Below are 72,089 nucleotides of genomic sequence, written 5' to 3'. Positions count from 1 at the left end.
ATTCTACATCTCTATCCTACATTGGTTTCTTTTTTTTATTCATATGTGCATACAATGTTTGGGTCATTTCTACCCCCTTCCCTCAACAACTTCCTTACCCCCCCAACCCCTCCTTCTCCCTCCCACCCTTGATACAGAGCAGAAACTATTTTGCCCTTATCTCTAATTTTGTTGAAGAAAGAGTGTAAGCAATAATAGGAAGGACCAAGTGTTTTTACTTGTTGAGATAAGGATAGCTATACAGGGAGTTGACTCCCATTGATTTTCTGTGCGTATATGTTACCTTCTAGGTTAATTCTTCTTGATCTAACCTTTTCTCTAATTCCTGGTCTCCTTCTCCTATTGGCTTCAGTTGCTTTAAGTATCTGCTTTAGTTTCTCTGCATTAGGGCAACAAATGCTATCTAGCTGTTTAAGTGTCTTACATAGCCACATATCTCCCTTGTGGAAAGGCACAATTTGTTTCGAATTGGCCCGTCCAGATGAGTTGATGAAATATATGTATCTCTCGACAGAAAACCATCTGTGTTCAAAGCAGAAGCACCTAGCACATTGTTTCCCTGTGAGAATTGAGTTCATTTTTGATAGGACTACTTCTTGAAAATCAGTTTCCAAGGTGGAGGTAGGCTATGTGAGCTCCAAATAGGCGTATTAGCTGAGTTGAAGAACCTCATGTATCTCTCCAAAGAAAACCAGCAATGTGAAAAGCTGCAGCATCTATCACATTGTTTGGCTGTGAGAATTGAGTTAGTTTTTGAAAGAAATACTTCCTGCAAATCATTTTCGTGGTGGACAAAGGCTCATTTTGTTGCTAATGGGCCTCTTCTGCTGAGTTGAAGAAACACATGTATGTCTTGAAAAGAAACCATCTGCATTAGAAACAGGAACATCTACCACATTGTATCCCTGTTAAAATTGAGTTAGGTTGAAGGATTTCTTCCTTCAAATCACAGTTTTCAAGGTGGAGAAAGTCTCACTTTTTTTCCAAATTGGTCTATTCAGCTAAGTTGAAGAACATATGTATCACTTGAAAAGCACAATCTGTGTTAGAGCAGGAGCATGTAGCACAGTGATTCCGTGTAAGAATTGAGTTGGTTTTTGAAAAGAATACTTCCTGCAAATCAGAATTTTCAAGGTGAAGAAAGCCTCATTTTGTTCCAAATAGGTGTATTCAGCTAAGTTGAAGAAAAACATGTATCTCTCCATAGAAAACCGTGTGTGTGAGAAGCAGGATCATTTAGTACATTGTATTCCTGTGAGAATTGACATTTTTTGTGAAAGGAATATTTCTTGCAAGTCAGAATTTTCTTGGTGGAGAAAGGCTCATTTTGTTACAAATAGTCCTATTCAGCTAAGTTGAAGAAACACATATCTCTCTCAAAAGGAAACCATCTGTATTGGAAGTGGGAGCATCTAGCACATTGTTTCCCTGTTAAAATTGATTTGGTTTTGAAGGAATACTTCTTGCAAATGATAGTCTTCAAGTTGGAGTAAGGCACATTTTGTTCCAAATAGGCCTATTCAACTATGTTAAAGAAACACATGTATCTTTCCAAAGAAAAACGTCAGTATAAGAAGCTGTACAATCTAGCATATCATTTCCCTGTGAAAATTGAGTTAGATTTTGAAAGGTATACTTCATGCAAATCAACGTTTTCAAGGTGAAGAAAGGGTCATTCTGTTGCAAATAGGCCTATTCAGCAGGGTTGACAAAACACATGTACCTCTGAAAAGAAAACCATCTATGCTACAAGCTGCAGCATTTTCCACATGGTTTGTCTGTGAGAATTGTGTTAGTTTTTCAAAGAAATACTTCTGGCAAATTATAGTTTTCAAGGTGGAGAAAGGCTCATTTAATTCCAAATGGGCCTATTCAGCTAAGTTGAAGAAACACATGTATCTTTCCAAACAACACCATCTGTTTAGAAGCAGGAGCATCTATCACATTGTTTCCCTGTGTGACTTAATTTTTGAAAGGAATACTTCCTACCAATTGGAACTTTTAAGGTAAAGAAAGGCTCATTTTGTTGCAAATAAGCCTATTAAGCTGAGTTGACGAAACACATGTATCTCTCACAAGAAAACCACCTGTGTTAGAAGCTGCAGAATCTGGCAAATTGATTTTCTATTCAGAATTGAGTTAGTTTTTGAAAGGAATATTTCCTGCAAATCAGAATTTTCAAGGTAGAGAAAGGCTCATTTTGTTCAAATAGGCCTATTCAGGGAAGTGAAAAAAACACATGTATCTCCAAAGAAAACCATCTGTGTTAGAAGCAGGACTACCTAACACAATGCTTCCCTGTGAGAATTGAGTTTGTCTTTGAAAGGAATACTTCTTATAAATCAGAATTTTCATGGTGCAGGAAGGAACAAGTTGTTGCAAATAGGCCTATTCAGCTGACTTGCCGAAACACATTATCTCTCGAAAGAAAATGATCTGGTTAGAAGCTGCAGGATCTAGACATTGTTTCCCTGTGAGAATCGAGTTAGTTGTTGAAAGGAGACTTTCTGAAAATCAGTTTTCAAGGTGGAGAAAGGCTCATTTTGTTTCAAATAGGCCTCCAGCTAATTTGAAGAAACACATGTATCTCTAGAAAGAAAACCATCTGTGTTAGAAGCAGGAGCACCCAGAACATTGTTTCCTTGTGCAAATTTACTTAGTTTTTGAAAGGAATGCTTCTTGGAACATAGAAGTCTCAAGGTGGAGATAGGCTGTCTTTTTCCAAATAGGCCTATTCAGCAGTGTTGAAGAAACACATGCATGTCTCGAAAGAAAACCACCTGTGTTAGAAGCTGCAGCATCTAGCACATTTTTTCCCTTGAGAATTGAGACAGATTTTGAAAGGAATACTTCCTGCAACTCAGATTTTTCAAGTTGGAGAAAGTCTCAATTTGTTGCAAATAGGCCAATTCAGCTGATCTGTCGAAACACATGTATCTTTTGAAAGAAAACCATCTGTGTTAGAATTTGCTGCATCTAGTGCATTGCTTTCCAGTGAGAATTGAGTTTGTTTCTGAAGGAATACTTCTTGCAAATCACAGTTTTCAGGGCGGAGAAAGACTCATTTTGTTCCAAATAGGCCTATTCAGCTAGTTTAAGAAACACATGTTTCTCTTGAAAGAAAACCATCTGTGTTAGAGCAGGAGCATGTAGCACATTGTTTCCCTGTGAGAATTGAGTAAGTGTTGAAAGTAATACATCCTGGAAATACTAGTTTTCTAGGTAGAGAAAGGCTCGTTTTGTTCTAAATAGGCCTATCCAGCTAAGTTGAAGAAACACATACATATCTTGAAAGAAAACCATCTGTGTTAGAAGCAGACCAACTAGTACATTGCTTCCCTCTGAGAATTGAGTTAATCTTTGAAAGGAAAACTTAGTATACATCAGAACTTTCAAAGAAGGCTAATTTTGTTCCAAATAGGTCTATTCTGCTCAGTTGAAGAAACATATGTATCTGTAAAAAAACCATTTGTCCTAGAAGCAGGAGCATCTAGTGCATTGTTTTCCTGTGAGAAATGAGGTAGTTTTTGAGAGGAATACTTCCTGCAAATCATAATTTTCTAGGTGGAGAAAGCCTCATTGAATTCCAAATAAGCCTAATCAGGTAAGTTGAAGAAATAAAATTATCTGTCCAATGAAAACCACCTATGTTAGCAGGTGGAGCATGTAGCACATTAGTTCCCTGTGATAATTGAGTTAGTTTTTCAAGGATTACTTCCTGCAAAACATAGTTTTCAGGGTGGAGAAAAGCTCATTTTGTTCCAAATGGGCCTATATGGCTATGTTCAGGAAACACATGTATCTCTGAAAGAAAACCATCTGTATTAGAAACAGGAGCATCTACCACATGGTTTCCCTGAGAGATTTGGGTTGGTTTTTTAAAGGAATACTGCCTGCCAATCACATTTCCAAGTTGGAGATAGGCTCTGTTTGGTCGAAATATGATTATACAGCTGATATAAAGAAACACATGTAACTCTCCAAAGAAAACCATCTATGTTAGAACATGCAGCATCAAGCACATTTTCTACGTGTGAGAAATGGCTTTATTTTGTATAGGAATACTTCCTGCAAATCACAGTTTTCAAGGTGGAGAAGGCTCATTTTGTTCCAAAAGGCCTATTCAGGAAAGTTGAAGAAACACATGTACCTCTGCTAAGAAAACCATCTGTGTTAGAAGCAGTAGCATCTAACACATTGTTTCCCTGTATGAATTGACTTAATTTTTGAATGGAACAATTACTGCCAATTAGAATTTTTAAGGTGAAGAAGGGCTCCTTTTGTTGCAAATAGACTTATTAAGCTGAGTTGACAAAACACATGTATCTCTCATAAGAAAACCATTTGTGTTAGAAGGTGCAGAATCTGGCAAATTGATTCCCTGTTCAGAATTTAGTTAGTTTTTTAAAGGAATACTTCCTGCAAATCAGAATTTTCAAGGTGGAGTTAGGTCATTTTGTTCCAAATCGACCTATTCAGCTGAGTTGATAAAACACAAGTATCTCTCTAATGAAAACCATCTGTTGTAAAGGCTGCAGCATCTTGTGCATTGTTTCCATGTGCAAATTGAGTTAGTCTTTGAAAGGAATAATTCCTACAAATCATAGTTTTCAAGATGGAGAAATGGTCATTTAGTTCCAAATAGGCCTATTCAGCTATGTTGAAGAAACACATGTTCTCTCAAAAGAAAACTATCCATGTTAGAAGGAGCTTCGAGCACATTGTTTCCCTGTGTTAAGTGAGTTAGATTTTGAAAGGAATACTTCCTACAAAGCATAGTTTTCAAGGTGGAGATAGGCTGGTTTTGCTCGAAATAGGCTTATTCAGCTGAGTTGAAGAAACATATGTAGCTCTCCAAATAAAACCACTCATTTTTGAGGCTGCAGCATCTATCACCTTGTTTCCCTGTGAATTGAGTTAGTGGTTGAATGGAATGCTACCTGGAAATCATAGTTTTCAAGGTGGAGAAAGGCTCTTGTTTTTCCAAATGGGCCTATTCAGCTAAGATGAAGAAACACATGTATCCCTCAAAAGAAAACCATCCATGTTAGAAGCAGGATCATCTAGCACATTGTTTCCCTGTGTGAATGTAGTTAGTTTTTGAAAGGAATACTTACTCCAATGTATTTTTTGAAGGTTGAGATAGGATCTCTTTGTTCCACATAGTCCTGGTCAGGTGAGTTGGAGAAACATATGTAACTCTTGAAAGAAAACCATTTGTGTTACCAGGAGTATCATGTAGCCCATTGTTTCACTGTGAAAATTCAGGTTTTTTTTAAAGGAATACTCTGTGCTCCTTAGGATTTTCAAAGTGCAGATTGACTCTCTTTGTTACAAATAGGACTACTCAGCTGAGTTGAAGAAATACATGTATCTCTCGAAAGAAAACCCTCTGTGTTAGATACAGGAACATCTAGCACATTGTTTCCCTGTGAGAATTGAATTAGTTTTTGAAAGGAATACTTCTCTCAAATCATAGTTTTCAAGGTGGAGATACACTTTGTTTGCTCGAAATAGGCCTATTCAGCTGAGTTGAAGAAACACATATATCTCTCCATGGAAAACCATCCATGTTAGGGGCTGTAGAATCTAGTACATTGTTTCCCTGTGAAAACTGAGTGTTTGAAAGAAATACTCCCTGCAAATCCGAATTTTCAAGGTGGAGGGTGGCTCATTTTGTTCCAAATAAGACTATTCTGATGAGTCCATGAAAGGCATGTAACTCTTTAAAGAAAATCATTGGTGTTAAAAACAGGAGCATCTAGCATACTGTTTTCCTGTAAGAATTGACTTAGTTTTTGAAAGGAATATTTCCTGTAACTTAGTAACTTCAAGGTGGTTATAGGCACTGCTTGCTCCAAATAGGCCTATTCAGCTGATTTGAAAACACATGTATCTCTCCAAAGAAAACCTCTTATGTTAGAAGCTGGAGCATCTCACACATTGTTCCCTGTGAGAACGGGGTTAGTCTTTGAAAGAAATACTCCCTACAAATCCGAATTTTCAAGGTAGAGAGAGGCTCATTTTGCTCCAAATAGGCCTATTCAGCTGAATTGATGAAACACACGCACGTCAAAAGAAAATCATGTGTGTTAGTGGCTGCACCATCTTGCTCATTGTTTCCATGTGTGAATTGAGTTAGTTTTTGAAAGGAATACTTCCTGCAAATCCTAGTTTTCAATGTGCAGAAAGGCTCATTTTTGTTCCAAATAGGGCTATTCTGGTAAGTTGAAGAAAAACATGTATCTCTCAAAAGAAAACCTTCTGTGTTAGAAGCAGTAGCATCTAGCACATTGTTTCCATTTGTGAATTGAGTTAGTTTTTGAAAGGAATACTTCATTCAAACCATAGTTTTCTAGGTGGAGATATACTCTGCTTGCTCCAAATCAGCTGAGTTGATGAAACACATATATCTCTCCAAAGAAAACCATTAATGTTTGAAACTGCAGTATCTAGCACCTTGTTTCCCTGTGAGAATTGAGTTAGTGTTTTTAGGGAATACTTTCTGGAAATCATAGTTTTCAAATTGGACAAAAGATCACTTTGTTCCAATAGGGTTATTCATCTAAGTTGAAGATACACATGTATCTCTCAAAAGAAAATCATTCCCGAATTAATGTGAGTCAATTCCCTGTATAGCTATCCTTATCTCAACCAGCAAAAACCCTTGTTCCTTCCTATTATGGCTTATACTCTCTCTACAACAAAATTAGAAATAAGGGCAAAATAGTTTCTGCTGGGTATTGAGGGGGTAGGGGGTGAGGGAGGGGGTGGAGTGGGAGGTAAGGGAGGGGGTAGGGGAAGGGGGAAGAAATGACCCAAGCCTTGTATGCACATATGAATAATAAAAAAAAAAGAAAGAGAATCATTCCTGTTAGAAGCAGGGACATCAGGCACATTGTTTCCCTGTGAGAATTGAATTAGTTTTTCAAAGGTATACTACCTTCAATTCATAGTTTTCAAAGTGGAGATACACTTTGTTTGCTTGAAATAGACCTGTTCAGCTAAGTTGAAGAAGCACATGTATCTCTTCAAGGAAGAGATACAAACCTCTAAGTTAGAGGCTACAGCATCTTGCACATTGTTTCCCTGTTAGAATTTAGTTAGTTTTTGAAAGGAATACTTCCTGCAAATCTTAGTTTTCATTTTAGAGAAAGGCTGATTTTGTTTCAAATAAGCCTGTTCAGCTGAGTTGATGAAACATATGTATCACTCAAAACAAAACCATCTGTGTTAGAAGGAGGAGGATCTAGTACATTGCTTACCTGTGAGAATTGGGTTAATTTTTTGAAAGGAATACTTCCTGAAAATCATAGTTTTCAAGGTTTGGAAAGGCTCATTTTGTTCCAAATAAGCCTATTCAGTTAAGTTGAAGAAAACCATCTGTGTTAGATGCAGGAGTATCTAGCACATTTTTCCCATGTGCGAATTGACTTAGTTTTTGAAAGGAATAGTTCCTGCAACTTAAGTATTTCAATGTGGAGATAGGCTCTGCTTGCTCCAAATAGGCCTATTCAACTGAATTGAACAGACACATGTACCTCTCCAAGTAAAACCACCTATGGTAGAAGCTGCAGTATCTAGTGCATTGTTTCCCTTTGAGAATTGAGTTAGTGTTTAAAAGAAATACTTCCTGAATATCAGAATTTTCAAGGTGGAGAGAGGTTCATTTTGTTCCAAATTGGCCTATTCAGCTTAGTTGATGAAACACATGTATCTCTTGAAAAGAAAATCATCTGTGTTAGAGGCTGCAGCATCTAGCGCATTGCTTACCTGTGTGAATTGAGCAAATTTTTGAAAGGAATTCTTCCAACAAATCATAGTTTTCAAGGTAGAAAAGGCTCTTTTTTTCCAAATAGATCTATTAATCTAAGTTGAAGAATCACATGTATCTCTCCAAAGAAAAACATCTGTGGTAGAACCAGTAGCTTTTAGCACATTGTTTCCCTGTGAGAATTGAGTTAGCTTTTTAAAGGAATACTTCTTGCTAATCATAGTTTCCAAGTTGGGGAAAGGCTCTTTTTGTTCCAACAGGCCTGTTTAGCTAAGTTGAATAAACACATATATCTCTCCACAAAAAACCATCTATGTTAGAAGCTGCAGCATCTGGCACATTGTTTCCCTTTGAGAATTGAGTTAGTTTTTGAAAGGAATACTTCCTGGAAATCATAGTTTTCAAGGTGCAGACAGGCTCATTTTGTTCCAAATAGGCCTATTCAGCAAAATTGAAGAAACTTTGGATAGATCATGTGTTTCTACAACTTACCTAAATAGGCCTATTTGGAACTAACTGAACTTTTCTCCACCTTCAAAACTATGATTAGCAAGAAGTATTCCTTTCAAAAACTAACTCAAATCTCATAGGGAAACAATGTGCTAGTTGATTCAGCTTCAAAAATAGGTGATTTTCCTTGGAGAGATACATGTCTCTATTCAACTCAGCTGAATAGTCCTATTTGGAGAAAGTACAGCCTATCTCTACCTTGAAATATCAAAGTTGCAGGAACTATTCCTTTCAAAAAATAAATCAATTCACACAGGAAAACAGTGTGCTAGATGTTCCTGCATCTAACATAGATGGTTCTTTGCAGAGATATATGTGTTGCTTCAACTTGGCTGAATAGGCCTATTTGGAAAAAAATGAGCCTTTCTGAGCCTTGAAAGCTATGATTTGCAGGAAAAATCCTTTCAAAAACTAACTCAATACTTACAGGAAAACAATGTGCTCGATGCTACAGCTTCAAATATAGATGGTTTTCTTTGGAGATATACATGTGTTTCTTCAACTTAGCTGAATAGGCCTATTTGGAAAAAAATGATTATGTCTCCACCAGGAATATTTTGATTTGCAGGAAGTATTCCTTTCAAAAACTAACTCAATTCTCAAAGGGAAACTTCTCAAACTAGAAGCTGCTAGATGCTGCAGCTTCTAATCTAGGTAGTTTTCTTCGGAGAGATACATGTTTTTATTCAACTTACTTGAATAGGCTTATATGAAAAAATGAGCCTTCTCCACCTTCATAACTAGGAATTGCAGGAAATACTCCCTTCAAAAACTAACTCAATTACCAGAGGAAAACAATGTACTAGATTGCTGCAGCTTCTAAAATAGGTGGTTTTCTTTATAAAGAAACGTGTTTCTTCAACTCAGCTGAATATGACTATTTGGAGCAAACAGAGCATATCTCCACCTTGAAAACTATGATTTGCAGAAAGTATTGCTTTCAAAAATTAAGTAAATTCTCACAGGGTAACAATGAGCTAGATGCTCTTGCATCTAACACAGATGTTTTTGGTTGGAGAGATACATGTGTTTCTTCAACTTAGATTAATAGACCTATTTGGAACAAAATGAGACTTTATCCACCTTGAAAAATATGATTTGAGGAAGTACTCCTTTCCAAAACAAACTCAGTTATCCCAGGGAAACAATGTACTAGATGCTCCTGCTTCTAATAAGGATGGTTTTCTTTGTACACATACATGTGTTTCTACAACTTTCCTGAATAGTGCTATTTGGAGCAAAATGAGCCTTTCTCCAACGTAAAAACTGTGATTTTCAGGAAGCATTCCTTTCAAAAACTAATTCTGTTCTCATGTCTAAACAATGTTCTAGATGCTCCTGCTTCTACCACAGGTGCTTTTCTTTGGAGAGATACATGTGTTTCTTCAGCATAGCTGAATAGCCCTATTTGGAAAAAAACGAGCCCTCTCCACCTTGAAAACTATGACTTGCAGAAAGTATTTTACTCAAAATCTAACCTAAAACCTCACAGGAAAACATTGTGCTATATTCTGCAGTTTCTACAATAGGTGGTTTTCTATAGAGAGGTACATGTGTTTGTTCAAATCTACTGAATAGGCCTATTGGGAGCAAGCACATCCTATCTCCACCTTGAAATACCCAAGTTGCAGGAACTATTCATTTCAAAAACTAAGTCAATTCTCACAAAGAAAAAATGTACTAGATTCTCCTGCTTTTAACACAGATCATTTCTTTTTGAGAGTTAAATGATTTTCATCTACTTATCTAAATAGGCTTATTTGGAACAAAATGAGCCTTTCTCCATCATGAAAACTATGGTTTGCCTGAAAAAACCTTTCAAGCACTAACTGAATGATCACAGGGAAACAATGTGCTAGATGCAGCAGCTGCTGACATAGGTGGTTTTCTTTGGATAGATACGTGTGTTTCTACAACTTACCTGAATAGGCCTTGGAACGAACTGAGTCTTTCTCCACCTTCAAAACTATAATTAGCATGGAATATTCCTTTCAAAACCTAACTCAATTCTCATAGGGAAACAATGTGCTAATTGCTGCAGCTTCAAACATAGGTGGTTTTACTTGGAGAGATACATGTCTCTATTCAACTCAGCTGAATAGTCTTATTTGGTGCAAGCAGAACCTTTTCCCACCTTGAACTATGTAATTTGCAGAAACTACTTCTTTCTAAAACTAAGTCAATTCTCATATGGAAACAATTTGCTAGATGCTCCTGCTCTTAACACAGATGGTTTTCTTTGCAGAGATACATGTGTTTCTTCATCTTAGCTTAATAGGCCCATTTGGAACACAATGAGCCTTTTTTCAGCCTTGAAAACTATGATTTGCAGGAAAAATCATTTCAAAAACTAACTCATTTCTTACAGGGAAACAATGTCCTTGATGCTGCTGCTTCTAATACAGATGGTATTCTTTGGAGAGATACATGTGTTTCTTCAACTTTGCTGAATGGGACTATTTGGAACAAAGTAAGTCTTTCTCCACCTTAAAAATTCTGATTTGCAGGATGTGTTCCTTTCAAAAACTAACTCAATTCTCAATGGAATCAACGTGTTAGATGCTGCAGCTTCTAACATAGGTGGTGTTCTTTGGAGAGATTCATGTGTTTCTTTAACTTAGATGAATAGGCCTATTTGGAACAAAATGAGCCTTTCTGCACCTTGAAAATGAATATTTGCAATAAGTATTCCTATCACAAAGTAACCCAATTATCAAAGGTAAACAATGAGCTAGCTGCTCATGTGTCTAACACAATTGGTTTTCTTTCAAAGACATATATGTTTTGTAAACTCAGCTGGATAGGCTTATTTGCAACACCATCAGCCTTCCTCAAAAATGATAACTATGATTTGCAGGAAGTATTCCTTTGAAAAACTAACTCAATTCTAACAGGGAAACACTGTGTTAGATCTGCATCCTCTAGCATAGATCGTTTTCCTGGAAAAGATACATGTGTTTCCTAAACTCAGCTGAATAGGCCTATTTGGAGCAAACAGAGTGTCTCTCCACCTTAAAAATCCTAAATTGCACAGAGTATTCCTTCCAAAAAGTAACTCAGTTCTCACGCTGAAACAATGGGCTACATGATCCTCCTTCTAACACAAATGGTTTTTTTCGAGAGTTATATGTGTTTCTCCAACTCACCTAAATAGGACTATTTGGAACAATGAGATCCTATCTCAACCTTCAAAAACCTACTTTGGAGGAAGTATTCCTTTCAAAAACTAACTCAATTCAACAGGGAAACAAAATTCTAGAAGCTCCTGCTTCTAACACAGATGGTTCTCTTTGCAGAGGTACCTGTCTTTGTTCAACTTAGCTAAATAGGCTGATTTGGAACAAAATGAGCCTTTTCCACCTAGAAAACTTCGATTTGCAAGTATACCTTTCAAAAACTGATTCAATTCCCACATGAAACAATGTGCTAGATGCTCCTACTTCTAACACAGATCATTTTCTTTCCTTTTTATTTTATTTTTTTTCTTATTTTATTATTCATAGTTGCATACAATACTTAGGTAATTTCTCCCCCCCTTACCCCATCCCCTCCCTTACCACCCATCCCACCCCTCCATCTCCTGCCCACTCCCTCGATACCCAGCAGAAACTATTTTGCCCTTATCTCTAATTTTGTTGAAGAGCAATAATAAGAAGGAACAAGGGTTTTTGCTAGTTGAGGTAAGGATAGTTATACAGGGAGTTGACTCACATTAATTTCCTGTGCATGTGTGTTACCTTCTACGTTAATTCTTTTTGATCTAACCTTTTCTCTAGTTCCTTCTCCCCTTCTCCTATTGGTCTCAGTTGCTTTTAAGGTATCAGCTTTAGTTTCTCATTGTTGAGGGCAACAAATGCTAGATAATTTTTTAGGTGTCTTACCTATCCTCATATCTCTCTTGTGGGCTCTTGCTTTTATCTTGTGATCAAAGTTCAATGCCCTTGTTGTGTTTGCCCTTGATCTAATGTCCACATATGAGGGAGAACATACGATTTTTGGTCTTTTGGGCCAGAATAACCTCACTCAGAATGATGTTCTCCAATTCCATCCATTTACCAGCAAATGATAACATTTCATTCTTCTTCATGACTGCATAAAATTCCATTGTGTATAGATACCACATTTTCTTAATCCATTCGTGAGTGGTGGGGCATCTTGGCTGTTTCCATAATTTGGCTATTGTGAATAGTGCCACAATAAACATGGATGTGCAGGTGCCTCTGGAGTAACCTGTGTCACAGTCTTTTGGGTGTATCCCCAAGAGTGGTATTGCTGGATCAAATGGTAGATCAATGTCTAGTTTTTTAAGTAGCCTCCCAATTTTTTTCCAGAGTGGTTGTACTAGTTTACATTCCCACCAACAGTGTAAGAGGGTTCATTTTTCCCGACATCCTTGCCAACACCTGTTGTTGGTGGTGTTGCTGATGATGGCTGTTCTAACAGGGGTGAGGTGGAATCTTAGTGTGGTTTTAATTTGCATTTCCTTTATTGCTAGAGATGGTGAGCATTTTTTCATGTGTTTTGGCCATTTAAATTTCTTCTTTTAATAAAATTCTGTTTAGTTCACTTGCCCATTTCTTTATTGGTTCATCAGTTTTGAGAGAATTTAGTTTTTAAGTTCTCTATATATTCTGGTTATCAGTCCTTTGTCTGATGTGTAGCTGGCAAAGATATTCTCCCATTCTGTGGGTGTTCTCTTCAGTTTAGAGACCATTTCTTTTGTTGAGCAGAAGCTTTTTAGTTTTATGAAGTCCCATTTATCTATGCTATCTCTTAGTTGCTGTGCTGCTGGTGTTCTGTTGAGAAAGTTCTTACCTATACCTACTAATTCCAGAATATTTCCTACTCTTTCCTGTATCAACTTTAGAGTTTGTGGTCTGATATTAAATTCCTTGATCCATTTTGAGTTAATGTTGGTATAGGGTGATATACATGGATCTAGTTTCAGTGTTTTGCAGACTGCTAACCAGTTTTCCCAGCAGTTTTTGTTGAAGAGGCTGCTTTTTCTCCATCGTATATTTTTAGTGCCTTTGTTAAAGACAAGTTGGTTATAGTTGTGTGGCTTCATATCTGGGTCCTCTATTTTGTTCCACTGGTCTTCCTGTCTGTTTTTGTGCCAGTACCATGCTGTTTTTATTGTTATTGCTTTGTAATATAGTTTGAACTCGGGTATCGTGATACCTCCAGTGTTAATCTTTTTACTGAGTATTGCTTGGCTATTCATGGCCTCTTTTGTTTCCATATAAATTTCATGGTAGATTTTTCAAACTCTGTGATGAATGTCATTGGGATTTTGATGGGAATTGCATTAAACATGTAGATTACTTTTGGGAGTATAGACATTTTTACTATGTTGATTCTACCGATTCATGAGCATGGGAGATCTCTCCACTTTCTATAGTCTTCTTCAATCTCTTCAGATGTTTATATTATTCCTTGTAGAGGTCGTTCACATCCTTTGTTCACCTAGGTATTTGATTTTTTGGGGGACTATTGTAAATGGAATTGTTTTCATGTATTCTTTTTCAGTTTGTTCATTATTATATATAGAAGTGCTAACGATTTTCCTATGTTGATTTTATATCCTGCTACCTTGCTATAGCTACTGATGGTGTCTAGGAGCTTTTGAGTAGAGTTTTTTGGGTCTTTAAGGTACAGGATCATGTCATCTGCAAATAGGGATATTTTGAGTTACTTTACCTATTTGTATTCCTTTTATTCCTTCTTCCTTATTACTCTGGCTAGAAATTCCAGTATTATGTTGAATATAAGTGGAAATAGTGGGGAACCTTGTCTAGTTCCTGATTTTAGAGGGAATTCTTTCAGTTTTTGTCCATTAATTATAATGCTGGCTGTAGGTTTGTCATATATGGCTTTTATAATGTTAAGGTACTTTCCTTCTATTCCTAGTTTTCTTAGAGCTTTTATCATGAAATGGTGTTGGATCTTATCAAAGGCTTTTTCTGCATCTATTGAGATGATCAAGTGGTTTTTGTCTTTGCTTCTGTTAATGTGGTTTATTACGTTTATTGATTTTTGTATGTTGAACCACCCCTGCATTCCTGGGATGAAGCCTATGTGGTAGTGGTGAATAATCTTTTTGATGTGTTGTTGAATTCGGTTTGCCATTATTTTGTTGAGGATTTTTGTATCATTGTACATTAAGGAAATTGGCCTATAGTTCTCCTTTTTGGTGGTGTCTTTGCCTGGTTTTGGGATAAGTGTAATACTGGCTTCATAAAATGTGTTAGGCAGTTTTCCTCCCTTTTCTATTATGTGGAACAGTTTAAGGAGGGTTGGTATCAGTTCTTCATTAAAGGTCTGATAGAATTCAGCAGAGAATCCATCAGGTCCTAGACTTTTCTTTTGGGGAGACTCTTGATTGCTGCTTCAATTTCATTTTGTGTTATTGATCTTCAGGTAATTAATTTCTCTTGGTTCAGTTTTGGATGATCGTATGTATCTAGAAATCTGTCCATTTCTTTAAGATTTTCAATTTTTTTTTAATATAGGTTCTTGATGTAGTCTCTGATGATTTCCTGGACTTCCATGGTGTTTGTTTTTATCTCCCCTTTTGCATTCCTGATTCTACTAATTTGGGCTTTTTCTCTCCTCATTTTAGTCAGGTTTGCCAGGGGTCTATTGATCTTGTTTATGTTTTCAAAGAACCAACTTTTTGTTTCATTAATTCTTTGTAATTTTTTTTTTGGTTTCTATTTCATTGTATCAGCTCTTATTTTTATTGTTTCTCACCTTCTATTTGTTTTGGGACTTGCTTGTTCTTGTTTTTCTAGGAGTTTGAGATGTATCATTAGGTCATTGATTTGGGATCTTTCAGGCTTTTAAATATATGCACTCATGGCTATAAACTTTCCTCTCAGGACTGCCTTTGCTGTGTCCCATAGGTTCTGGTAGGTTGTGTTTTCATTTTCATTGACTTCCAGGAACTTTTTAATTTCCTCTTTTATTTCATCAATGAGCAATTGTTCATTAAGTAATGAGTTATTTAGTTTCCATCTGCTTGCATGTTTTTTGTCTTTACTTTTGTTGTTGAGTTCTAGTTTTATTGCATTGTGATCAGATAGTATGCATGGTGTAATTTCTATTTTCTTATATTTGCTGAAACTTGCTTTGTGTCCTAGGATATGATCTATTTTGGAGAAGGTTCCATGGGCTTCTGAGAAGAATGTATCTTGTGTAGAAGTTGGATGAAATGTTCTGTAGACATCAAGTAGGTCCATTTGATCTTTTGTATATTTTAGATCTTGAATTTCTTTATTGATTTTTTGTTTGGATGACCCATCTATTGATGATAATGGGGTGTTAAAGTCTCCCACAGCCACTGTGTTGGAGTTAACATAAGCTTTTAAGTCTTTCAGGGTTTGTTGGATGAAATTGCGTGCATTGATATTGGGTGCATATAGGTTGATAATTATTATTTCCTTTTGGTCTATTTCCTCTTTTATTAGTATAGAATGTCTTTATCTCATTTGATCAATGTAGGTTTGAAGTTTACTTTGTCCAAGATAAGTATTGCTACTCCTGCCTGTTTTCGGGGGCCATTGGCTTGGTAAATCTTCCAGCCTTTCATCCTTAGCATATGCTTATTTCTGTCGGTGAGATGGGTCTCCTGTAAGCAACAAATTGTTGGATCTTCCTTTTTAATCCATTTCATCAAATGATGCCTTTTGATGGGTGAATTAATTCCGTTAAAAGTAAGTGTTAGTACTGATAGGTATGTGGTGATTCCTGTCATTTAGTTGTCTTAGTTGGTTGAAGCTTTGCTTGTGTGTACCTAAGTTGAGGTTACTCTCTACTTTCTTGCTTTTTCTTTTCCTGTAGTTTGGTGCTGCCTGTCCTTTCGTGGTTATGTTGGGTTTCACTTTCTGTATGCAGAATCCCTTGAAGAATCTTTTGTAGTGGTGGCTTTGTGGTCACATATTGTTTTGGTTTCTGCTTATCATGGAAGAATTTGCTACTCCATCTATTTTGAATGATAGCTTTGCCAGGTAGAGTATCCTGCGGTTGAAGTTATTTTCATTCAGTGCCTGGAAATTCTCATCCCACCCTCTTCTTGCTTTTAATGTTTCTGTTGAGAAGTCTGCTGTGATTTTGATGGGTTTACCTTTGTATGTTATTTGTTTTTTCTGTCTTACAGCCTTCAATATTCTTTCCCTAGCTTCTGAACTTGTTGTCTTAATGATGTTATGTTGTGGGGTAGTTCTATATTGATGTGGTCTGTTTGGTGTTCTGGAGGCCTGTTGCATCTGTATGGGAATATCTTTCTCTAGATTTGGGAAATTTTCTGTTATTATGTTGTTGAATATATTGCACCTTCCCTTTGCTTGCACCTCTTCTCCTTCTCAATGCCCATAGTTCTCAAGTTTGGTCTTTTGATGGAGTCAGTGAGTTCTTGCATTTTCTTTTCACAGGTCTTGAGTTGTTTAACTAATAGATCTTCAGTTTTTCCTTTAATTACCATTTCATCATCAAGTTCTGAGATTCTGTCTTCTGTTAGTGCTATTCTGCTATTCCATTTTGTTTTGCAATTTTGTTTCATTGTTTTTTCTGAGGTTTTCCATATCCTCGGTCATTTCCTCTTTAATGTTGTCTATTTTTGTTCTAAGTTCATTAATCTCTTTATTAATTGTGTTGTTTGTTTCACTTTGGTGTTTATCCAGTGCTTCTATGGTTTCCTTTATTTCTTCTTTTGTTTTTTCAAATTCTCTATTTTTGTTGTCTTGGAATTTCTTGAGTGTCTCCTGCAAATTTTGGTTGACCATATCCAGTATCATCTCTATAAAATTCTCATTGAGTTCCTGTAGTATTTCTTCTTTTAGATTATTTTTATGGGCTTCATTGGGTTCTTTGGCATAGTTTATCTTTTTTTGGAGTCTGGATCTGAGTATCTATTTTCTTCATTTCCCTCTGGTTTCTGTACTAATTTTTGCTGTGGGGAAGCTGGTTTCCTGATTTTTCTGTCTTCCCATCATTGCCCTTGGTGTTGTTATTGTCCCTGTACTGTGTGCAGTTAAGTATTTTCTGGCTTGCAATAATAGCACTAGTGATATTTAGAATGGAAGGGTGAGAGGAGATGGAAAGCAAAGAAGTTAATGGAAAAGGAAAAACAAACAAGTAGAAAAAAACAAAACAAAGAACAAACAAAAAAGTTTCAAAGATATAAACAGGAAGAGAGAGTGTACTATTCAATTGTAAGCTGAAAAGGCATTAGAGAGACAGAGAGAGGATTGAAAATAAAAAATAAAAGAAAATTAAAAATATAAATAAGTAAATAATATATATAACAATAAAAAAATAAAGTAAAAAATAAAAAATATCTCTAAGTTCAAATGCAATTTTGGTGTTCGTCCCTCAGCCTCCAATCCTGGAGATGGTGCCTCAGTTGTTGTTCTATAGTTGTCTCATCAAAGGGGAAAAATAAAATAGAACAAAACCACACAAAGCATAAAAAAAAAGAAAGAAAAGCCAACAGTGTCCGAAGTTCAAATGCAATACAGTTTCAGTAAGTTTTTCAGCATGCAGGTGTAGTTCAGTTGTTTTCTCATCAAATGTAGAGAGAGAGAAAAAAAGAGTCTGGAGACAGTTCTGTGAATGCCTATCTGTGGCTGTGGCTTGCCTCCCTCCTGTTGTCAGCCTGCTCTTGCTGGACACTTTATTTATGCAGATCTCAGGGGTGAGCTTAGCACTCACCTGGCCCCGCAGGCTTTTTTACTCAGAGTTCTACTGTGCTCGAGCCACTGCTACAAGCTTTCCCCTTTCCAAGCACACTGGGGGAGGTGAAACTGCACCAACTTTTTCAGGCCAGTGTGTTTATTTATAGCTGACATGGGGAGTGGGTCTTCCCCCTCTCCTATAGAGTTTTCCTCCCACCACTGCTTTTACAAGTTTTCCTGCTCCTATTTGCTGGGTGTGTGCTGCTGCTCCTGCCAGTTGGAGTGTTTGTTTACAGCTCATGTGGGAAGTGGGTCTTCCCCCCTCTCTTGTGGAGTTTCTTCCCTCTGGCACATTTACAAGTTTCCCTGCTCCTAGTTGCTGAGTGTGTGCCACTGCTCCTGCCTTCTCCAGCCTGGCTTGTTTATTTACAGTTCTGGGAGGGATTCCCCTCCCCCTCTCTTCGGCACTCAGGGCCCTTTTTGCTTTGTGTCTTTATTGTTGTTATTGATTATTACTCAGTTTCTTTTTTTTCCCTAGGTGGGGGTTGTTCTGTCCAGGGGGCTATGCTGATCTGGCCCAGGGTTGTCTGTGGGAGTATCTTGTACCACTTAGCTCACCTTGTGGTCTGTGTCTTCCCAAGCCATCTGGGTGCCGGCATCTGGCAGTGGCCCAGGGGCCCTCCTGGTTTCTCCATTTAATGTGAAGTGGAGATGCCTTGCACACGCTAGAGGTGTGGAGGGGTCAAAGTTTTGCCTCTTCTCAGTGGTTTTGTCTGTAAGGTGTATATCCAGTGTCTCTCAAAGATTTTAATTTAGGAAGCAAGCTTTCTGCTTCCTCCCTCAAGCCACCATCTTGGAATCCTCATTTTCTTTCAAAAGATACGTATGTTTCATCAACTGAGATGAATGAGCCTATTTGAAACACAATGTGCCTTTTGCCACCTTAAAAACTGATTTGCAGGCAGTATCCTTTTGAAACTAACTCAATTCATAAGGAAACAATGTGCTAGATGCTGCACCTTCTAACACACATGGTTATCTTTCGACAGATACATGTGTTTCTTCAACTTAGCTGAATATGCCTATTTGGAACAAAATGAGGCTATCTCCACCTTGAAAGTTCTGAATTGCAGGAGGTATTCTGTTCAAAAAGTAACTAAATTTACACAGGAAAACAATGTGCTAAATGTTGCACCTTCTAACCCAGATGGTTTTCTTTTGAGAGATACACGAGTTTTGTCAACATACTTAATAGGCCTATTAGCAACAACTCCACCTTGAAAATTCTTTGGAGATATACGTTTGTTTCTTTAACTAAACTGAATTGGCCTATTTGGAACAAAATGAACCTTTCTCTACCTTGAAAACTATGATTTGCGGAAGTATTCCTATCAAAAACTAACTCAATTCGCACAGGGAAACAATGCACTAGTTGCTCCTACTTCTAACGCAGATGTTTTTCTTTTGAGAGATACATGTGTCTCTTCAACTTTGCTGACAATGCCTGTTCAGAACAAAATGAGTCTTTCTCCACTTTGAAAACTTTGATTTTCAGGAAGTATAACTTTCAAAAACTAACTCAATTATCAAAGGGGAATAAGGTGCTAGATGCTGCACCTTCTAACATACATGGCTGTCTTTCAAGAGAAGCTTGGGATTCTTTAACTAAGCTCAATAGGCGCTTTTGGAACAAAATGAGCCTTACTCCAACTTGAAAATTAATTCACTTTGAAATTCCTGACTTGCAGTAAGTATTCTTTTGAAAAACATACTCAATTCACACATGGAAACAATGTGCTGACTGCTCCTCCTTCTAACACATATGGTTTTCTTTGGAGATATACATGTGTTTCTTTAACTAAACTGAGTAGGCCTATTTGGAACAAAATGAGCCTTTCTCCACCTTGAAAACTATGATTTGCAGGAAGTATTACTTTGAATAACTAACTCAATTCTCACAGGGAAACAATGTGCTAGATTGTCTGCTTATAACACAGATGGTTTTCTTTGCAGAGGTACCTGTGTTTCTTCAACTTAGCTGACTAGGCCTAGTTGGAACAAAATGAGACTTCCTCAACCTTGAAAACTTCACTTTGCAGGAAGTATACCTTTTAAAAACTAACTAAATTCCTCCAAGGAAACAATGTGCTACATCTAACACAGATCGTTTTCTTTCAAAAGATACATATATTTCATCAACTCAGATAGATAGGCCTATTTGAAACACAATGTGCCTTTCATCACTTTGATAACTATGATTTGCACGAACTATTCTTTTGAAAAACTAACTCAATTCTCACAGGGAAACAATGTGCTATATGCTGCACCTTCTAAAACACATGGTTTTCTTTTGACAGATACATGTGTTTTTTCAACTAAGCTGAATACACCTATTTGGAACAAAATGAGGCTATCTCCACCTTGAAAGTTCTGATTTTCAGGAAGTATTCCATTCAAAAACTAACTCAATTCTCACTAAGAAGTAATTTGCCTGATGCTCATGCTTCTAATACGCGTGGTTTTCTTTGGAGAGATACATGTGCTTCTTCAACTTAGCTGACTAGGACTATTTGGAAAAAATGAGCCTTTCTGCAAGTTCAAAACTATGATCTGCAGGAAGTATTCCTTTCAAACACTAACTGAATTCTCACAGGGAAACAATGTGGTAGATGCAGCTTATAGCATAGCTGGTTTTCTTTGTGAGATACATGTGTTTCTTCAAAACAGCTGAATAGGCCTATTTGGAACAAAGAGATCCTATCTCCACCTTGATACTCCTAAGTTGCAGGAAGTATTCCTTTCAAAAACTTACTCATTCTAATAGGGAAGCAATGTGCTTGTTGCTCCTGCATCAAATAAAGATGGATTTCTTTGGAGACATACATGTGTTTCTTCATTTAAACTGAATAGGCCTATTTTGAACAAAATGAGAGATACTTGTGCTTGTTTAACTCAGCTGAAATAGCCTATTTGGAGCCAACAGAACCTATGTACACCTTGGAAACTGTAATTTACAGGAAGTAATCCTTTCAAAAACTAACTCAATTCTCACAGGGAAACAATATGCTAGGTACTACTGCTACTAAAACAGATGGTTTCCTTTTGAGAGACACATGTGTTTCTTCAACTTAACTAATAGGCTTGCTGGAACAAATTTAACCTATCTCCACCTTGAAAACTTTGACTTGCAGGAAGTATAGCATTAAAAACTAACTAAATTCTCAAAGTAAAACAATGCCCTATATGCTCCTGCTTCTACAGATACGGTTTTCTTTTGAGAATACATATATTGATTTCCAGGAAGTATTCCTTTCAAAAACAAACTCAATTCTCACAGGGAATCAATGTGCTAATTGCTCCTGGTTCTAAACACTGATGTTTTCTTTGCATATGTACATGTATTTCTTCAAATAAGGTGAATAGGCCTATTTGGAACCGAATGAGTATTTCTCCACCTTGAAAACTCCAATTTGCAGGAATTATTCCATTCAAAAACAAACTCAATTCTCACAGGGCAACAATAAAGTAGAGTCAGTATCTTCTAAAACAGATGGATTTCTTTGGAGAAATACATGTGTTTCTTTAACTCAACAAAATAGGCCTATATGGAGCAAGAGAGCCTATCTAAACCTTGAAACACCTAAGTTGCAGGAAGTATTCTTTTCAAAAAATAAGTCAATTCACACAGGGAAGTAATGTGCAAGATGCTGCAGCTTTAAACATAGGTGGTTTTCTTTGGAGAGAAACATGTGTTTCTTCAACTTAGCTGAATAGGACTATTTAGAACAAAATGAGCCTTTCCCACCTTGAAAACTATGATTTCCAGGAAGTATTCCTTTCAAAAACTAACTCAATTCTCACAGGAAAACAATGTACTATGTTTCAGCTTCTAACCCCGATGGTTTTCTTTCAAGAAATACATGAGTTTTGTCAACTCAGCTTAATAGGCCTATTAAGCAACAGATTGATTATTTCTCCACCTTGAATTCTGATTTGCAAGAAGTATTTCTTTCAAAAAGTAACTCCGTTCTCGGAAGGAAGCAATGTGCTTGTTGATTCTGTTCAAACACTAACTCAATTCTCACAGGGAAACAATGCTCTAGATGCTGCAGCTGCTAACACAGATCTTTTCCTTTGGAAAGATACATGTGTTTCTTCAACATAGGTGAATAGGCATATCTGGAACAAAATGAGCCTTTCTCTACCTTGAAAACTATGATTTTCGGGAAGAATTCCTTTCATAAACTAACTCAATTCTCACAGGGAAACACTGGTCAAGATGCTACTGCTTCTAACACACGTGGTTTTCTTTCAAGAGATACATGTACTTCTTCAACTTAGCTGAATTGGCCTACTTGCAAGAAATAGAGCCTTCTCCACCATGAAAATTTTAATTTGGAGGAAGTAACTCTTTCAAAAACTAGCACTATTCCAACAGGGAAACAATGTGCTAGATACTTCTGATTCTAACACACATGGTTTTCTTTCAAGAGATACATTTGCTTCTTCAAGTTACCTGAATAAGCCTGTTTGGAAAAAAAAAGAGTGTTTCTCCACCTTGAAAACTTTGATTTGCAGGATGTATTCCATTCAAAAACTAACTCAAATCTCACATGTGAACAATGTCCTATGTGCTCCTGCTTCTGACACAGATATTTTTCTTTGCAGAGATACATGTGTTTCCTCATCTTACCTGAAGAGGCCAATTTTGAACAAAATGCCCCTTTGTCCACCTTTAAAGCTTTGATTTGCATGAAGTATACCTTTCAACAGCTAACTCAATTCTCACAGGGGAACAATGTGCTAGATGCTGTAGCTTCTAACATAGATGGCTTTCCTTTGAGAGATACACATGTCCAATCCACTCAGATGAGTAGGCCTATTTGCAACAAACTGATACTTTCTCCTCCTTGAAAATTCTGATTTGCAGGAAGTATTCCTTTCAAAAACTAACTCAATTCTCAAAGGGAAACAATGTGCTAGATATTCCTGCTTCTAACAAACATGGTATTCTTTTGAGAGATACCTGTGTTTCTTCAACTGAGCTGAACAGGCCTATTGGGAACAAAATGAGCCCATCTGCACTTTGAAAAACCTAAGTTGCAGGAAGTATTCCTTTCAAGAACTAACTTGATTCTCTCATGCAAACAATGCAGTAGATGCCTCAGCTTATAACACAGATGGTTTTCTTTCGATAGATACATGTGTTTCTCCAGCGTAGCTAATAGGCCTATTTGGAACAAAATTAGCTTTTCTACACTTTGAAAATTCTGCTTTGCAAGAAGTATTCCTTTCAAAAACTGACTCAATTCTCAAAGGAAAACAATGTGGTAGATGGTGCAGCTTCTAGCATAGCTGGTTTTCTTTGGAGAGAACATATGCTTCCTCAAATCAGCTGCATAGGCCTATTTGGAGCAAACAGAGCCTATCTCCTTCTTGAAATTCCTAAGTTCCAGGAAGTATTCCTTTTAAAGACTAAGTCAATTCCCACAGGGAAATAATGTGCTAGATGCTCCTGCTTCTAACATAGAGGGTTGTGGGTTTTTTTGAGACTTTTATGTGTTTCTTCAACTTAGCTGAAGAGTTCTATTTGGAAGAAAATGAGCCTTTCTAAACCTTGAAAACTATGATTTGCAGAAAGTATTCCTTTCAAAAGTAACTCAATTCTCACAGCAAAACAATGCTAGATGCTGCAGTTTCTAACATAGATGATTTTCTTTGGAGAGATACATGTGTTTCTCGAGTCAGCTGAAGAGCTCTATTTGGAGGAGACAGATCTTATCTCCACCTGAAACAACTAAGTTGCAGGAAGTAATCCTCTCAAAAACTAAGACAATTCACACGTGGAAAAAATGTGCTAGATGCTCCTGATTCTATCATACATGGTTTTCTATCTAGAGATACATGTTTTTCTTCAACTTAGCTAAATAGGCCTATTTGGAACAAAATGAGCCTTTCACCACCTTGTGAACTTTGATTTGCAGGAAGTTTACCTTTCAAAACTAACTCAATTTCAAAGGGAAACAATGACCTTATGCTTCTGCTTCTAATGCAGTCAGTTTTCTTTTGAGAGATACATATGTTTCATCTACTCATCTGGAAACCAAATGAGCCTTTCTCCACCACTTAACTTTGATTTGCAGGAAGTATTCCTTTCAAAACTAACTCAATTCTCACAGCAAAACAGAGTACTAGATTCTACAGCTTCTAACATAGATGGTTTTCTTTGGAGAGATACATGTGCTTCTTCAAGTCAGGTGAATAGGCCTATTTGGTGCAAACAGATCCTATCCCCACCTTGAAACTCCTATGTTGCAGGAAGTATTCCTTCAAAAACTAACTCAACTCAACAGGGAAGCAATGTGCTAGATGGTACAGTTTCTAACATAGATGGTTTTCCTAGGAGAGATTCATGGGCTTCTTCAACTCAGCTGAAGTAGCCTAGTTGGAAGCAACAGAGCCTATGTCCACCTTGGAAACTATGATTTGCAGGAAGTAATCCTTTCAAAAACTAACTTAATTCTCACAGGGAAAGAATATGGTAGATACTACTGCCTCTTAAACAGATGGTTTTCTTTTGAGAGATATGTTTCTTCAACTTAGCTGAATAGACCTATTTGGGAAAAATGTGTCTTTTTCCATCTTGAAAAATATGATTTGCAGAAGTATTCCTTTCAAAAACTTATCCCAGGGAAACAATGTGGTAGATGTTCCTACACCTAACACACATCATTTTATTTTGAAAGATACATATGTTTCATCAACTCAGATAGATTGGCCTATTTAAAAAACAGTGTGCCTTTTGCCACCTTGAAAATTATGATTTGCAGGCAGTATTCTTTTCAAAAACCAACTCTACTTTCACAGGGATACAATGTGCTAGATGCTGCACCTTTTAACACACATGGTTTTATTTCGAGAGATACATGTGTTTCTTCAACTTATTTGAATATGCCTATTTTTAACAAAATGAGCTTATCTCCACCTTGAAATTTCTGATTTGCAAGAAGTAATCCATTCAAAAACTATCTCAATTCTCACAGCAAACAATTTACTTGATGCTCATGCTTGTAATAGACATGGTTTTCTTTGTAGGGACACATGTGTTTCTCAATTTAGCTGAATAGGTCTATTTGGAAAAAAATGAGTCTTTCTGCAAGTTGAAAATTATGATCTGCAGGAAGTATTCCTTTCAAACACTAACTGAATTCTCACAGGGAAACAATGAGGTAGATGCTATAGCTTCTAACAGAAGAGATATATGTGTTTCTTCAACTCAGCTGAATATACCTATTTGGAGGAAACAGAGTGTACCTTGAAAACTGTGATTGGCAGGAAGTATTCCTTTTGAAACCTAACTCAATTCTCACATGGAAACAATGTGCTAGGTACTCCTGTTTCTAACAAAGTTGGTTTTCTTTCAAGAGATACATAGGTCTCTACAACTTAGCTGATGGGCCTATTTGGAGCAAACAGAGCCTATCTCCACCTTGAAATTCCTAAGTTCCAGGAAGTATTCCTTTCAAAGACTAAGTCAATTCCCACAGGGAAATAATTTGTTATAATCCCCTGCTTCTAACACAGATGGTTTTTTTCGAGACTTTTATATGTTTCTTCAACTTAGATGAATAGTCCTATTAGGAACAAAATGAGCTTTTCTCCACCTTGAAAACTATGATTTAGAGGATGTATTCCCTTCAAAAACTGACTCAAATCTCACTTGGGAACAATATAGTAGATTCTACACCTTCTGACACAGATCTTAGTATTTGGAGAGATACATGTGTTCCTTCAACTTTGCTGAAAAGGCCTGTTTGAAGCAAAATGAACTTTTCTCCACCTTGAACATTTGATTTGCACGAAGTATACCTTTCAAAAACTAACACAGTTTTCACAGAGAAACAATGTGCTACATGCTTGGGCTTCTAACACAGTTTGTTCTCTTTTGCAAAATACTTTAGTTTCTCCAAATTAGATGAATAGTACTATTTGGATCAAAATGGCATTTCTCCACCTTGAAAACAATGATTTGCTGGAAGTATACCCTTCAAAATCTAAGTCAATTCTCACAGTAAAGCAATGTGCTAGATGCTGCCGCTTCTAACACAGATGGGTTCTTTGGAGAGATACATGTGTTTCTTGAACGTAGTAGAAGAGGCCTATTTGTATCAAAATGAGCCTTAGGCCCACTTGAAAACTACCACTTTCAGCAAGTATTCCTTTCTAAAATTAACTCAGTTCTCACAGGGAAACAATGTGATAGATGCCCCTGATCTAAAACAGATGGTTTTCTTTCTAGAGATACAATTGTTTTTCAATATATCTGAATAGACCTATTTGGAAAAAATGACCCCTTTTGCTCCTTGAAAACTATGATTAGCAGAAGTATTCCTTTCAAAACTACCTCAATTCTCAAAGGGAAACAGTGTCCTATATTCTCCTCCTTTTGACAGGCACGGTTTTCTTTTGATAATATATATGTTTCATCAACTCAGCTGAATAGGCATATTTGCAACCATATGAGCCTTACACCATCTTGAAAATTCTGACTCCCAGGAAGTATTCCTTTCAAAAAATAAGTCAGTTCTCACAGGGAATCAATGTGTTAATTGCTCCTGATTCTAAACACAGATGTTTTTCTTTCCAGATATGCATGTGTTTCTTCTACTAAGCTGAATAGACCTATTAGAAACTAAATAAGCCTTTCTCCAACTTGAAGATTCTGATTTGCTGGAAGTATTCCTTTCAAAAATTAAGTCAATTCTCACAGGGAATCAATGTGCTAGTTGTTCCTGGTTCCAATCATTGATGTTTTTCTGTGCAAATATGTATGTGTTTCTTCAACTAAGCTAAACAGGCCTATTTGGATCAAAATGAGTCTTTCTCCATCATGAAATCTAGCATTTGAAGGAAATATACCCTTCAAAAACTAACTGAATTCTCACAAGGAGCAACGTGTTCCTTTTAAAAACTAACAAAATTCTCACAGGGAAAAAATGTACTAGATGCTCCTGCTTTTATCACACACGTTTTTATTTTGAGAGATACATGTGTTTCTTCAACTTAGCTGCATAGGCTTACTTGGAACAAAATGAGCCTTTTACCACCTTGAAAACTATGATTTGCAGGAAGTATAACTTCCAAAACTAAGTCAATTCTCTAAAGGAAACCATGTCCTTATGCTCCTTCTTCTAACACAGACAGTTTTATTTCAGAGATACATGTTTCTTCAATGCTGCTGGATTGGCCTATCTGAAACATAATGAGCCTTTCTCCACCTTAAAATTCTGACTTGAATGAAGTATTCCTTTCAAAAACTTATGCAATTCTCACAGGGAAACAATGTGCTAGAGGTTCCTGCTTCTAACACAGGTAGTGTTCTTTCAAGAGATACATTTATTTCTTCAACTCAAGGGTATAAGCCTGTTTGGAAAAAATGAGCCTTTCTCCACCTTGAACACTTGGATTTGTAGGAAGTACACCTTTCAAAAACTAACGCAATTCTCACAGGTAAACAATGTGCTCCATTGCTCCTGCTTCTAACACAGATGTTTTTCTTTAAACATAAACATGTGTTTTCCAACTAAGCTAAATAGGCCTCTTTGGAACAAAAGGAGCCTTTCTCCACCTTGAAAACTCTGATTTGCATGTAGTATTCTGAACTAAAACTAACTCAATACTCTCAGGGAAACAACTTTGTAGATTTTGCAGCAGCTAACACAGATGATTTTCTCTCCAGAGCTACATGTATTTCCTCATATCAGCCGAATAGGCTTATTTGCAACAATTGAGCCTTTCTCTACCTTGAAATTCTGATTTGCAGGAAAGATTCCTTTCAAAAACTAAGTCAATTCTCACAGGGAAACCATGTGCTAGATTCTCCTGCTTCTAACACAGATGCTTTTCTTTCAAAAGATACATGTGTTTCTTCAACTCAGCTGAATACACTTATTTGGATCAAACAGAGCCTATCTCCACCTTAAAAACATTGGTTTCCATGAAGTACACCTTTTGATATTCACAAGGAACAATGTGTTAGATGCTTGGGCTACTAACATAGATGGTTTTCTTTCGAAAAATACATTTGTTTCTTCAACTTAGATGAATAGGCTTATTTGAATCAAAATGAGCTTCACTTCATCCTGAAAACTATGATTTGCAGGAAAATACCCTTCAAAATCTAAGCCGATTCTCATGGTAGAGCAATGTGCTGGATTCCGCAGCTTCTAACAAGATGGTTTTCTTAGAAGAGATCTATGTGTTTCTTCAATGTAACTGAATAGGCCTATTTAGAACAAAATGAGTCTTATTCCACCTTGAAAACTATGATTTGCAGGATGAGTTACTTTCAAAAACTAACTGAATTCTCACTGGGAAACCATGTGCTAGATGCTCCTGCTTCTAACACAGATGCTTTTCTTTCGAGAGACATGTGTTTCTCCAACTCAGCTGAGTATGCTTATTTGAAGCAAATAGAGCCTATATCCACCTTAAAAATATTGATTTCCATGAAGTACACCTTTCAATATTCACAAGGAACAATGTGTTAGGTACTTGGGCTACTAACACAGATGGTTTTCTTTCAAGAAATACATTTGTTTCTTCAACTTAGATGAATAGGCATATTTGAATCAAAATGAGCTTCACGCCACCTTGAAAACTATGATTTGTAGGAAATATACGCTTCAAAATCTAAGGCAATTCTCACAGTAGAACAATGTGCTATATGCTGCAGCTTCTAACATAGATGGTTTTCTTAGGAGAGATCCATGTGTTTCTTCAATGTAGCTGAATAGGCCTATTGAGGACAAAATGAGTCTTATTCCCACTTGAAAACTATGATTTTCAGGAAGTATTACTTTCAAAATCGAACTCAATTCTCACAGGAAAAGAATGTGCTTGATGCTCCTGCTTCTAACACAGATGATTTTATTTCTAGAGATACATGCGCTGCTTCAACTCAGCTGAAGTAGCCTGTTTGGAGCCAACAGAGCCTTTGTCCACCTTGGAAACTATGCTTTGCAGGAAGTAATCTTTTCAAAAACTGACTCAATTCTCACAGGGAAAGAATATGGTAGATACTACTGCCTTTTAAAGAGATAGTTTTCTCTCGAGAGATATATGTGTTTCTTCAACATAGCTAAAAGGCCTGTTTGGAACAAAATTATCCTACCTCCACCTTGAAAACTTTGACTTGCAGGAAGTACAGCTTTCAAAACTAACTCAATTCTCAAAGGGAAACAATGTCCTTTATGCTCCTGCTTCTAATAGGCATGGTTTTCTTTGGAGACCACAGAAGATTCATCAACTCAGCTGAAAAGGCATATTTGCAACAATATGAGCTTTACTCCATTTTGAAAATTCTGATTCCCAGGAAGTATTCCTTACAAAAACTAAGTGAATTCTCACAGGGAATCAATGTGGTAATTGCTCCTGGTTCTAAACACTGATGTTTTTCTTTCCAGATATACATGTGGTTCTTCAACTAAGCTGAATAGGCCTCTTTGGAACTAATAAGACTTTCTCCAACTTGAGAACTCTGATTTGCTGGAAGTATTCCTTAGAAAAACTAAGTCAATTCTCCCAGGGAATCAATGTGCTACTTGCTCCTGGTTCTAAACATTGATGTTTTTCTTTGCAGTTGTACATGTGTTTCTTCAACTAAGCTAAGCAGGCCTATTTGGATCAAAATGAGGCTTTCTCCACCATGAAATCTAGCATTTGGAGGAATTAAACCCTTTAAAAACTAACTGAATTCTCACAAGGAACAAGGTGTTCCTTTTAAAAACTAACAAAATTCTCACAGGGAAACAATGTGCTAGATGCTCCTGCTTTTATCACACATGGTTTTCTTTCGAGAGATACATGTGTTTCTTCAACTAAGAGTAACAGGCCTATTTGGATCAAAATGGCCTTTCTCCACCATGAAATGTATGATTTGGAGGAATTATACCCTTCAAAAAGTAACTGAATTCTCACAAGGAACAATGTATTCCTTTTAAAAACTAACAAAATTCTCACAGGGAAACAATGTGCTAGATGCTTCTGCTTCTAACACAGATGCTTTTCTTTCAAAAGATACATGTATTTCTTCAACTCAGCTGAATACACTTACTTGGAGCAAACAGAGCCTATCTCCACATTAAAAACATTGATTTCCATGAAGTATACCTTTCAATATTCATAGGGAACAATGTGTTAGGTGCTCAGGCTTCTAACACAGATAGTTTTCTTTTGAGAAATAAATTTGTTCTTTAACTTAGATGAATAAGCCTATTTGAATCAAAATGAGCTTCATTCCATCTTGAAAACTACAATTTTCAGGAAATATACCCTTCAACATCTAAGCCGACTCACAGTAGAACAATGTGCTGGATTCTGCAGCTTCTAACATAGATGGTTTTCTTAAGAGAGATCCATGTGTTTCTTCAATGTAGCTGAACAGGCCTATTTAGAACAAAATGAGTCTTATTCCAACTTGAAAACTATAATTTGCAGGAAGTATTCCTTTCAAAAATGAACTCAGTTCTCACAGGGAAAGAATGTGCTTCATGCTCCTGTTTCTAACACAGATGGTTTTCTTTCTAGAGATACATGTGTTTCTTCAACTTCACTGAATAAAACTATTTGGATAAAATGAGCCTTTCTCCATCTTGAAAACTATGATTTGCAGAAGTATTCCTTTCAAAAATAAACACAATTCTCACAGGGAAACAATGTGTTAGATACTGCAGCATCTAACATAGATGGTATTCTTTCAAGAGGTACATGTGTGTCTTCAGCTATACTCAAATGGCCTATTGAAACATAATGAGCCTTTCTTCATCCTTGAAATTTCTGATTTCCAGGAAGTATTCATTTCAAAAACTAACTCAATTCTCTCAGGGAAACAATGTGCTAAGTGCTCCTGCTTCTACACAGTTGGTTTTCTTTGGAGTGATTCATGTGTTTCTTCAAATAGCTTGATAGGTCTATTTGGAACAAAATGAGCCTTTCTCCACTCTGAAACCTATGTTCTGTAGGAAGTATTCCTTTCAAACACAAGCAGAATTCTCACAGAGCAACTATGTGCTAGATGCTCCTTCTTCAAACGTATCAGGTTTCTTTGGGGAGATACATGTGTTTCTTCAAATCAGCTGAATATGCCTATTTGGAGCAAACACCCTATCTCCACTTTGAAACACCTACGTTACAGGAAGTATTCCTTTCAAGAACTAACTTGATGTGTACATGCAAACAATGTGCTACATGGCTCAGCTTTTAGAAAAAGATGGTTTTCTTTCGAGAGATGCATGCTTTTTCTCGACTCTGCACAATAGGCCTCTTTGCAACAAAATGAACTTTTCTCCACCTTGAAAATTCTGATGTGCAGGAAGTATTCCTTTCAAAAACTAACTCAGTTCTCACAGGAAAACAATGTGCTATATGGTGCAGCTTCGAAGATAGCTGGTTTTCTTTGGAGATATACATGTGCTTCTTCAACTCAGCTGAAGTATCCTATTAGTGCCAACAAAGCCTATGTCCACCTTGGAAACTATACTTTGCAGGAAGTAATCCTTTCAAAAACTAACTCAATTATCACAGGGAAAGAATATGGTAGCTACTACTACCTCTTAAACAGGTGGTTTTCTTTTGAGAAATACATGTGCTTCTTCACCTTAGCTACTAGGCCTGTTTGGAAAAAAATTATCCTATCTCCACCTTGAAATCTTTGACTTGCAGGATGTATACATTTCAAAACTAACTCAATTCTCAAAGGGAAACAATGTCCTATATGTTCCTGCTTCTAACAGGCACGGTATTCTTTCGAGAATACATATGTTTCATCAACTCAGCTGAAAAGGCCTATTTGAAACAATATGAGCCTTACTCCACCTTGAAAATTCTGATTCCCAGGAATTATTACTTTCAAAAATTAAGTCAATTCTCACAGGGAATCAATGTGGTAATTACTTCTGGTTCTAAACACTGATGTTTTTCTTTCCAGATATACATGTATTTCTTCAACTGAGCTGAATAAGCCTATTTGGAACTAAATATGCCATTCTCCAACTAGAAAAGGGAAACAATGTGCTACATGCTCCTGCTTCTATCACACATTGTTTTCTATCAAGAGATACATGTGCTTCTTCAACTTAACTGAATAGGTCTGTTAGGAACAAAATGAGACTTACACCACCTTGAAAACTATGAATTGCAGAAAGTATACCTTTCAAAACCAAGTTAGCTCTCAAAGGGAAAACATGTCCTTATGCTCGTGCTTCTAACACAGACAGTTTTATATCAGAGATACTTATGTTTCATCAATGCAGCTGAATTGGCCTATCTGAAACAAAATGAGCCTTTCTCCAGCACAAAAAGTTTGATTAGTAGGAAGGATTCCTTTCAAAACTACATCAATTCTCACAGAGAAACAATGCGCTAAGTGCTGCTGCTTCTAACATGGATGGTTTTCTTTTGAGAGATACATTTGTTTCTTCAACTTAGCTGAATAGGCCTATTGGAACAAAATGAGACTTTCTCCACCTTGAAAACTATAATTTGCAGGATGTATTCCATTCAAAAATAGCTAAAATCTCACACATGAACAATGTCCTAGTTACTCCTGATTCGGACACAAAGGTTTTTCTCTACAGACATACATGTATTTCTTCATATTACTGGAATAGGCCAATTTGGAACAAAATGCCCCTTTGTCCACCTTGAAAACTATGATTTACAAAAAGTATACCTTTCAACAGCTAACACAATTCTCACAGGGAACAATGTGCTAGATGCTGCATCTTCTAACTTAGCTGGTTTATTTGGAGAGATACATGTGTTTCTTCAACTCAGCTGAATAGGCCTATTTGGAGCAGGTAGAACCTATCTGCACCTTAGAAAGTATGATTTGCAGGAAGTATTCCTTTCAAAAACTAACTCAATTCTCACTGGGAAACAATGTGCTAGGTGCTCCTTCTTCTAACATAGTTGGTTTTCTTTTGAGAAGTGCGTGTGCTTCTTCAACTTACATGAATAGGCCTATTTTGAGCAAACAGTCCCTATCTCCACCTTAAACACCTACATTGCAGGAAGTATTCCTTTAAAAAAATAATTTGATGTGTATATGCAAACAATGTGGTACATGGCTCAGCTTCTAGAAAAAGATTGTTTTCTTTCGAGAGATACATTTGTTTCTTCAACATAGCTGAATAGGCCAATTGGGATCAAAATGAGCATTTCTCCACCTTGAAAACTATAATTTGCAGGAAGTATACCCTTCAAAATCTAAGTTAATTCTCACAGTAGAAGAACGTGCCTGATGCTGCACCTTCTAGCATAGATGGTTTTCTTTGGAAGATACATGTGTTTTTTGAACTTAGCCTAATAAGCCTATTTGGAGCACTATGAGCCTTACCTGAACTTGGAAACTATGATTAGCAGCAAGCACTCCTTTCAAAAGCTAACTCAATTCTAACAGGAAAACAATGAGCTAGATGATCCTGTTCTAACACAGATTGTTTTCTTTCTAGTGATACATGTGTTTCTTCAACTTAGTTGAATAGACCTATGTGGATCAAAATAAGCCCTTATGCACTTTGAAAACTATGATTTGCAGAAGTGTTCCTTTCAAAAACTAACACCAATCTCACCGGGAAACAATGTGCTAATGTTCATACATCTAACTCAAATTGTTTTCCTTTCAAACATACATATGTTTAATCAACTCAGATGGATAGGCCTACTTGAAAAACAATGTGCCTACTGCCACCTTGAAAACTTATGATTTGCAGGAAGTATTCTTTTCAAAAACTAACTCAACTCTCACAGGGATAGAGTGTACTAGATGCTGCACCTTCTAACACGCATGGTATTATTTTGAGAGATACGTGTGTTTCTTCAAGTTAGCTGAATACGCATAATTGGAACAAATGGAACCTATCTCCACCTTGATAGTTCTAATTTGCAGGAACTATTCCATTCAAAAACTAACTCAATTCTCACAGGCAAACAATTCTTCTGATGCTCAAGCTTCTAAAACAGATGGTTTTCTTTGGAGACACATGTGTTTCTCCACTTAGCTGAATAGGATAATTTGAAAAAAAAATTCGCCTTTTGCATGTTGAAAACTATGATCTACAGAAAGTATTCCTTTCAAAAACTAAGTCAATTCTCACAGGGAATCAAGGTGCTAATTGATCCTTGTTCTAAACAACACTGATGTTTTCCTTTGCAGATATACATGTGTTTCATCCACAAAGCTGAATAGGCTTATTTGGAACAAAATTAGCCTTTCTGAACTTTGCAAACTCTGATTTGCAGGACGTATTACATTCAAAAACTAAGTGAATTATCACAAGGAAATAATGTTGTAGATTCCAAAGCTTCTAACACAGATCCTTTTCTTTGCAGAGATACAAGTGTTTCTTCAACTTAGCTGAATATGCATGTTTGGAAAAAAACGAGCCTTTCTTCACCTTGAAAACTTTGATTTTCAAGAAGTACACTTTCCGAAAGGAACCTCTGGAGACACTGGTGTGGGGATGGATTTCCCTCACTGGGGGTGTCCACCTGTCACCTGGAGCAGGAAGGCCCTCTGTGCCTCCTGCAACCCCATAGTGTGGTTTCTGTACACACTATTTCTTCTTTCATTTTTATCCCCTGCCAAGCTGCGGTTTATTACCTTAATCCATATTTAATTGTACAAAGAAAAAGAAAATTCCTACAGCCTTTCAAAATGTGGGGATTTGTATACAAGCCCAGATTTGTGCTAAATCATTCACGAATAATATCGTGCTTAACCCTGGGGACAACTCCGTGAGGCAGGGATTATGTTATTCTCATCCTTCTGTGCAGATGGTCAAACTGAGGCCCAGAGTAGGAAATAACTTTTCTAGATGCACACAGGTCATTTGACTTTACACATGACTTCAAATGTTGAGAAAAGTTGCAAGCCCAATGTAGCCCACTTCCTGCTGACCAACCCCCTCCGGAATTGGAGAGGAAGCTAATGGCTTGATGTCCTTCACCCTGGATGCTGTAGCATGTTTTCCTACACACAAGGACAGGAGTCCTCAAACACCACAGAACCACTGGAATCAGGAAACTCTAATCCCCAGACTCCATTCAAGCTTCACCAGTCGTCCCAACAATGTCCTTCATCGGGAAAGGATTAAGCTTAGAATCACGTGTTGTACTGAGTTGTCAAGTCTCTTCAGTTTCCCTCCATCTGGAAGAGTTCCTCAGCTTTTCCTTGACGTTCATGACCTTGACATTGTAGAAGACATTTAGAGAAATGCCCCTGGGTCTGGGACAATTTGTGCTCTGTCCTGGTGATGTGTGTTATGTATCTCTGCAGGAACACTGGAAGAGGTGCAGTCCTCTGTGGGTCCAACTCATGATGTCCCAATAGTTTGCCATGGACCACATTCTTTTCCTTTGAATGCTTGGGCATGGTGGTGCCTGCCATGTTTCTCAGCCTTAAGGTTGCTTTTCCCAATTTGTGGTTAATAAGCACTTATTGAGAAGTACTTCTGATGTAAATAGCAGTTCCTGACCTTCAATTTATTCATTTAACTCATATACATTAGTGTGTACTCTTGGTTTTCTATTGTATTCAATGCAATGGAAATGTTACAACTGTGAAAAAAAAAAAGAAGTATACTTTCCAAAAACTCAATTCTCACAGGGAAACAATGTGGTAGATTCTCTTGCTTTTAACACAGACGGTTTTCCTTGGAGAGATACATGTGTTTCTTCAAATCAGCTGAACACGCCTATTTGGAGAAAGAAGATCGTATCTCCAACTTAAAATGCCTAAGTTTCAGTAAGTAATTCTTTCAAAAACAAACTCAATTTGCACATGGAAAACATGTGCAACATGTTCCTGTTTCTCACACAGGTGGTTTTATTTCCAGAGATACATGTGTTTCTTCAACTTACCTGAATAAGCCTATTTGGAAAAAGGAGCCTTTCTTCTATTGAAAATTTTGATATGCAGTAAGTATTCCTTTTAAAAACTAACAAAAATCTCATAGGGAAACAATGTGCTAGATGCTCCTGCTTCTAACACAGAGAGTTTTCTGATGACAGATACTGGTGTTTCTTCAACTTAGCTGAATAGGCCTATTTGGAACAAAACGAGTCTTTCTCCACCTTGAAAATTCTGATTTGCAGGAATTATGCTTTTCAAAAACTAACTCAATTCTCACAGGGAAACAATGCACTGCAGGCTGCCACTTCTAACATATATGGTTTTCTTTCGAGAGATACATGTATTTCTTAAACATAGCTGAATAGGCCTATTTGGAACAAAATGAGCCTTTCTCCAGCTTGAGAAGCATACCTTGAAAAACTAACTCAATTCGTAAATGGGAATAATGTGCTAGATGCTCCTGCTTCTAACACAGATGGTGTTCTTTGAGAGACACATGAGTTTCTTCATCTCTGCTGAATAGGCCTATTTTGAGCAAACAGAGCTTATCTCTGCTTGGAAACTTCTATGTTGCAAGAAATATTCTTTTCAAAAACTAAGTCAATGCACACATGTATCAATGTGCAAGATGCTCCTGTCACTAACACAGATGGTTTTCTTTCCAGACATTCTAGACATTCTTGTTTTTCTTCAACTTACCTAAATACACCTATTTAGGTAACAAAATTGGGAACAAAATGAGCATTTCTTCACCTTGAAAATTCTGATTTGCAGTAAGTATTCCTTTCAAAACCTATCTCTGTTATCACAGGGAAACAATGTGCTTGTTGCTCCTGCTGCTAACAGGGATGGTTTTCTTTGCAGAGGTGCATGTTTTTCTTCACTTAGATGAATAGGCCTACTTGGAACACAATGAGCCTTTCTCCATGTTCATAATTATGATTTGCAGGAAGTATGCCCTTCAAAAACTCATTCAGTTCTCACAGAGAAAAAATGTGGTAGATGCTCCTGCTTCTAACAGAGACGGTTTTCTTTGGAGAGATACATGTGTTTCTACAACTCAGCTGTATAGGCCTATTTGTTGCAAAGAGTGCCTATCTCTACCTTGAAACTCCTAGGTTGCAAGAAGTATTCCCTTCAGAAACGAAGTCAATTCTCATAGGGAATCAAGGTGCTAATTGATTCTGGTTCTAAACACTGATGTTTTCCTTTGCAGATATACATGTGTTCCTTCGACATAGCTGAATAGGCTTATTGGAACAAAATTAGCCTTTCTGCACCATGAAAACTCTGATTTACAGGACGTATTCCATTAAAAAACTAAGTAAATTCTAACAGGGAAACAATGCGGTAGATTCTGAAGTTTCTAAAACAGATCTTTTCCTTTGGAGAAATACAACTGTTTTCTCAACTTAGCTGAATATGGCTGTTTGGAACAAAATGAGCCTTTCTCCACTTTGAAAACTTTGATTTTCAGGAAGTATACCTTCCAAAAACTAACTCAATTCTCACTGGGAAGCAATGAGGTAGATGCTGTTGCTTTTCACACAGATGGTTGTCCATCGAAAACATAGTGGTTGTGGGAGACTTTAACACCCCATTATCATCAATAGATAGGTCGTCCAAACAAAAAATCAATAAAGAAATCCAAGATCTAAAATATGCAATAGATCAAATGGACCTAATTGATGTCTACAGAAAATCTCATCCAACCTCTACACAATATACATTCTTTTCAGCAGCCCATGGAACCTTCTCCAAAATAGATCATATCCTAGGGCACAAAGCAAGTCTCAGCAAATATAAGAAAATAGAAATTATACCGTGCATACTATCTGATCACAATGCAGTAAAAGTAGAACTCAACAACAAAAGTAAAGAAAAAAAACATGCAAACAGCTGGAAACTAAATAACTCACAACTTAATGAAGAATGGATCATCAATGAAATAAAAGGGGAAATTAAAAAGTTCCTGGGAGTCAATGAAAATGAAAACACAACCTATGAGAACCTATGGGACACAGCTAAGGCAGTCCTGAGGGGAAAGTTATAGCCATGAGTGCATATATTAAAAACACTGAAAGATCCGAAATCAATGACCTAATGATACATCTCAAACTCCTAGAAAAATAAGAACAAGCAAATCCCAAAACAAATACAAGGAGAGAAATAATAAAAATAAGACTGAAATCAATGAAATAGAAACCAAAAAAAATACAAAGAACTAATGAAACAAAAAGTTGGTTCTTTGAAAAAATAAACAAGATCAATAGACCCCTGGCAAACCTGACTAAAATGAGGAGAGAAAAGACCCAAATTAGTAGAAACAGGAATGCAAAAGGGGAGATAACAATAAACACCATGGAAGTCCAGGAAATCATCAGAGACTACTTTGAGAACCTATATTCAAAAAAATTTGAAAATCTTAAAGAAATGGACAGATTTCTAGATACATATGATCATCCAAAACTGAACCAAGAGGAAATTATCACCTGAATAAACCTATAACACAAAATGAAATGGAAGCAGCAATCAAGAGTCTCCCCAAAAAGAACAGTCCAGGACCTGATGGATTCTCTGCTGAATTCTATCAGACCTTTAAAGAAGAACTGATACCAATCCTCCTTAAAGTGTTCCATGAAACAGAAAGGGAAGGAAAACTGCCAAACACATTTTATGAAGGCAGTATTACACTTATCCCAAAACCAGGCAAAGACACCTCCAAAAAGGAGAACTATAGGCCAATCTCCTTAATGAACATTGATACAAAAATCCTCAACAAAATAATGGCGAACCGAATTCAACAACACATCAAAAAGATTATTCACCACAACCAAGTAGGCTTCATCCCAGGGATGCAGGGGTGGTTCAACATACGAAAATCAATAAATGTAATAAACCACATTAACAGAAGCAAAGACAAAAACCACTTGATCATCTCAATAGATTCAGAAAAAGCCTTTGATAAGATCCAACACCATTTCATGATAAAAGCTCTAAGAAAACAAGGAATAGAAGGAAAGTACCTCAACATTATAAAAGCTATATATGACAAACCTACAGCCAGCATTATAATTAAAGGAGAAAAACTGAAACCATTCCCTCTAAAATCAGAAACCAGACAAGGATGCCCACTATCCCCACTCCTATTCAACATAGTATTGGAATTTCTAGCCAGAGCAATTAGGCAAGAAGAAGGAATAAAAGGAATACAAATAGGTAAAGAAACTGTCAAAATATCCCTATTTGCAGACGACATGATCCTGTACCTTAAAGACCCAAAAAAACTCTACTCAGAAGCTTCTAGACATCATCAATAGCTATAGCAAGGTAGCAGGATATAAAATCAACATAGAAAAATCATTAGCATTTCTATACACTAACAATGAGCAAACTGAAAAAGAATGTATGAAAATAATTCCATTTACAGTAGCCTCAAAAAATATCAAATACCTAGGTGTAAACCTAACAAAAGATGTGAAAGACCTCTATAAGGAAAACTATAAACTTCTGAAGAAAGAGATTGAGGAAGACTATAGAAAGTGGAGAGATTTCCCATGCTCATGGATTGGTAGAATCAACATAGTAAAAATGTCGATACTCCCAAAAGTAATCTACATGTTTAATGCAATTCCCATCAAAAGTCCAATGACATTCATTAAAGAGATTGAAAAATCTACTGTGAAATTTATATGGAAACACAAGAGGCCACGAATAGCCAAGGCAATACTCAGTCAAAAGAACAATGCTGGAGGTATCACAATACCTGACTTCAAACTATATTACAAAGCAATAACAATAAAAACAGCATGGTACTGGCACAAAAACAGACATGAAGACCAGTGGAACAGAATAGAGGACCCAGATATAAAGCCACACAACTATAACCAACTTGTATTTGACAAAGGAGCTAAAAATATACGATGGAGAAATAGCAGCCTCTTCCACAAAAACTGCTGGGAAAATTGGTTAGCAGCCTAAAAAAAACTGAAACTAGCTCCATGTATATTATCCTATACCAAGATTAACTCAAAATGGATCAACGTTCTTAATATCAGACCCCAAACTCTAAAGTTGATACAGGAAACAGTAGGAAATACTCCGGAGTTAGTAGGTATAGGTAAGAACTTTCTCAATGAAACCCCAGCAGCACAGCAACTAAGAGATAGCATAGATAAATGGGACATCATAAAGCTAAAAAGCTTCTGTTCATCAAAAGAAATGGTCTCTAAACTGAAGAGAACACCCACAGAGTGGGAGAAAATATTTGCCAACTATACATCAGACTAAGGATTGATAACCAGAATATATAGGGTACTAAAAAACTAAATTCTCCCAAAACTAATGAACCAATAAAGAAATGGGCAAGTGAACTAAACAGAACTTTCTCAAAAGAAGAAATTCAAATGGCCAAAAAACACATGAAAAAATGCTCACCATCTCTAGCAATAAAGGAAATGCAAATTAAAACCACACCAAGATTCCACTTCACCCCTATTATAATAGCCATCATTAGCAACACCACCAACAACAGGTGTTGGTGAGGATGTGGGGAAAAACGAACCCTCTTACACTGTTGGTGGGAATGTAAACTAGTACAACCACTCTGGAAAAAAATTTGGAGGCTACTTAAAAAGCTAAACATTGATCTACTATTTGATCCAGCAATATCACTCTTGGGGATATACCCAAAAGACTGTGACACAGGTTACTCCAGAGGCACCTGCACACCCATGTTAATTGTGGCACTATTCACAATAGCTAAGTTATGGAAACAGCCAAGATGCCCCACCACTGATGAGTGGATTAAGAAAATGTGGTATCTATGCACAATGGAATTTTATGCAGCCATGAAGAAGAACGAAATGTTATCATTTGCTGGTAAATGGATGGAATTCGAGAACATCATTCTGAGTGAGGTTAGCCTGACCTAAAAGACCAAAAATCATATGTTCTCCCTCATATGTGGACATTAGATCAAGGGCAAACACAACAATGGGATTGGACTATGGGCACATGATAAAAGCGAGAGCACACAAGGGAGGGGTGGGGATAGGTAAGACACCTAAAAAATTAGCTAGCATTTGTTGTCCTTAACGCAGAGAAACTAAAGCAGATACCTTAAAAGCAACTGAGGCCAATAGGTAAAGGAGACCAGGAAGTAGAGAAAAGGTGAGATCAAAAAGAATTAACCTAGAAGGTAACACACACGCACAGGAAATTAATGTGAGTCAACTCCCTGTATAGCTATCCTTATCTCAACCAGCAAAACCCCTTGTTCCTTCCAATTATGGCTTATACTCTCTCTACAAGAAAATTAGAAATAAGGGCAAAATAGTTTCTGCTGGGTATAGAGGGAGTGGAGGGGAGAGGGAGGGGACAGAGTGGGTGGTAAGGGCAGGAAGGAGAAATGACCCAAGTCTTGTATGCACATATGAATAATAAAATAAATAGTAAAAAAGAGAGACACATTTGCTTCTTCAACTTAGCTAAATAGGCTTATTTGCAAAAAATGGAACCATTCTCCAACAGGAAAATTCTGATTTGGAGGAAGCATTCCTTTCAAAAACTAACACAATTCCAACAAGGAAACAATGTGATAGATACATCTAATTGTAACAGACATGGTTTTCTTTCAAGAGATACATGTGTTTCTTCAACTTAGCTGAATAGGCCTGTTTGGAACAAAATGAGTCTTTCTCCACCATGGAAACTTTCATTTGCAGGAAGTATCCCTTTCAAAAACTAGCTCAGTTTTCACAGGGAAACAATGTGCTAGATGCTCTTGCTGCTAGCGCAGATGGTTTTCTTCCGAGAGATACATTTGTTTCTTCAACTTAGCTGAATAGGCCAATTGGGATCAAAATGAGCATTTCTCCACCTTGAAAACTATGCTTTTCAGGAAGTATACTCTTCAAAATCTAAGTCAATTCTCACAGTAGAACAACGTGGTAGATGCTGCAGCTTCTAGCATAGATGGCTTTCTTTGGAGAGATACATGTGTTTTTCTTTACTTAGCTGAGTAAGCCTATTTGGAACACTATGAGCCTTACCCCAACTTGAAAAGTACGATTTGCAGCAAGCATTCCTTTCAAAAACTAACTCAATTCTCACAGGAAAACAATGTGCTAGATCACCTGCTTCTAACACAGAAGGTTTTCTTTCCAGAGATACATGTGTTTCTTCAACTTAGATGAATAGACCTATTTGGAAGAAAATTAGTCTTTCTGCACTTTGAAAAGTATGATTGGCAGAACTGTTCCTTTCAAAAACAAACATAAATCTCACAGGAAAACAATGTGCTAATGTTCCTACATCTAACACAGATTGTTTTCCTTTGAAAGATACGTATGTTTCATCAACTCAGATGGATAGCTGAATAGGCCTATTTGAAAAAAAATTCGCCTTTTGCAAGTTGAAAACTATGATCTACAGAAAGTATTCCTTTCAAAAACTAAGTCAATTCTCACAGGGAATCAAGGTGCTAATTGCTTCTGGTTCTAAACACTGATGTTTTCCTTTTCATATATACAGGTGTTTCTTCAACGAAGCTGTATAGGCTTATTTGGAACAAAATTAGCTTTTCTGCAAATTTTGATTTGCAGTAAGTATCCCTTTTAAAAACTAACAAAAAGAATTCCAAGATGGCGGCTAGAGGTAGGAAGCAGAAAGCGACCCTCCTATAGTGAAATCTTGGAGAGACGCTGGAGACACACTTTGCAGGCATAATCACCGAGGAAAGGCATAACTTTGACTCCTCCACACCTCCAGCCGGCGCAGAGAATCTCCACTTCACGTTAAACGGAGAACCGAGGAGGCCCCCGGGGCCGCCAGTGGCCAGCACCCATTCGGCTTGGGAAGACGCGAACCAGGTGAGCTTCGCGGTACCGCGGTAGCCCCACAGACAAGCCTGGGTCAGAGCAGCATAGCCCCCTGGACAGACTGACCTCCACCCGGGAAAAAAAGAGAAACTGAGTACTAAGCAAGAAGAACAGTTAAGACACGCTGGAAAGAGGGTGGGGTGCCCTGAGCACTGAAGATTGGGGGAAGGGAATCCTTCCCGGGACTGTAAATAAACGAGCCAGGCGGGCCGGAGAGGCTCTGGCGGGAGCGGGGCGTGCCCAGCAGCCAGGAGCGGGGACGCTTGTGAGAGGAGGGAAGACCCACTTCCCACGTGAACTGTAAATAAACATGCAGGCCTGACAACGCGGGGCAGTGGCACCTTTCCCAGTGCTTGGAAAGGGGAAAGCCTGTGGCAGAGGCCCCCCCCCCCCGCACAGGAGAACTCTGAGCAAACAAAGCCTGTGGGACCAGGTGAGTGCTAGCTCACCACAGAGATCTGCATAAATAACACCTCCAGCTACAGGCTGAGAGCAGCAGGCAGGCAAGCCACAGTTGCAGATACCACTCTCAGAACTGCCTCCAGACGCTTATTTTTCTTTTTCTCCCTACCTTTGATGAGAGAACAACCGAATTACACCTGCAAGCCGAAAAACTTACTGAAACTGTATTGCATTTGAACTGGGGACACTTGGTGGGGCTTTTTTTTTTTTTTCTTTCTGCTGTGTGTACGTGAGTGTAGTTTTGTTCTACTTTATGCATCCCCTTTGATGAGACAACTACAGAACATCTGAGGCACCAACTCCAGGACTGGAGATTGAGACGGACATCCAAATTATTAAGACTGAAATTGCATTGCATATAAACTTGGAAGTTTTTTGGTTTTTTGTTTTTTTTTTTTTTAATTTTCTATTTTCCATTTTATTTTAATTCATTTTTATAAATAGATATTACTTTCATATACTTATTTTTTATTTTTTTTATCTTTGATTTTCAATCCTCTCTCTGTCACTCTATTGTCTGTTCAGCTTACTGTCGATTAGTATACTAACACTCCATGTTTATACCTTTGAAACTCTCTTGTCTGATACCTTGTTCTGCTTTCTCCCTCTTGTCTGTATATTTGTTTTCCCCTTTTCTTTAACTCCTTGCTTTCCATCTCAGCTCACTCTTCCATTCTAAATATTACCATTGTTATTATTACAAGCTAGAAAATACTTAATTACACACAGTACAGGGACAGTAACAACACCAAGGACAATGACAGGAAGACATAAAAAACAAGGAAACCAGTTTCCCCACAGCAAAAAATTAGTACAGGAACCAGAGGGGAATGAAGAGAACAGAAACTCAGAGCCAGACTCCAACAAAATGAAGATAAACTATGCCAAAGGACCCAATGAAGCCTACAAGAATAATTTAAAAGAAGACATACTACAAGTACTCAATGAGAATTTTATAGAGATGATACTGGATAGGGTCAACCAAAATGTACAGGAGACACTCAAGAAATTCCAAGACAATAAAAATAGAGAATTTGAAAAAGCAAAAGAAGAAATAAAGGAAACCATAGAAACACTGTATAAACACCAAAGTGAAAGAGAGAACACAATGAATAAATGGATAAATGAACTCAGGACAAAAATAGACAACAATAAAGAAGAAAACAGCCAGGATATGGAAAACCTCAGAAAAAAGAACGAAACAGAACTGCAAAACAAAACGGAAGGCCAATCCAGCAGAATAGAACAAACAGAAGACAGAATCTCAGAACTTGAAGATGAAATGGTAATTAAAGGAAAAACTGAAGAACTATTAATTAAACAACTCAAGACCTGTGAAAAGAAAATGCAAGAACTCACTGACTCCATCAAAAGACCAAACTTGAGAATCATGGGCATCGAAGAAGGAGAAGAGGTGCAAGCGAAGGGAATGCGTAATATATTCAACAAAATAATAACGGAAAATTTCCCAAATCTAGAGAAAGATATTCCCATACAGATGCAAGAGGCCTCCAGGACACCAAACAGACCAGATCAAAATAGAACTACTCCACGACATATCATCATTAAAACAACAAGTTCAGAAACTAAGGAAAGAATATTGAAGGCTGCAAGAGAGAAAAAACAAGTAACAGACAAAGGTAAACCCATCAAAATCACAGCAGACTTCTCAACAGAAACATTAAATCAAGAAGAGCGTGGGGTGAGATCTTCCGGGCACTGAATGAAAATAACTTCAACCCCAGGATACTCTACCCAGCAAAGCTATCATTCAAAATAGATGGAGCAATAAAAGTCTTCCATGATAAGCAGAAACTAAAACAATACGTCACCACAAAGCCACCATTACAAAAGATTCTGCAAGGGATCCTGCACACAGAAAGTGACACCCAACTTAACCATGAAAAGGCAGGCAGCACCAAACCACAGGATAAGAAAAAGCAAGACAGTAGAGAGTAACATCAAGTTAGGTACACACAATCAAACCTTCAAACAACTAAGATAACTAAATGGCAGGAATCACCACATACATATCAGTACTAACGCTTAATATTAATGGACTTAATTCACCCATCAAAAGACACCGTTTGACAAAATGGATTAAAAAAGAAGATCCAACAATTTGTTGCTTACAGGAGACTCATCTCACCGACAGAAATAAGCATATGCTTAGGATGAAAGGCTGGAAGAAGATTTACCAAGCCAATGGCCCCCGAAAACAAGCAGGAGTAGCAATACTTATCTCTGACAAAGTAGACTTCAAACCTACATTGATCAAACGAGATAAAGAAGGACATTCCATACTAATAAAAGAGGAAATAGACCAAAAGGAAATAATAATCATCAATCTGTACGCACCCAATGTCAACGCACCCAATTTCATCAAACATACCCTGAAAGACCTAAAAGCATATATTAACTCCAACACAGTGGTTGTGGGAGACTTTAACACTCCATTATCATCAATAGATAGGTCATCCAAACAAAAACTCAATAAAGAAATCCAAGATCTAAAATATGCAATAGATCAAGTGGACCTAGTAGATGTCTACAGAACATTTCATCCAACCTCTACACAATATACATTCTTCTCAGCAGCCCATGGAACCTTCTCCAAAATAGATCATATCCTAGGGCACAAAGCAAGCCTCAGCAAATACAAGAAAATAGAAATAATACCATGCATACTATCTGACCACAATGCAATAAAAGTAGAACTCAACAACAAAAGTAAAGACAAAAAACATGCAAACAGCTGGAAACTAAATAACTCATTACTTAATGAAGAATGGATCATCGATGCAATAAAAGAGGAAATTAAAAAGTTCCTAGAAGTCAATGAAAATGAAAACACAACCTACCGGAACCTATGGGACACAGCTAAGGCAGTCTTGAGAGGAAAGTTTATAGCCATGAGTGCATATATTAAAAAGATTGAAAGATCCCAAATCAATGACCTAATGATACATCTCAAACTCCTAGAAAAACAAGAACAAGCAAATCCCAAAACAAATAGAAGGAGAGAAATAATAAAAATAAGAGCTGAAATCAACGAAATAGAAACCAAAAAAACCATACAAAGAATTAATGAAACAAAAAGTTGGTTCTTTGAAAAAATAAACAAGATCGATAGACCCCTGGCAAATCTGACTAAAATGAGGAGAGAAAAAACCCAAATTAGTAGAATCAGGAATGCAAAAGGGGAGATAACAACAAACACCATGGAAGTCCAGGAAATCATCAGAGACTACTTTGAGAACCTATATTCAAATAAATTTGAAAATCTAAAAGAAATGGACAGATTTCTAGATACATATGATCATCCAAAACTGAACCAAGAGGAAATTAATCACCTGAATAGTCCTATAACACAAAATGAAATTGAAGCAGCAATCAAGAGTCTCCCCAAAAAGAACAGTCCAGGACCTGATGGATTCTCTGCTGAATTCTATCAGACCTTTAAAGAAGAACTGATACCAACCCTCCTTAAACTGTTCCATGAAATAGAAAGGGAAGGAAAACTGCCAAACACATTTTGTGAAGCCAGTATTACACTTATCCCAAAACCAGGCAAAGACACCTCCAAAAAGGAGAACAATAGGCCAATCTCCTTAATGAACATTGATGCAAAAATCCTCAACAAAATAATGGCAAATCGAATTCAGCAACACATCAAAAAGATTATTCATCACGACCAGGTAGGCTTCATCCCCGGGATGCAGGGGTGGTTCAACATACGAAAATCAATAAACGTAATAAACCACATTAACAGAAGCAAAGACAAAAACCACTTGATCATCTCAATAGATGCAGAAAAAGCCTTTGATAAGATCCAACATCATTTCATGATAAAAGCTCTAAGAAAACTAGGAATAGAAGGAAAGTTCCTCAACATTATAAAAGCTATATATGACAAACCTACAGCCAGCATTATACTTAATGGAGAAAAATTAAAACCATTCCCTCTAAAATCAGGAACCAGACAAGGATGCCCACTATCTCCACTCCTATTCAACATAGTACTGGAATTCCTAGCCAGAGCAATTAGGCAAGAAGAAGGAATAAAAGGAATACAAATAGGTAAAGAAACTGTCAAAATATCCCTATTTGCAGACGACATGATCCTATACCTTAAAGACCCAAAAAACTCTACTCAGAAGCTTCTAGACATCATCAATAGCTATAGCAAAGTAGCAGGATATAAAATCAACATAGAAAAATCATTAGCATTTCTATACACTAACAATGAGCAAACGGAAAAAGAATGTATGAAAACAATTCCATTTACAATAGCCTCAAAAAAAATCAAATACCTAGGTGTAAACCTAACAAAAGATGTGAAAGACCACTACAAGGAAAACTATACACTTCTGAAGAAAGAGATTGAGGAAGACTACAGAAAGTGGAGAGATCTCCCATGCTCATGGATTGGTAGAATCAACATAGTAAAAATGTCGATACCCCCCAAAGTAATCTACATGTTTAATGCAATTCCCATCAAAATTCAATGACATTCATTAAAGAGATTGAAAAATCTACTGTGAAATTTATATGGAAACACAAGAGGCCACGAATAGCCAAGGCAATACTCAGTCAAAAGAACAATGCAGGAGGTATCACAATACCTGACTTCAAACTATATTACAAAGCAATAACAATAAAAACAGCATGGTACTGGCACAAAAACAGACATGAAGACCAGTGGAACAGAATAGAGGATCCAGATATGAAGCCACACAACTATGAGCAACTTATCTTTGATAAAGGAGCTAAAAATATACGATGGAGAAATAGCAGCCTCTTCAACAAAAACTGCTGGGAAAACTGGTTAGCAGTCTGCAAAAAATTGAAACTAGATCCATGTATATCACCCTATACCAAGATTAACTCAAAATGGATCAAGGATCTTAATATCAGACCCCAAACTCTTAAGTTGATACAAGAAAGAGTAGGAAATACTCTGGAGTTAGTAGGTATAGGTAAGAACTTTCTCAATGAAACCCCAGCAGCACAGCAACTAAGAGATAGCATAGATAAATGGGACCTCATAAAACTAAAAAGCTTCTGTTCATCAAAAGAAATGGTCTCTAAACTGAAGAGAACACCCACAGAGTGGGAGAAAATATTTGCCAATTATACATCAGACAAAGGACTGATAACCAGAATATACAGGGAACTTAAAAAACTAAATTCTCCCAAAACTAATGAACCAATAAAGAAATGGGCACGTGAACTAAACAGAACTTTCTCAAAAGAAGAAATTCAAATGGCCAGAAAACACATGAAAAAATGCTCACCATCTCTAGCAATAAAGGAAATGCAAATTAAAACCACACTAAGATTCCACCTCACCCCTGTTAGAATAGCCATCATCAGCAACACCACCAACAACAGGTGTTGGTGAGGATGCGGGGAAAAAGGAACCCTCTTACACTGTTGGTGGGAATGTAGACTAGTACAACGACTCTGGAAAAAAATTTGGAGGCTACTTAAAAAGCTGGACATCGATCTACCATTTGATCCAGCAATACCACTCTTGGGGATATACCCAAAAGACTGTTACTCCAGAGGCACCTGCACATCCATGTTTATTGCAGCACTATTCACAATAGCCAAGTTATGGAAACAGCCAAGATGCCCCACCACTGACGAATGGATTAAGAAAATGTGGTATCTATACACAATGGAATTTTATGCAGCCAAGAAGAAGAACGAAATGTTATCATTCGCTGGTAAATGGATGGAATTGGAGAACATCATTCTGAGTGAGGTTAGCCTGGCTCAAAAGACCAAAAATCGTATGTTCTCCCTCATATGTGGACATTAGATCAAGGCAAACACAACAAGGGGATTGGACTATGAGCACATGATAAAAGCGAGAGCACACAAGGGAGGGGTGAGGATAGGTAAGACACCTAAAAAACTAGCTAGCATTTGGTGCCCTTAATGCAGAGAAACTAAAGCAGATACCTTAAAGCAACTGAGGCCAATAGGAAAAGGGGACCAGGAACTAGAGAAAAGGTTAGATCAAAAACAATTAACCTAGAAGGTAACACCCACGCACAGGAAATCAATGTGAGTCAATGCCCTGTATAGCTATCCTTATCTCAACCAGCAAAACCCCTTGTTCCTTCCTATTATTGCTTATACTCTCTCTACAACAAAATTAGAGATAAGGGCAAAATAGTTTCTGTGGGGTATTGAGGGGGGGGAGCGGGAGGGTGTGGAGTGGGTGGTAAGGGAGGGGGTGGGGGCAAGGGGGAGAAATGAACCAAGCCTTGTATGCACATATGAATAATAAAAGAAAAAAAAAAACTAACAAAATGCTCATAGAGAAACAATGTGCTAGATGCTCCTGCTTCTGACACAGAGAGTTTTCTTTTGAGAGATACATGTGTTTCTTCACCTTAGCTGAATAGGCCTATTTGGAACAAAATGAGTCTCTCTCTACCTTGAAAATTCTGATATGCAGGAAGCATGCTTTTCAAAAACTAACTCAATTCTCACAGGGAAACAATGCACTACAGGCTGCCACTTCTAACATATATGGTTTTCTTTCGAAGGATACTTGTATTTCTTAAACATAGCTGAATAGGCCTATTTGGAACAAAATGAGACTCACCACCTTGAGAACTTTGATTTGCAGGAAGCATACCTTGAAAAACTAACTCAATTCTCAAATGGGAATATTATGCTAGATGCTCCTGCTCCTAACACAGATGGTTTTCTTTCCATATATTCCAGACATTCTTGTTTTCTTCAACTTACCTAAATAGGCCTATTTGGAACAAAATGAGCATTTCTTCACCTTGAAAATTCTGATTTGCAGTAAGTATTCCTTTCAAAACCTAACTCAGTTATCACAGGGAAACAATGTGCTTGTTGCTCCTGCTGTTAACAGGGATGATTTTCTTTGCAGAGGTGCATGTTTTTCTTCACATAGATGGATAGGTCTATTTGGAACACAATGAGTCTTTCTCCACTTTCATAATTATGATTTGCAGGAAGTATGCCCTTCAAAAACTCATTCAGTTCTCACAGGGAAAAAATGTAATAGATGCTCCTGCTTCTAACACAGACGGTTTTCTTTGGAGAGATACATGTGTTTCTACAAGTCCTACAAGTCAGCTGTATAGGCCTATTTGTTGCAAAGACTGCCTATCTCCCCCTTGAAACTCCTAAGTTGCAAGAACTATTCCTTTCATAAACTAAGTCATTTCACACAGGGAAACAATGAGCTAGATATTTCCGCTGCTAACACAGATGGATTTTTCGAGAGATGCATGTGTTCCTTCAACTTAAACATACAGGGCAATTTGGAAAAAATGAGGCTTTCTCCACCTTCAAATGTATGATTGAAGGAAGTTTTCCTTTCCAAAACTAACTCAATTCTCACAGGGGAACAATGCACTAGATGCTGCAGCTTCTAACTGATGGTTTTCTCTGGAGAGATACATGTATTTCGTCAACTCAGGTTAATAGGCCTATTTGCAACACAATTAGACTTTCTTCACCTTCAAAATTCTGATTTGCAGGAAGTAGTCCTTTCAAAAACTAACTCTAATTACAAAGGGAAACAATGTGCTAGATGCTGCAGCTTCTAACATAGCTGGTTTTCTTTGGAGAGATACTTGTGCTTGTTTAACTCAGCTGAAAGTAGTCTATTTGCAGCCAACAGAACCTATGTCCACCTTGGAAACTATAATTTACAGGAAGTAATCCTTTCATAAAGTAAATCAATTCTCACAGGGAAACAATGTGCTAGGTACTACTGCTTCTAAAACGACAGTTTTCCCCTTGTCCCTTCCTGTTATTGCTTATACTCTCTCTACAACAAAATTAGAAATAAGGGCAAAATAGTTTCTGCTGGGTATTGGGGGAGGAGAGGGAGGGGGCAGAGTGGGTGGTAAGGGAGGGGGTGGGGGCAGGGGGGAGAAATGAACCAAGCCTTGTATGCACATATGAAAAATAAAAAAAAAAAACAGACGGTTTTCTTTTGAGAGATATATGTGTTTCTTCATCTTAGCTGATAGGCTTCTTTGGAACAAATTTAGCTTATCTCTACCTGGAAAACTTTGACTTGCAGGAAGTATACCATTCAAAACTAACAAAATTTTCAAAGGGAAACAATGGCCTATATACTCCTGCTTCTAACACACACAGTTTTCTTTCGAGAATATATATATTTCATCAACTCAGCTGAGAAGGCACCTTTGCAACCAAATGAGCCTCATTCCACTTTAAAAATTTTGATTTCCAGGAAGTATTCCTTTCAAAAAAAGCTCCATTCTCAGGGGGAATCAATGAGCTAATTGCTCCTGGTTCTAAACACTGAGGTTTCCTTTGCAGATATGCATGTATTTCTTCAAATAAGGTGAATAGGCCCATTCAGAACAGAAGGAGAGTTTCTACTCCTTGAAAACTCTGATTTCCAGGAATTATTCCTTTCAACACCTAACTGTATTCTCACAGGGCAACAATGTGGTAGATTCTGTAGCTTGTAACACAGATGGTTTTCTTTGGGGAAATACATATGTTTCTTCAACTAAGCTGAATAGGCCTATTTGGATCAAAAGGAGCCTTTCTCTACCTTCAAAACTATGATTTGCATGAATTATTCCATTCAAACACTAACTGAATTCTCACAGGGAAAGAATGCGCTAGATGCTGCAGTTGTCAACACAGATATTTTCCATTGGGAAGATACATGTGTTTCTTCAACATAGGTGAATAGCCAATTGGGATCAAAATTAACCTTTCTCCACCTTGAAAACTATGATTTGCAGGAAGTATTTCTTTCAAAAACTAACTCAATTCACACAGGGAAACAATGTGCTAGATGCTCCTTCTTCTAACCAAATGATTTTATTTCGAGATATATATGTGTTTCTTCAACTTAGCTGAATATGCCTATATGGAACAAAATGAGCCTTTCTCCACCTTCAAAACTATGATTTGCAGGAAGTATTACTTTTAAAAACTAACTCAATTATTAGAGGGAAACAATTTGCTAGAATGGTGAGGTTTCTAACACACTTGGTTTTCTTTGTGGAGATACATGTGTTTTTTCAACTTAGCTGTATAGGCCTTTTGGAATGAAATGAGCCTTTCTCCACATTAAAAACAATGATTTGCAGGAAAAATCCTTTCAAAACTAACTCAACTCTCACAGGGACACAATGTGATTGATGCTGCAGCAACTAACATAGATGGTTTTCTTTGAAGAGATACATTGTTTCTTCAACTCAGCTAAATAGGAAGATTTGGAGCAAACTGTGCCTATCTCCACCTTGAAACACATTAATTACTGGAAGTATTTCTTTCACAAAACACTCTATTCTCACAGGGAAACTACATGCACGATGTTCCTGCTTCTAACACAGATTTTTTTCCTTTTGAGAGATACACGTGTTTCTTCAATTTGCTGAATAGACCAATTTGGAACAAAATGAGCCTTTCTGCAAAATGAAAATTATGATTTGCAGGAAGTATTCCTGTCAAAACTAATTCAATTCTCACAGGGAAACAATGTGCCAGATGATCCTGCTTCTAACACAGAAGGTTTTCTTTGGAGAGATACATGTGTTTCTTCCACTCAGATGAGTAGGCCTGTTTAGCAAAAAGAGAGCCTATCTCCACCTTGAAAATCCTAAGTTGCATAGAGTATTCCTTTCAAAAACTAACTGAATTCTCAAGGTGAAACAAAGGGCTACATGATCCTGCTTCTAACACAAATGGTTTTCTTTTGAGAGTTACATGTGTTTATCCCACTCACCTGAATGGGACTATTTGGAACAAAGAGATCTTATCTCAACCTTCAAAACCCTATGTTGCAGGAAGTTTTCCATTCAAAAACTGACTCAATTCACATGGGGAAACATTGTGCGAGATGTTCCTGCTTCTAACACGGATGGTTTTCTTTTGAGAGATACATGTGTTTCTTCAAATTAGTTGAATAGGCCTGTTTTGAACAAAATGAGCATTTATTCACCTTGAAAACTATGATTTACAGGTAGTATTCCCTTCAAACACTAACTCAATTCCCACAGGGAAACATGGTGCTAGATGCTGCAACTTCAAACATGAATGGTTTTCTTTGGAAGGATGCATGTGTTTCTTCAACTCAGCTAAATATGTCTATTTGGAACAAACAGAGCATATCTCCACCTTGGAAACTATGCTTTGCAGGATGTATTACTTTCAAAAACTAACTCAATTCACACAGGGAAATGATGTGGTAGATGCTCCTTCTTCTAAAACAAAAGGTTTTCTTTTGAGAGATACATGTGTTTCTTTAACTTAGCTGAACAGCCTATTTGGTACAAAATGAGCCTTTCTGCACTATGAAAACTGTGATTTGCAGCAAGTATTCCTTTCAAAAACTAATTCAATCATCAAGGGGAAACAATGTTGTAGATGCTGCAGCTTATAACATAGGTGGTTCTTTCGTAAAGATACATGTGTTTCTTAAACTTAACTAAATTGTCCTATATGAAAAATATGAGCCTTTCTCCACCTTCAAAACTATGATTTGCAGGAAGTATTCCTTTTAAAAACTAAACCAATTATCACAGGGAAACAATGTGATAGATGCTGAGGATTCTAACACAGATGATTTTCTTTCAAGAGATTCTTGTGTTTCCTCAACTCACCTGAATAGCCCTATTTGGAGCAAACAGAGCCTATCTCCACCTTGTAACACATAAGTTGCAGTAGGTATTGCTTTCAAAAACTAAGTCAATTTGCACAGGGAAACAATGTGATAGATGTTCCTGCTTCTAACACAGATAGTTTTCTTTTGAGAGATACATAGATTTCTTCAATTTAGCTGAATAGGCCTTTTGGAACAAAATGAGCATTTCTCCACCTGGAAAACTACGATTTGCAGGAAAAATCCTTGCAAAAACTAACTCAGTTCTCACAGGGATACAATATGCTCAATGTTGCAGCTTCTAATATAGATGGTTTTCTTTCGGGAGATCATGTGTTTCTTCATCTTGGTTGAATATACAGATTTGGAGCAAACAGAGCCTATCTCCACCTTGAAACACCTAAGTTGCTGGAAGTATTTTTTCAAAAACCACTCAATTTTCACAGAGAAACTATAAGCATGATGATCGTGGTTCTAACAAAGATAATTTCTTTCAAGAGATGCATGAGTTTCTTCAACTTAGCTTAAAAGGCCTATTTGGAACAAAATGAGCCTTTCTCCACCTTGAAAACTATGATTTGCAGGAAGTATTCCTATCAAAAAGTAACCCAGTTCTCATAGGTGAGCAATGTGGTAGATGCTCCTTCTTCCAACACAGATCGTTCTCTTTCAGAGATACATATGTTTCATCAACTCAGCTGGATAGGCTTTTTTGAAACAAAATCAGCCTTTCTCCAAAATGAAAACTATGATTTTCAGGAAGTATTCCTTTCAAAAACTAACAAAAGTCTAACAGGGAAACAATGTGCCAGTTGCTGCAGCCTCTAACATGGATGGTTTTCTTTGGAGAGATACTTGTGTTTCTTCAACTCAACTGAACAGGCCTATTTGGAGCAAACACAGTGTATCACCAACTTGAAAACTTTGATTTGCAGGAAGTGTTCCTTACAGAAACTAAGTCATTCTCACAGAGAAACATTGTGCCAGATGATCCTGCTTCTAACACAGAGGGTTTTCTTTCGAGACATACATGTATTTCTTCAACTCAGCTGAATAGGCCTATTTGGAACAAAGAGAGCTTATCTCCACTGTGAATATCCCAAGTTGGATAGAGTATTCCTTTCAAAACCTAATTCAATTCTCACAGTGAAATGAAGAGCCACATGATCCAGCTTCTAACACAAATGGTTTTCTTTCGACAGTTACATGTGTTTCTCCAACTCACCTTTATAGGACTATTTGGAAAAAACACATCCTATCTCAATTCTATCAGGGAAACATGGTGCTAGATGCTGTAGCTTCAAACATGAATGGTTTTCTTTGGAGAGATGCATGTGTTTGTTCAATTCAGCTGAATATGTCAATTTGGAGCAAACAGAGCATCTCTACACCTTGAAAACTAGGATTCACAGGAACTATTCCTTTGAAAAACTAACTCAATTCGCACAGGGAAACAATATGCTAGATGCTCGTGCTCTAACACATAAAATTTTCTTTAGAGAAATACCTGTATTTCTTCAAGTTAGTTGAATAGGCCTATTTGGAAAAATGAGCCTTTCTCCACCTTGAAAACCATGATTTGCAGGAAGTGTTCCTTTCATAAACTAACTCAATTCTCACAGGTAAACAATACACTCGATGCTGCAGCTTCCAACACAGATGGTTGTCTTTCGAGAGATACATGTGTTTCATCAACTCAGCTTAATATGCCTATGTGCAACAAAATGAGCCTTTCTCCACCTTCAAATCTATGATTTGCAGGAAGTATTCCTTTAAGAACTAACTCAGTTATCATAGGGAAACATTGTGCTAGATTCTGAGGTATCTAACATAGATGTTTTTCTTTCGAGAGACACATGTGTTTCCTCAACTCAGCTGAGTAGGTCAATTTTGAGCAAACAGAGCCTATCACCACCTTGAGACAAACCAGTAGCAGGAGGTATTGCTTTCAAAAATTTAGTCAATTTGCACAGGGAACCAATGTGATAAAAGCTCCTTAATCTAACACAGATGGGTTTTTTGCAGACATACATGTCTTTTCATCTTAGCTGAATAACCCTTTTGGAACAAAATGAGCCTTTCTCCACTATGAAAACTATGATTTGCAGGAAGTATTCCTTTCAAAAACTAACTAATCTCACAGGATAACAATTTGCTAGATGCAGCAGCTAATAACATAGATGGCTTTCTTTGGATAGATACATGTGTTACTACAACTAACCTGAATATGCTTGTTTGTTAAAAAATGAGCCTCTCTCCACCTTGAAAAGTCTGATTTGCAGGTAACAACATGCTAGATGCTCCTCCTTCTAACACAAATGGTTTTCCTTCAAGAGACACATGTGTTTAGCAACTAAGTTGAATAGCCCTTTTGAAACAAAATGAGCCTCTCTCCACTTTGAAAACTATGCTTTGCATGAAGTATTCATTTCCAAAACTAACTCAATTCTCACAGGGAAACAATCTGCTAGATACTGCAGCTTCTAACATAGATGGTTTTCTTTGGAGAGAAACATGTGTTTCTTCAACTTAGCTGAATAGACCTTTTTGGAACAAAATGACTTTCTACACCTTGAAAACTATGATTTGCAGGAAATATTCTTTCAAAAACTAACTCAATTTTCACAGGGAAACAATGTGCTAGATGCTCCACCTTCTAACAAAGGTGGGTTTTTTTTTTTGGAGACATATATGTGTTTTCTAATCAGCTCAATAGGCCTATGTGGAGCAAGCAGAGCCTAACTCCCCCTTGAAATACCTAAGTGGCAGGAACTATTCTATTCAAAACCTAAGTCAATTCTCAGAGAGAAACAATGTGCCAGATTCTCCTGCTTTTAACACTGATGAGATTCTTTCAAAGTTACATGCGTTTCATCAACTTATCTGAATAGGCTTATTTGGAACAAAATGAGCCTTTCTCCACATTGAAAACTATTATTTGCAGGAAATATCCTTTCAAACATTAACTCAATTATAACAGGGAAACAATGTGCTATATGTGGCAGCTACTAACATAGATGGATTTCTTTGGATAGATACATGTGTTTCTACAACTTACCTGAATAGGCCCATTTGTAACAAAGTAAGCCTTTCTCCAAAGGGAAAACTGTGATTTGCAGGAAGATTTCCTTTCAAAAAGTAACTCTGTTCTCACAGAAAAACAATGTTCTAGATGCCCCTGCTTCTACCACAGATGGTTTTCTTTGGAGAGATACATGTGTTTCTCAACTCAGCTGAATAGGCCAATTTGGAACAAACAGAGCCTATCTCTACCTTGAAACACATAGCTGCAGGAAATACTCCATTAAAAAACTAAGTCAATTCACATAGGGAAACAATGTGCTGGATTCTTCTGCTTCTAACACAGATGGTTTTCCTTTGAGGGATACATGTGTTTTTCACTTAGCTGAATAGGCCTATTTGAAACAAAATGAGCCTTCCTCCACCTTGAAAACTATGATTTGCAGGAAGTATTCCTTTCAAAAACTAACTCAATTCTCGTAAGGAAGCAATGCACTAGATACTGTAGCTTCTAACATAGATGGTTTTCTTTGGAGAGGTATATGTGTTCTTCGACTTAGCTGAACAGGCCCATTTGAAACAAACTGAGCCTTTTACCACCTTGAAAATTATGATTTGCAGGAAGTATTCCTTCAAAAATTAACTCAATCTCACAGGGAAACAATGTGCTAGATGCTCCTGCTTCTAACACAGACGGTTTTCTTTGGAGAGACACATGTGTTTCTTCAACTCAGATGAATAGGCATATTTGGAGCAAACTGAGCCTATCTCCACCTTGAAACACATAAGTAACTGGAAGTATATCTTTGACAAAACACTCTCTTCTCACAGGGAAACCATGTGCATGATGCTCCTGTTTCTAATACAGATGTTTTTCTTTTGATAGATGTGTTTCTTCAACTTAGCTCAATAGGCCTATTTTGAACAAAATGAGCCTTTCTCCACCTTGAAAATGATGATTTGCTGGAAGTATTCCTATCAAAAAGGAACCCAATCCTCACAGGTAAACAATGTGCTAGATGCTCCTGCTTCTAACAGAATTGGTTTTCCTTCAAGAGATACATATGTTTTTCAACTTAGCTGAATAGGCCTATTTGGAACAATATGAACCTCTCTCCACCTTGAAACTTCTGACTTACAAGAGGTATTTCTTTCAAAACTCTAACTCTATTTTTACAGGGAAACAATGTGGTAGATGCTGCTTCTTCTAACATAGGTGGTATTCTTTGAAGAGATACATGTGTTTTTTCTACTCAGCTAAATAGGACTATTTGGAGCAAACAGAGCATATCTCCACCTTGAAAAGTATGATTTGCAGGAAGTATTCCTTGCAAAACTTAAGTCAATTCACACAAGGAAAAAATGTGCTAGTTGCTCCTGTTTCTGACACAGATGGTTTACTTTCAAGAGATATATGTGTTTTTTCAACTTAGCTGAATAGGCACATTAGGAAATAAATGAGACTTTCTCCACCTTGAAAACTATGATTTGCATGAGGTATTGATTTCAAACACTAATTCAATTCTCACAGGAAAACAATGTGCTAGATACTGCAGCTTCTAACATATATTTTTTTTTGGAAAGAAACATGTGTTTCTTCAACTTAGCTGAACAGGCCTATTTGGAACAAAATGAGCCTTTCACTACCTTAAAAACTATGATTTGCAGGAAGTATTCCTTTCAAAAACTAACTCAATGTAACAGGAAATCCATATGCTAGATGCTTCTGCTTCTAACACAGATGGTTTTCTTGCGAGAGATACATGTGTTTCTTCAACTTAGCTCAATTGGACTATTTGGTACAAAATAAGCATTCATTCTCCTTAAAAATATGATTTGCAGGACAAATTCCTTTCAAAAACTTACTCAGTTCTCAAGGGAAACAAAGTGCTAGATGCTGCAGCTTCTAACACAAATGGTTTTCTTTTGAGAGTATATGTGTTACGTCAACTAAGCTTAATATGCCTATTTGCAACAAAATGAGCCTTTCTCTACCTTGAAAATTCTGATTTGGAGCAAGTATTCCTTTCAAAAACCAATTCGGTCCTCAAAGGAAAACAATGTTGTAGATGCTGCAGCTTCTAACATAGGTGGTTTTCTTCAGAGAGATACATGTGTTTCTTAAACTTACCTGAATCTGTCTATATGAAAAAAATGAGCCTTTCTCCACCTTCAAAACTATGATTTGCAGGAAGTACTTCTTTTAAAAAGTAAGTCAATTATCACAGGGAAACAAGTTGCTAGATGCTGAGATTTCTGACATAGATGCTTTTCTTTCAAGAGATACATGTGTTTCCTCAACAAAGCTGAATAGCCCTATTTGGAGCAAACAGAGCTGATCTCCACCCTTAAACACAAGAGTTACAGGAAGAATTGCTTTCAAAAAATAAGGGAATTCGCACAGGGAAGCAATGTGCTAGATGCTCCTGCATCTAACACAGATGGTTTTCTTTGTGGAGATACATGTGTTTCTTCAACTTACCTGAATAAGCCTTTTGGAACAAAATAAGCCTTTCTCCACCTTGAAAAGGAAAGAGTAGGAAATACTCTGGAGTTAGTAGGTATAGGTAAGAACTTTCTCAACGAAACCCCACAGCACAGCAACTAAGAGATAGCATAGATAAATGGGACCTCATAAAACTAAAAAGCTTCTGTTCATCAAAAGAAATGGTCTCTAAACTGAAGAGAACACCCACAGAGTGGGAGAAAATATTTGCCAATTATACATCAGACAAAGGACTGATAACCAGAATATACAGGGAACTTAAAAAACTAAATTCTCCCAAAACTAATGAACCAATAAAGAAATGGGCACGTGAACTAAACAGAACTTTCTCAAAAGAAGAAATTCAAATGGTCAGAAAACACATGAAAAAATGCTCACCATCTCTAGCAATAAAGGAAATGCAAATTAAAACCACACTAAGATTCCACCTCACCCCTGTTAGAATAGCCATCATCAGCAACACCACCAACAACAGGTGTTGGTGAGGATGCGGGGAAAAAGGAACCCTCTTACACTGTTGGTGGGAATGTAGACTAGTACAACGACTCTGGAAAAAAATTTGGAGGCTACTTAAAAAGCTGGACATCGATCTACCATTTGATCCAGCAATACCACTCTTGGGGATATACCCAAAAGACTGTTACTCCAGAGGCACCTGCACATCCATGTTTATTGCAGCACTATTCACAATAGCCAAGTTATGGAAACAGCCAAGATGCCCCACCACTGACGAATGGATTAAGAAAATGTGGTATCTATACACAATGGAATTTTATGCAGCCATGAAGAAGAACGAAATGTTATCATTCGCTGGTAAATGGATGGAATTGGAGAACATCATTCTGAGTGAGGTTAGCCTGGCTCAAAAGACCAAAAATCGTATGTTCTCCCTCATATGTGGACATTAGATCAAGGGCAAACACAACAATGGGATTGGACTATGAGCACATGATAAAAGCGAGAGCACACAAGGGAGGGGTGAGGATAGGTAAGACACTTAAAAAACTAGCTAGCATTTGTTGCCCTTAACGCAGAGAAACTAAAGCAGATACCTTAAAAGCAACTGAGGCCAATAGGAAAAGGGGACCAGGTACTAGAGAAAAGGTTAGATCAAAAAGAATTAACCTAGAAGGTAACACACACTCACAGGAAATCAATGTGAGTCAATGCCCTGTATAGCTATCCTTATCTCAACCAGCAAAACCCCTTGTTCCTTCCTATTATTGCTTATACTCTCTCTACAACAAAATTAGAGATAAGGGCAAAATAGTTTCTGCTGGGTATTGAAGGGGGGGAGTAGGAGGGGGTGGAGTGGGTGGTAAGGGAGGGGGTGGGGGCAGGGGGGAGAAATGAACCAAGCCTTGTATGCACATATGAATAATAAAAGAAAAATGAAAAAATAAAAAGTTACCCAATCCTCACAGGTAAACAATGTGCTAGATGCTCCTGTTTATAACATATTTGGTTTTCTTTTGAGAGATTCATATGTTTCATCAACTCAACTTGATAGGCCTATTTTAAATAAAATCAGCCTTTCTCCAAAATGAAAACTATGATTTGCGGTTAGTACGTTTGAAAAACTACCTCAAGTCTCACAGGGAAACAATGTGCTAGATGCTGCAGTATCTAAAATAGATTGTTTTTCTTGGAGAGATACATGTATTTCTTCAACTAATGTGAATAAGACTTTTTAGAACAAAAAGAGCCTCTCTCCACCTTGAAAATTCTGATTTGCAGGAAGTACTTCTTTCAAACACTAACTCAGTTCTCACAGGGAAACAATGTGTTTGTAGCTGCACCTTCTAACATGGATGGTTTTCTTTGGAGAGACACATGTGTTTCTTCAACTCAGCCAAATAGGCAGATTTGGAGAAAACAGAGCCTATCTCCACCTTGAAACACATACGTTACTGGAAGTATATGTTTGACAAAACACTCTCTTCTCACAGGGAAACTATGTGCATGATGCTCCTGCTTCTAATACAGATGTTTTTCTTTTGATAGATAGATGTGTTTTTCAACTTCTGAATAGGCCTATTTGGAATAAATGAGCGTTTCTTCACTTTGAAAATGATGATTTGCAGGAAGGATTGGTATCAAAAAGTAACCCAATCCTCACAGGTAAACAATGTGCTAGATGCTCCTGCTTATAACATAATTGGTTTTCTTTCGTGAGATTCATATGTTTTGTCAACTCAGCTTGATAGGCCTATTTGAAACAAAATCATCATTTCTCCAAAATGAAACTATGATTTGTGGTAAGTACGTTTGAAAAACTACCTCAATTCTCACAGGGAAACAATGAGCTAGATACTGTAGCTTCTAACATAGATGGTTTTTCTTGGAGAGATACAGGTGTTTCTTCAACTCACCTGAATAAGCCTATTTTGAGCAAACACAGCGTATCTCCATTTTGAAAACTATGATTTGCAGGAAGTATTCCTTTCAAACACTAATTCATTCTCACAATGAAACAATGTGCCAAATGATTCTGCTTCTAACACAGAGGGGTTTCTTTCAAGAGATACAGGTATTTCTTCAATTCAGATGAGTAGGCTTATTGGCACAAAGAGAGCCTATCTCTACCTTGAAAATCCTAAGATGCACAGAGTATTCCTCTCAAAAATTAAGTCAATTATCACAGTGAAACAATTGGCTGCATGATCCTGCTTCTAACACAAATTGTTTTCTTTCAAGAGTTACATGTGTTTCTCCGACTCACCTGAATAAGACTATTTGAAATAAAGTGATCCTATTTCAACCTTCAAAAACATACATTCAAGGAAGTATTCTATTCAAAAACTAACTCAATTCATACAGGGAAACAATGTGCTAGATGTTCCTGCTTCTAACACAGACGGGTTTCTTTGGAGAGGTACATGTTTCTTCAACAAAGATGAATAGACCCATTTGGAACAAAATGAACCTGTCACCCCCTGAAAACTATGACTTGCAGGAAGTATTCCTTTCAAAAGCTAATTCAATTCTCAACAGGGAATCCACCTGCCAGATGCTGCATCTTCTAACATAGATGGTTTTCTTTAGAGAGATACATGTGTTTCATCAACTCAGCTCAATTGGCTTATTTGCAACACAATGAGCCTTTCTCCACATTAAAAATTGTGATTGGCATGAAGTATTCCTTTCAAAAACTATCTCAATTCTCAAAGGGAAACAATGTGCTAGATGCTGAAGATTATAACATAGGTGATTTTCTTTCCAGAGAAACATGTGTTTCTTCAACTTACTTGAATAGGCCTTTTGGAACAAAATGAGCCTTTCTCCACCTTGAAAACTGTGATTTGCAGTATGTATTCCTTAGACAAAATGAACCCAATTCTCACAGATAAACAATGTGCTAGATGCTCCTGCTTCTAACACAGGTGGTTTTCTTTCGAGATATACATATACATGTGCTCATCAACTCAACTGGAGAGGCTTATTTGAAACAAAATCAGCCTTTCTCCAAAATGACAACTATGATTTACAGAAAGTATTCCTTTCAAAAACTAACTCAATTCACACAGGGATACAATGTGCAAGATGCTGCAGCCTTTAACACAGATTGTTTTCTTTTAACACATACATGTGTTTCATCAACTCAGGAGAGTAGTCCTATTTGGAACAAAATGAGCCTCTCTCCACCTTGAAAATCAGGATTTGCAGGGAATATTTCTTTCAAACACTAACTCCATTCTCACAGGGAAAAATGTGCTAGGTGCTCCAGCTTCTAACGTATGTGTTTTCTTTGGAGAGATATATATGTTTTCAAATCAGCTGAATAGGCCTTTTTGGAGCAAGCACACTCTATCTCCTCCTTGAAATACCTAAGTTGAAGGAACTATTCCTTTCAAAAGCTAAGTCAATTCACACAGAGAAACAATCTGCTAGATTCTCTTGCTCTTAACACAGATGATTTTCTTTCGAAGTTACATGCGTTTCATCAAGTTATTGGAATAGGCTTATTTGGAACAAAGTGAGCCTTTCTCCACCTTGAAAATTATGATGAATAATAAACACCCTTCCAAATAGTAACTCAATTATCACAGGGAAACAATGTGCTATATGCTGCAGCTACTAACATAGATGGATTTCTTAGGATAGATACAAGTGTTTCTAAAACTTACCTGAATAGGCCTATTAGTAACAAAATGAGGCTTTCTCCAACATGAAAATTGTGATTTGCAGGAAGTATTCCTTCAAAAAGTAACTTTGTTCTCACAGTGAAACAATGTTGCAGATGCTCCTGCTTCTACCACAGATAGATACAAGTGTTTCTTCAACTTAGCTGAATAGGCCTATTTGGACCAAAATGAGCCTTTCTCCACCTTGAAATCTATTATTTGCAGAAGGTATTCCTTTCAAAATCTAACTCAAACCTCACAGGGGAACAATGTGCTAGATTCTGCACCTTCTACAATAGGTGGTTTTCTTTGGAGACATAGATGTGTTACTCAACTCAGCATCTAACACAGATGGTGTTCTTTGCAAAGATACATGTATTTCTTCAACTTAGTTGAATAGGCCTGTTTGGAACAAAATCAGCCTTTCTCTGCCAAAAACTATGATTTGCAGGAAAAATCCTTTCAAAAACTAACTAAGTTCTCACAGGCAAACAATGTGCTCCTTGCTGCAGCTTCTAACATAGATGATTTTGTTTGGAGAGATACATGTTTTTCTTCAACTCAGCTCTATAGGCAGATTTGGAGCAAACTGAGCCTATATCCACCTTGAAACACATAAGTTACTGGAAGTATATGTTTGACAAAACATTCTATTCTCACAGGGAAACTATGTGCATGATGCTCCTGCTTCTAACACAGATGTTGTTCTTTTGAGAGATACATGTATTTCTTCAACTTAGCTGAGTAAGTGTATTTGGAACAAAATGAGCCTTTCTCCACCTTGAAAACTATGATTTAGAGGAAGTATTTCTTTCAATAACTAATTCAATTCTCACAGGGAAACAATGTGCCAGATGATCCTGCTTCTAAAACAGAGGGTTTTTTTCCTACAGATACATGTATTTCTTCTAGTCAGCTGAGTAGGCCTATTTGGACAAAGAGAGCCTATATCCACCTTGAAAATCCTAAGTTGCACAAAGTATTCCTTCAAAAACTAACTCAATTCTCACAGTGAAACAATGGGCTACATGATCCTTCTTCTAACACAAATGGTTGTTTTTCAAGAGTTACATGGGTTTCTCCCACTCACCTGAATAGGAGTATTTGGAACAAAGAGATCCTATCTCAACCTTCAAAAACCTACAGTGGAGGAAGTATTCCATTCAAAAACTGGCTGAATTCACACAGGGAAACAATGTGCCAGATGATTCTGCTTCTAACACAGAGGGTTTTCTTTCAAGAGATACATGTATTTCTTCAATTCAGCTAGGTAGACCTATTTGAAACAAAGAGAGCCTATCTCCACACTGAAAATTCTAAGATTTACAAAATATTCCTCTCAAAAACTAAGTCAATTATCACAGTGAAACAATTGGCTACATGATCCTGCTTCTAACACAAATGGTTTTCTTTCGAGAGTTACATGTGTTTCTCTGACTCACCTGAATAAGACTATTTGAAATAAAGTGATCCTATTTCAACCTTCAAAAACCTACATTCAAGGTAGTATTCCATTAAAAAACTAACTCAGTTCACAAAGGGAGACAATGTACTAGATGTTCCTGCTTCTAACACAGACGGTTTTCTTTGGAGAGATACATGTGTTTCTTCAACTTAGATGAATAGACCTATTTGGAAAAAAATGAAACTTTTACCACCTTGAAAACTATGACTTGCAGGAAGTAACTCAATTCTCAAAGGGAAATAATGTGCTAGATGCTGCAGCTTCTAATCTAGGTGGTTTTCTTCAGAGAGAAACATATGTTTACTCAACTTACCTGAATAGGCCTATATGAAAAAAATGAGCCTTTCTCCACCTTCATAACTAGGAATTGCAGGAAATATTCCTTTCAAAACTAACTCAATTAGCAGAGGAAAACAATGTGCTAGATGCTGCAGCTTCTAAAATAGGTGATTTTCTTTGGAAAGAAACATGTGTTTCTTCCACTTAGTTGAATAAGACTATTTGGAGCAAACAGAGCATATCTCCACCTTGAAAACTGTGATTTACAGAAAGTATTGCTTTCAAAAACTAAGTAAATTCTGGCAGGGAAAAATGAGCTAGATGCTTCTTCATCTAACACAGATGTTCTTCATTGGAAAGATATATGTGTTTCTTCAACTCAGCTGAATAGGACTATTTGGAGCAAAAAAGAGATTATCTCCACCTTGAAAAACATGATTTGCAGGAAGTATTCTTTTCAAAAACAAATTCAGTTATCCCAGGGAAACAATGTGCTCGATGCTGCAGGCTCTAACACAGATGATTTTCTTTCCATAGATACATGTGTTTTGTCATCTCAGTTGAATAGGCCTATTTGGAACAAAATGAGCCTCTCTCAACCTTGAAAATTCTGATTTGCAGGAAGTATTTCTTGAAAACATTAACTCAATCCTCACAAGGAAACAATGTGCTAGATTCTGCAGCTTCTAACATATGTGGTTTTACTTGGGGAGATACATGTGTCTATTCAACTCAGCTGAATAGGCCTATTTGGAGCAAGCAGAGCCTATCTCCACCTTGAAATACTGAAGATGCAGGAACTATTACATTCGAAAACTAACTCAATTATCAGAGGGAAACAATGTTTTAGATGCTGAGGCTTCTAACATAGGTGCTTTTCTTTCAAGAGATACATATGTTTCCTCAACTCAGCTGAATAGGCATATTTGGAGCAAACAGAGCCTATCTCCTCCTTGAAACACATAAGTAGCAGGATGTATTGCTTTCAAAAACTAAGTCAATTCACCCAGGGAAACAATAGGCTAGATGCTCCTGCAACCTAAACAGATGCTTTTCTTTGGATAGTTACTTGTGTTTCTTCAACTTAGATTAATAGAACTATTTGGAACAAAATGAGCTTTTATCCACCTTGAAAAATATAATTTGAGGAAGTATTCCTTTCAAAAACAAACTCAGTTATCACAGGGAAACAATGTGCTAGATGCTCCTGCTTTTAACAACGATGGTTTTCTTTAGATAGATACATGAGTTTCTTTAACTTAGCTTAAAAGGCCTATTTGTAAAAAAATGACCTTTTCTCCAATGTAAAAACTGTGATTTGAGGAAGCATTCCTTTCAAAAACTAATTCTGTTCTCACAGCTAAACAATGTGCTACATGCTCCTGTTTCGACCACAGGTGGTTTTCTTTGGAGAGATACATGTGTTTCTTCAGCTTAGCTGAATAGCCCTATTTGGACCAAAATGAGCCCTCTCCACCTTGAAAACTATGATCTGCAGAAAGTATTCCTCTCAAAATCTAACTAAAACATTGTGCTAGATTCTTCAGCTTCTACAATAGGTGGTTTTCTATAGAGAGATACATGTGTTTATTCAAATCAACTGAATAGGCCTATTGGGAGCAAGCACAGCCTATCTCCACCTTGAAATACCAAGGTTGCAGGAGCTATTTCCTTTCAAAAACTAAGTCAGTTCTCACAGAGAAACAATGTGCTAGATTCTCCTGCTTTTAACACAGATCATTTCCTTTTGAGAGTAAAATGAGTTTCATCGACTTATCTGAATAGGCTTATTTGGAACAAAATGAGACTTTCTCCACCATGAAAACTATGATTTGCCTGAAAAATCCTTTCAAACACCAACTGAATGATCACAGGGAAACAATATGCTAGATGCCGGAGCTACTAACATAGATGTTTTTCTTTGGATAGATACGTGTGTTTCCACAACTTAACTGTATAGGCCTATTGGAATGAACTGAGCCTTTCTCCAGCTTCAAAACTATGATTAGCAAGAAGTATTCCTTTCAAAACCTAACTCAATTCTCACAGGGAAACAATGTGCTAGTTGCTGCAGCTTCAAACATAGGTGGTTTTACTTGGAGAGATACATGTCTCTATTCAACTCAGTTGAATAGTCCTATTTGTCACAAGCAGAGCCTTTTTCCACCTTGAAATATGTAAGTTTCAGGAACTATTCTGTTCAACAACTAAGTCAATTTATACATGGAAACATGTGCTAGATGCTCCTGCTTCTAACACAGATGGTTTTCTTTGCAGAGATACATGTGTTTCTTCATCTTAACTGAATAGGCCTATTTGGGAAAAAAATGAGTCTTTTTCTGCCTTGAAAACTACGATTTGCAGGAAAAATCATTTCAAAAACTAACTCAGTTCTCACAGGGAAACAATGTGCTCGATGCTGTTGCTTTTAACATAGATGGTATTCTTTGTAGAGATATGTGTGTTTCTTCAACTTTATTGAATAGGACTGTTTGGAACAAAGTGAGTCTTTCTTCACCTTGAAAATTCTAATTTGCAGGATGTGTTCCTTTCAAAAACTACCTCAATTCTCAGTGAAAAACAAGGTGCTAGATGCTGCAGTTTCTAACATAGCTGGTTTTCTTGGAAAGATTCATGTGTTTCTTCAACTCAGATGAATAGGACTATTTGGAGAAAACAGAGCATATCTCCACCTTGATAATTATGATTTGCTGTAAGTATTCCTTTCAAAAATTAAGTCAATTTGCACCAGGAAACAATGTGCTAGATGATCCTGCTTCTAACACAGAGAGTTTTCTTTGGAGAGATACATGTGTTTCTTCAACTTAGATGAATAGGCCTATTGGGAACAAAATGAGACTTTCTCTACCTTGAAAACTATGAATTGCATGAAATATTCATTTCAAAAACTAGCTCAATTCTCAAACTTAGATGGTTTTCCTTGGAGCAATACATGTGTTTCTTCAACTTAGATGAATAGGCCTATTTGGAACAAAACAGCCTTTCACCATCAGGAGAACTATGATTTGCAGGATACATTCCTTTCAAAAATTCACTGAATCTCACAGGGAAACAATGTAGTAGATGCTCCTGTTGCTTACACCAATGGTTTTCTTTCTAGAAATACATGTGTTTTTTTTTCAACTTAGCTGAATAGGCCTATTTGTAACAAAATGAGCCTTTCTACTACTTCAAAAACCTGATTTGCAGCAAGTACTCCTTTCAAAAACTAACTCAATTCTCAGAGGGAAACAATGCACTAGATGCTGCAGCTTCTAACACAGATGGTTTTCTTTCGAGAGATACACATCTTTCTTCAACTTAGCTGAAAATGCCTATTTGGAACAAATTGAGTCTATCTCCACCTTGAAAGTTCTGATTTGCAGGAAGCATTCCGTTCAAAAACTAACTCAAGTCTCACAAGCAAACAATTTGCCTGATGTTCATTCTTCTAATACAGATGCTTTTCTTTGTAGACACACATGTGTTCTCAACATAGATGAATAGACCTATTTGGAAAAAAATTAGCATTCTGCAAGTTGAAAACTATGATCTGCAGAAAGTATTCCTTTCAAAAACTAAGTCAATTCTCATAGGGAATCAATGTGCTAATTGCTCCTGGTTCTAAACACTGATGTGTTTCTTTGCAGATATATGTGTGTTTTTCAACTAAGCTGATTAGGCTTATTGGGAACAAAATGAGCCTTTCTCCACCTTGAAAACTCTGATTTGCATGAAGTATTCCATTCAAAAAATAAGTCAATTCTCACAGGGAAACAATGAGGTAGATTCTGTAGCTTCTAAAAGACATCTTTTCCTTTGGAGAGATACAAGTGTTTCTTCAACTTAGCTGAATATGCCTGTTTGGAACAAAATGATCCTTTCTCCACCTTGAAAACTTTGACTTTCAGGAAGAATAACTTTCAAAAATGACTCATTCTCACAGGGAAACAATGTGGTAGATGCTCTTGCTTTTAACACAGATGGTTTTTCTTGGGGAGATACGTGTGTTTCTTCAAATCAGCTGAATAGGCCTATTTGGATCAAGGAGATGCTACCTCCACCTTGAAATGCCTAAATTTCAGGAAGTATTCCTTTTAAAAACAAAGTCAATTCAAGGGGGAAACAATGTGCAAGATATTCCTGCTTCTCACACATGTGGTTTTCTTTCCAGAGATACATGTGTTTCTTCCACTTGCCTGAATAAGCCTATTTGGAAAAAGGAGCCTTTCTTCAATTGAAAATTCTGATTTGCAGTAAGTATTCCACTTAAAAACTAACAAAAATCTCACAGGCAAGGAATGTGCTACATGCTCCTGCTTCTAACACAGGGAGTTTTCTTTTGAGAGATACAGGTGTTTCTTCAACTTAGTTGAATAGGCCTATTTGGAACAAAAAGAGTCTTTCTCCACCTTGAAAATTCTGATTTGCAGGAAGGATTCCTTTCAAAAACTAACTCAATTCTCTCATGGAAACAATGCGGTAGATTCTGCAGCTGCTAACACAGAAGGTTTCCTCTCCAGAGATACATGTGTTTTGTCATCTCAGCTGAATAGACCTATTTGCAACAAATTGACCCTTTCTCCACCTTGAAAATTCTGATTTGGAGGAAGGATTCCTTTCAAAGACTATGTCAATTCTCACAGGGAAAAATGTGGTAGGTGCTCCTGTTTCTAACACAGATGCTTTTCTTTCGAGAGATACATGTGTTTCTTCAACTCAGCTGAATAGGCCTAAGAGAGCCTATCTCCTCCTTGAAATTCCTAAGTTGCAGGAAGTATTCCTTTAAAAACTAAGTGAATTCACACAGGGAAAAAATGTACTAGACGCTCCTCCTTTTAACACGGATGGTTTTCTTCAGGAGATACATGTGTTTCTTCTACTTGGCTGAATAGGCCTACTTGGAACAAAATGAGCTTTTCTCCAATAGGAAAACTATGATTTGGAGGAATTATTCCCTTCAAAACCGGACTCAAATCTCACTCAGGAGCAATATGCTAGATGCTGCACCTTCTAACACAAATATTCTTCTTTAGAGAGATACATGTGTTTCTTCAACTTTGTTGAGTAGGCCTGCTTGGAAGAAAATGAGCCTTTCTCCACCTTGAAAACTAAGATTTGCAGGAATTATTCCATTCAAAAACTAAGTCAAATCTCACACAGGAACAATGTACTAGATGCTGCATCATCTCAAATAGATAGTTTTCTTTTGAGGGATTCATATGTTTCATCAACTCAGCTGGTTAGGTCTATTAGAAACAAAATGTGGTTTTCTCCACCTTGAAACTTTGATTTGCACTGCGTATTCCTTTCAAAACTAACTCCATTTTCAAGCAAAAAAATGTACTAGATGCTGCAGCTTCTAGCACAAATGGTCTTTTTTCGAAAGCTACATTGTTTCTTCAACTTAGCTGAATAGGCTTATTTGGAACAAAATGAGCCTTTCTCCACATTGAAAACGATGGTTTGCAAGAAGTATTCGATTCAAAAAGTAACTCAGTTCTCACATGGGAACAATGTACTAGATGCTTATGCATCTAACACAGATGGTTTTCTTTTCAGAGATACATGTGTTTCTTTAACTTGTCTGAAAAGGCCTATTTGGAAGAAATGGAGCCTTTTTTCTCCACCTTGAATCTTTGATTTCCAGGAAGCATGCCTTTGAAAACTAACTCAATTCTCACACAAAACAATGTGTAAGGTGCTGCAGCTTCTAAAATAGACAGTTTCCTTTGGAGAGATACATGTGTTTCTTCAACTCAGCTGAATAGGCCGATTTTGAGCAGAGATTGTCTCCACCTTGAAACACGTAAGTTGCAGGAAGTATTCCTTTCAAAAACTAACTCGATTCTCACCTAGAATAACTGTGCTACATGCTACTGCTTCTAGTACAGATGGCTCTCCTTTGAGAGATATATGTGTTTCTTCAACTTACCTGAATAGGCCTTTTTGGAACGAAATGAGCCTTTCTCCACCATGAAAACTATGATTTGCAGGAAGTACTCCTTTCTATTACTAACTCAGTGCTAGATGCTGCAACATCTACGTAGATGGTTTTCTTTCAAGAGATATGTATGTTTCATCAACTCACCTGGATATGTCTATTTGAAACAAAATTGGTTTTCTCCACCTTGAAAACTTTGATTTGCAGGAAGTATTCCATTCAAAACTAACTCAACTCTCAAGCCAAACAATGTACTAGATGCTGAAGCTTCTAACACAGATGGTTTTCTTTTGAGATATACGTTTGATTCTTCAACTTCACTGAATGAGCCCCTTAGGAACAAAATGAGCCTTTCTCCCCCTTGAAAGCTATGATTTGCAGGAAGTATTCCTTCAAAAACTAACTCAATTCTCACGGGAAGCAATAACTGAGATGCTCCTCCTTCTAACACAGATCTTTTTCTTTGGAGAGATACATGTGTTTCTTCAACTCAGCTGAGTAGGCCTATTTGGAGCAAGTGAGCCATTCTAAACCTTGAAATACCTAAGTTGCTGGAAGTATTCCTTTCAAAAACTAAGTCAATTCACACAAGGAAACAAGGTGCAAGATTTTGCAGCTTTGAACATAGGTGGTTTTCTTTGGAGAGATACATGTGTTTCTTGAACTTAGCTGAATAGGACTATTTGGGACAGATGAGCCTTTCCCACCTTGAAAACTATGATATACAGGAAGTAGTCCTCTCAAAAACAGGAAAACAATGTGCTAAATGTTGCAGCTTCGAATCCAGATGTTTTTCTTTCAAGAGATACGTGAGTTTCATCAAGTCAGTTTAATAGGCCTATTAGCAACAAATTGATCACTCTCCACCTTGAAAATTCTGATTT

The sequence above is a fragment of the Castor canadensis genome, chromosome 16 (assembly GCF_047511655.1).
Source record: "Castor canadensis chromosome 16, mCasCan1.hap1v2, whole genome shotgun sequence".
NCBI classification, from domain to species: domain Eukaryota; kingdom Metazoa; phylum Chordata; class Mammalia; order Rodentia; family Castoridae; genus Castor; species Castor canadensis.
The sequence above is the reverse complement of the archived record's forward strand: the minus strand, read 5'-3'. Positions refer to the sequence as shown.